The sequence below is a fragment of the Haliotis rubra genome, unplaced genomic scaffold (genome assembly GCF_003918875.1).
Source record: "Haliotis rubra isolate DU_JTF1 unplaced genomic scaffold, ASM391887v1 Scf506, whole genome shotgun sequence".
NCBI lineage: Eukaryota > Metazoa > Mollusca > Gastropoda > Lepetellida > Haliotidae > Haliotis > Haliotis rubra.
The window spans coordinates 489,016-561,104 of NW_025767198.1; the positions used below are offsets into that span (position 1 = coordinate 489,016).

The following is a 72,089-nucleotide window of genomic DNA, read 5'->3' on the forward strand; positions in this document are numbered from 1 at the left end:
TCTTTCTTCACACAGCCAGAAAATCCAGTAAACGAATTTCTACTTCGGATGAGTTTTACAAAAATCACCTCAACGAGAGGCAATAGCATCTAAAGTGGTTTATTTATGTTATATGTGTCTTGTTCAGAGCAGAAAATAATTTCTATTTGCTCGGATACATAATGTTGCTTCACCAGCTTTACTTCTCCTTTGCTATTTCATTACATTCAGAATTTATTCATGATGAACGAATTAATCATCGACAGCCAAAATTAGAATATAGATACCAAGGCATAGTTACAACAATCATGAAACAGTTTTTGACATGATAAAAAATATGTTGAGGTCAATAAAAATTGAAACACTGGTAAACTGGCTGAGTCAATCCTGGCTGCTAGAAATATGGAAAACTTGGTTGACCGAGGTCACACTAATTTTATTAATCGAACGCGCCTTAAGTTAACCCCGTTTAAACACTTTGCCGTGAGCCCGGTTTACCATAACGCAGTTGTGCGCATTAACCGTAAACCTTAAGAAAAGAATAAAATACGCTTGAACTATGGAGCATTTTACGGATATAAAACTGTTTTGATATTCAATGTAACCACAAAGATATCAAGTTATTGTTTCGTCAGATGGTTAAACTAGACTTTAACTTTGTAGACAGGAAGCAGCGGATTGGTCGTAGGCTGCGACTGGACAACACTAACTTTATATCATTCGCTGGTCATATAAATATATCTACAATGGTAAAATGGAAGTTACGCATGCGCACCTATAACCGGATCTGGAACATATTCTACCAGTGTTTTTACCTCCGCCTGTTGCATTTGGCTCCAAGCACAAAGCTTTCAACACACACAAAACAGAGGAACTACACTGAAAACGTTTACCAAAGAAATACGCTTGCTATAGACTACATGTTTCCAAAATTGAAAAGCACTGGCTTCACCCACCTTTATGAATTAAAAAATTGTAATGAATGGAAACTTGATGTCGTCACTATATGGCTGGAATAATGCCGATGTGACGTAAAGCCCAACTCAACTCAACTCAACTTTATGAATTAAGAATTCCTCTACAAGGAGTGTTGATGAGTGGTGGAAAATGACCCAATCACATAACATTTACAAACTGTTCGTAGCATTCGTAAAATCTGGCCATCCATTCTTCGAATGATTTATTTTACACAATACCCCTTCCATTCCCTCGTGATTCAAGTTTAATTGTTTGTATTGCTTCAGTTATATGTTCCGAAGAATTCCAAACTTCTATTCCGATGTCAATTAGCGTTTTCACTTCTCAAACAAACTTTATATAGGCCGCTATTTGTTTTCAGTCGATACCAGTGAATGATGTATCTTTAGTGTGGACGGGGTTATAAACAAACACAGTCGTGGAGTTTAGTTCCTAGTGGTGGAATGCCGACGCCAAACTGTGTGGTATGCTATGTGCGTGGACGGCATAGTTATAATATTATATACATATCAAAATGGGATCTCTTTCTTTCTTTGTGATGGTATGAACGGTTACGATGTACACTTAACTGTACAAAGTCGCTCCCACGCAACATCCCCATTCCCCTCCCCTCTCCTGTCTTCCCCTACCTCCTCTCCCCATGTGAAATTTGTGAAACGTGGATGTGGTGTAGCTCTCTCTATGTCAACCGGAGGCCTTGAATACCATGCATTTCTTAATCCCGAAAACTGATTTACACTTTTTTACAACAATTATAATGGCTGTTATGTATAAATATACATACAAAAAGCAACCTTAACACTTTTTCAAAATAAGCGTATATGCTGTCATTGCACGTAATGTTTCAGTTGATTGTCCACAACAGAAGGCTGTTCCGGGCACACTGGGCGTCACTGTGGTCTGCTTCGGTTCCCACACTTCGTCTCCAGGCTTGGTGGAAACTCAACCAATCATTTAGCGTCTTCAAAGAAATCCTCAATCAACCATTCACAATCTCATGGACGAACAGTTAGCTAAACGTGTATAATTCACGCTTTGCGAATGGTTTTTGAGACACATCTTCTCTACACTATCGTTTACAGAAAAACTGTTATCTTTCGATTTTAATCATTTAAGTCGCCTGACTAAGTCTTTGACTACAAGGAGACTGCTATTGTGGGGCCGGACCACCCTGGGGTAGTCGTGGGTAGAGGCGTGAGATGTATACACCCCGTGTCCCGGGGCTGCAGAACCTTCACATTGATCTCTCCGTGCGAGATGTACTACTCGTACAATACTAGTACCACGAGTCTTGCAATACATATTTTATTAAATTCTTGTCGCCGTGTATCTAAGCCCATATCGAACAGTACCCACACATGTACCTTAGCCCATACCGAACAGTACCCACACATGTACCTTAGCCCATACCGAACAGTACCCACACATGTACCTTAGCCCATACCGAACAGTACCCACACATGTACCTTAGCCCATATCGAACAGTACCCACACATGTACCTTAGCCCATACCGAACAGTACCCACACATGTACCTTAGCCCATATCGAACAGTACCCACACATGTACCTTAGCCCATACCGAACAGTACCGTCGTCTCCCGTTCCAATCAATGCCTTGGTGGGTGTCAGCCAAGGGAAGAGTGTCCACTTTTCAGTAGAGCATTGCCGAGTTTCTGTAGAGTTATGAAATACACAATGCCAGAGGGGTACATAAAGTCCGCAGTCTAGACTACCAGTTGTCCGACTTCCATTTTTGTGGAAGCCGCGGTGGATGAGCGGTCTAGGCGTCTGACTTTGTGTGCTGGCGATTAGGTGCCTGACTCTGAGGGTGTGGGTTCGAATCCCGGATGGGACTCAGCCCAACAAAACTACTAGAATTTGTACTTTACAAAGAAAGTGTAATCCCAAATATAACATGTGTTACTTTCTGTAGAGTTGGCGGACGGACAAGGTGTGTTGAGATGGCTTTCTTCAGGTTGTTCCACCTGTTCGATAGGGTTGCTCAGTAGCAATTGTAGTGTTTTCTGACATTGATGTGCAATGATTCTGTTAAGATACAAACCCAATTTTTCGTTCACCTTGTGCCTACAACTGCATATTTCTGTCCATACATGGAGTCCTGTAGGAGTTTCCCAAACAGGGAGGCTGTAATGTTGATTTGTTGAACTAGTCTTTGATATCATCTAAACTTGTTCCTTAGCAAACTTGTAGCACCAATACGATACATTTAAACAGTAACTCTGATATTCTGGGTAGTGCAATGGAGTGAATGCCATTTTTCCAGCAATATGACGGCGGAGGACACTAGTGATGGGCTTCAAACATTGTACCCCTATGACGAATCTAACCCTGTAACACCTGGGCTACCCCATCTCCCCAATGCTTATGGAAAGCGGAACAACCTATCTGCATAAATGGTGAAATATATGGATACATCTGATTAATTTTAGCAATGAGTGTTGCATACACATTTAACAGATTTTTCTTTCAGTTTTAACAATGCAAAGGTCACTTTATTAGTCTTTACTTCACACCATCCAACGTGAGGAGCAAACAGTCCTGACGCCGGTAACAGTTATGCTCCTCCAGACTGTCACCATGGCAAACTGTCGCGGCCAACAATAGACTCATGATGCACTGCTAGCGATTATGTCAAGGCAATAACAATTTTCATAGTACATGTGGACATCATTAGTTTGAAGCTATTCAAACATCTAACATGTTGTTGTTTCACAAAATATGCTGGATGGCTGTGTAACATTATATGTTGAGGACATTTCTGTGTGTAGGCAAGTCTTTACTGGACTTTATAGGCAATACGACATAGGTTGCACCATGTCGGTGAGAGGAAGACAGATATGGTAATGGTGGGTCACACATTTACTGTTTTCACATGTTTCACAAATATTCGAACAGTTAGTGTAAGGTAAATAGTTTGCTACATGACTTTCCCAAAAAGGTGGACATCATTCTGTGTCAGGGCAGCATCTGTGTTTGTTTCACGTAGCCAGCATGACGTGGGATCGGTCGAAGACAAAAACTGTCCTTAAACCGCAGTTACCTTATTCTGCTGTCTTTGGTGTTCAGGAAATAATAATAGTGTGTACAGAAAAATGCATTGAATGCATAGCACGGAGCGCTCTGCAAGCAAAAGCAGCAGAGAGCAACAAATAGACTGAATCATATGATACACACCTCATCCAGTAAAATATTTAGTTACTCTTTTATATATGGTACTATATTAATGAACGAAATGTAAAGAACTACTGCCTCCATAACAGCACATCCATTAATCCAAAAAGTTTCCATGATCGCCTCTCATCCCAGCTATCTTCTTTCATTTTTCATCTCCACATAACTCCCTTCGCCCAATACCTGCCGTCATTACAGCTCCTTCTATCCATCCACACACCACCTCACCCAAACACCTTCCTGTACTCTTCCTTCACCCAAAACCTCGCTTCAGCCAAACACTTCCTTTCTAACACCATCTCCCTCCAGTCAACACCTCCTACTACCCTAGCTCTACACCTAAAATCTAACCCCCCTTACATCCAACACTTTTTATATCCCCACACCACAACACCGCCATTCACCAAAGCCCACCCTGCACCCCAACACTTCCATACACCCCAATACCTCTGTTCCCCTCATAACACACCCTTGCCAACAGCCACCCATGGTCTCCCTTCACCTTAGCGTCTTCCTACAACCATGACCTCCCTTCACCTAAGCATCTTCTTTCAACCGATGACCTCACTTCACCTCAGCATATTTCTTCAACCCATAACCTCCCTTCACCTAAGGATATTTCCTCAACCCATCGCCTCCCTTCACCTTAGCATATTTCCTCAACCCATCGCCTACCTTCACCTTAGTATATTTCTTCAACCCATCGCCTCCCTTCACCTTAGCATATTTCTTCAACCCATAGCCTCCCTTCACCTTAGCATATTTCTTCAACCCATCGCCTCCCTTCACCTTAGCATATTTCTTCAACCTATCGCCTCCCTTCACCTTAGCATATTTCCTCAACCCATCGCCTACCTTCACCTTAGCATATTTCTCAACCCATCGCCTACCTTCACCTTAGCATATTTCTTCAACCCATCGCCTACCTTCACCTTGGCATATTTCTTCAACCCATCGCCTCCCTTCACCGTAGCATATTTCTTCAACCCATCGCCTCGCTTCACCTTAGCATATTTCTTTAACCCATCGCCTCCCTTCACCTTATGCCACCTTACGCCTCCCTTCATCTTACCCATCGCCTCAGCGTCTTCTTACAACCTATGACCTCCCTTCTCCTTAGAGTCTTTTTTAACCCACGACCTCCCTTCTCCTTAGAGTCTTGTTTAACCCATGACCTCCCTTCACCTTAGAGTTTTCTTTAACCCATGACCTCCCTTCACCTTAGAGTCTTCTTTAACCCATGACCTCCCTTCACCTTAGAGTTTTCTTTAACCCATGACCTCCCTTCACCTTAGAGTCTTCTTTAACCCATGACCTCCCTTCACCTTAGAGTCTTCTTACAACCCAAAAAGCGGCGTAAAACCAAACTCAGTCAGTCAGTCTTACAACCCATAACCTCCCTTCTCCTTAGAGTCTTCTTTAACCCATGACCTCCCTTCTCCTTAGAGTCTTCTTTAACCCATGACCTCCCTTCACCTTAGAGTGTTCTTTAACTCATGACTTCCCTTCACCTTAGCGTCTTCTTACAACCCATGACCCCACCCCCTTCACCTTAGAGTCTTCTTCAACCCATCGCCTCCCTTCACCCTAGCATCTTCCTCCAACAAATAGCCTCCTGCACACACAGCATTCCAATGGGTAAGTAAGTATTTCAGCCGGTCCAGCCATTACAGGAATATAGGGAGCCTCTCAAGGTAAACAAGGCGTTCCACCATCAGGCATTATGTAAATTGCCGTCTTTCATAAAATAGGCAAGGTCCCCCACTATTTTGTCAGAGAAGGTCGTAAAGTCCCGTTGTATCCCTGTCAGATAGATGTCGCTGTCAAGGAGGACAGCCCCCTATCTGTGTTGACGCGGTGTACGTGACATCAATAAGCCGCTGTTGTCACATGTATGTTCCCAGTGAAGACAGTTGTATCTCTTGTCGTCCCATGGTTCTCTCACTTGTGTGTTTAGTCTTTATCAGAGCAGACTTGCAGACAAAGGAAATAATTAGTTACTGCGATACTTCTTCAATAATGTGCATAAGAACAAAGAAATGTTTACCAACTATGAGTGTTTCATATTCCGTACATCTGTGCATAAGGATATAGATGATTTAGACGATGAATCGGTTTACTGAGAGGGTTTGTAATATGTAATTATTGTATGAAATGTTTCGACTAAACACCAGCGCAGATAATATTCCATGTCCCAGAACACAGAAGAAACTGTTTTTTTCTGTTCTTATCTTCGTATGTTTTTGCATGTTTCTATGCCAGCATAAGAAAATCCATGTAGCATCTCATCAACGTTCCATCTTGGATGTAGCAAAGTGTAAAACCAGCCGGACGATGAGTGAGAATCTGTGGCATGCCATTAGCACAGTGTCGGAATACCCCGCCGCTCTTGCATATCAATGCCATCTTATGTTCTACCATCGTCAGTGACACGGTATGTGCAGGATGTGTGGCGGTGCAGTAACTCCAGTCACCTTCGCTGGTTTCATAATAAGGATGCATCTATATTTCTTCAACACACAGAAATGTTGCTAACTTGTTATATGTTGAAGCCATGGCGTGCCGCTTTATGTCGTGTGACTGTGATGTATCACTGAGATATTCCGAGACATGCCTGACCCACTGGGCTGGTCATATGGTGGTCAGAGCTGCTGTCTTCAAAGGCCACAATGGGCTACTCCGCCTGTACAGTACACATCCATGTCGCGTCATATGGACGAGGTCATCACTCCTTCATCAGACCCTTTGTAAATGTCCACTTGAGTGAATTATAACTTTTTTGTTCATTTCTGACCTGCGTGTTGACCTGTAGAACTGGTACAAAATACAGGGCCAGTGACATATAGTCAGTCATGTGTCTTCTCAGACGATTCATGTGTTACGTTTGTCATTAACATGCTGATTGTGATCTTTTTTTGGCTTATTTTAATCTAAGGATGATATATAGTCTGTCATACAGACCCTGAAGCAAATATATACAAGAAATCCCACGCAAGTCTAGAAAATGTGGCAACTCAAGATTTCCACAGCTGAAAATGAAGAAAGTCTCAGGGCTTCTTTTCATTATATTTTATTTTTTTTCACTATGAGCTTTTTTTCTGTAAAATATGTTCATTTCAGAGACTAGATGTTAGTCTAGGTGATATAGTATACGGGGTGAGAGGAAACCTACATTTAACGGATTTTTTTTCTGACTAAATGAGAACTGTAAATCCAGTGTACAATTTTCACAGGAGGCATGTAGATCGGTGTATTTTGTCTTCACCACAAACACAACTTTTGTCAATCAACATTTCGTTTGACATTCTTGTGTTACACACTCAGGGAAATATGATCATGCGTATTTATAGAGTTGAAGAAGATATGGACTTTCATTACAACTGTCGTTAATAGGCATGCACCATAAAAGTTAATATTTACAATTAAATTCTTTCATCTGTTACTAAACGAGACACATTGACGTCTGGTCTGCGTAGGGCTCTTGACCAATTCCGTCGCCTTCAAATCAGGGAACTCTAATAAGGAACAGAATAGGGGCATGCGCACAAGGACGGGTAAAAAGTCAAGTTAGCGAAGGACATGCCGCTACTCTGTTGTACTTAGTGCTTCAGCTATTCCCAAAGTGCATCAAAGGAACAAAAATGAAACATGAAAGTATGTTTAAGTAGCTTGAAACTGGACACCTCCTTTGATGCCCAGTGGTCTGATCAACCCCTGTCCACTCTGTCAGATGCGCTGTCAGCCATGTATCGATCCCTGCGGCTTCAAAGACACTGACCACTCCTGACCAGTGTTCATTAGCAGTATTCAGCAGTTAGCAGCTTCACTGTCAAACTCGTGTCCGGGTACCTTGCCAGGTCGCTTGACAATTTTCTGTTGTTTCTCTTCCAGTACATGAATCACGTGTCACCAATCAATCCACTGTGTTTTACTGTAACTGCATTGGATGTCCTATTTAATTTCTAATCACCCGCTGTGTAGTATCTCAGTGTTGTAGTGCTACAAAGCCAGCATTAGTTCTGACTAGTACAAGCAGTCACACACACACAGACACACTCGTACACAGACACACACACTCACATACATATACTCAAAGACACACAGAGACACATTCACACACCGATACAGACACACACATATACACAAAGACACACAGAGACACATTCACACACAGATACAGACACACACGTATACACAAAGACATACAGAGACGCATATACTCAATAACATACATACCCACACAGAAACATAAGTACCGATACACGCACACACACACACACACACACACTCTCTCTCTCTCTCTCTCTCTCTCTCTCTTTCTCTCTCTCTCTTTCAACCCAATTTAAGTTAGTTTATTCATTTACCATGCTGCTCTACTGGTTTTAAGTGTGATTGCTCTCTTTGTTCATGCTTTATCATTGCTTTGTAGAAAATGATCAAACGGTGCATACGAGGAGAGATCCAAAGTATGTTCTGAAACGTTAAGCATACGTTACTTAAGTCAAATAAAAATCCCTTATTTGGAGGACCAGTTTTCAGAATTTCGCTCAGTGCAAAATGCAAAGTGAGTGAGTGAGTTAAATTTTACGCCGCACTCAGTAATATTCCAGCTATATGGCGGCGGTCTGTAAATAATCGTGTCTGGTACAGACAATCCAGTGATCAACAGCATGAGCATCGATCTGCGCAATTGGGAACCGATGACACGTGTCAACCAAGCCAGCGAGCCTGACCACCCGATCCCGTTAGTCGCCCCTTACGACAAGCATGGGTTACTGAAGATCAATATTCTCACCCGGACCTTCACGGGTGCAGTATGCAAAGAAGTACTGCAGAAAGTCTCTTGTCTTCCACGAGACACATCGAAATCCGGCAAGTTAATATAGATTTTACAGAATTAGCTTGATATCTATAATTTAAAATATACTTGCAAGTGAGAAAACGTTTCCCAGTGACTGAAATGTATTGATGTCTTGTCACACAGGCACAGAAAACAATTAAACTAATCACCTCTTATTGAATACAAACATTACCCATATTATGAGGTAGAATTAACGGTCAAAAGTATTTGATGATGTTATTTGGGCACCAAAAACTTTTTTTGTCACTTTTCTGTTTGATCTTGGTACAGCATTTCATACACGTTTAACATATCGGCATATTTGTTGTATTATATAGCAAGTCAACTTACAGTTATTATCTATGTAAATAGATTTTGGCAAGACGACCAAAATGAAACGAAAGTGTCGTATTTGTAGTGAGTGTAGGCATTAAGTTTATGTAATTGGTAATTGTAATTCAAGTTTGGTTTCAGACCAGCGAGAGAAGGTACAATGTTTGCTACTTTTCTAGAATATATGTATTTTTTAGTTAATATGAAAATGAAATTCAGTACATAATCTCTTCTCTCTTTGAATCCGAGAATAATGGGCGCCTGTTTCATTTTCAACCCATTCTAGCAGATCTTTCCACAGCTTTTTGACATATTTGCATTCATATAGTAGATGAATGATCGATCCTATTTCAACATCACAAAGTGGTGATTCTATTAGTTTGTATTTGTATAAATCTTTATTTGTTGTGAGGATAAGATGCTCGAAACGGTGTAAAATCATGTGTTTTCCTTAGATTAAGCGTGATATCTATGTTCAATTCTTTTCCCCACTTACTTTGGTAAAGCAGTTTTTGGTTTATAACTTCCTTGTGAAGAAGTCTTTGTAAAATATCCTACATCCTTTCTTAGCTTTAAATAGTATTTCCAAATAAGGAGGAATAAATGGTAAGTCTCTCTGAATATGAATTTTGAACGAACCCTGTTTTGAATATGTTTTCAATGAAGATAGTAATCCTGTATATTCAAGGAAATTTGTTTAACCCCATGCAGTTCTACGAATTTCTTTATAAGAAAGAAATGTATTGTCATTTTTTTAGGAAGTCATTCATAAATTTTACATTTAATTGTAGGTAGTTGTCATATACTACTATTTTTCTCCCTATTGTTATGTTATCATTTGCCCATATGCACTGTCTGCTGAGATGGTCATTTTCATATTTACTTTGTCCATGTAATTCTGACCAGGCTTCAAATACGTCCTTCCAGAATCGGCTGATGAGTTTGGGAATATAATGTGTCTTCAGATACAATGGTCCCATTTCTATGGGGTTTAGTTTGCTCACTGGTTGTGAAATCTATAAAAGATTATTTAATGTTGAGTCATGTATGAGTAATCTTCTGATCCACGATATTTTCTTGGACTTAATTGTTTCATGTATGGCTGGCACTTTTAGACCACTTTCTTGGTATGTTTTTATTATCAGACACATTTTTATTCTATCAGGTTTACCTTTCCAAATAAAGGCGAAACATTTCTTAAGCTTGTCAAAACCGTTTCGGGACAATGAATAGAAACATAGCAACATACCGTGTGTTACTGACACTTACTTAAAATCAAATTTATGACAGAAAGCATTAAGAAAGCATATGGAGATAATTTTTCACTAAAACGTTATTGTTATGAACAGGATGAGAGTTACTCGACAAATGGCATCCTGTAACAGCCCCGTGGTTACACACGATGTAATGACATGGAAACATCGTAAAAGTGTTGGTCACAAAGGAAGCTGGATATTGATGACACGCGTGTTATCAATCAAAGTAAAACGAACTTGAGATTAATTATTGCATTGAACTCGACTTGACCAGTGGTAAAACATGTCCCGACAGTCGCTGTCCAGCACGGCCAGATTGAGTCTAGGCCTGATCCCAGCTGTAGCAATGCCAATATTTCATCCGATTGTGACGTGACAAAAAGTTGTTACGCTAGCGATGTGTGATCCTGGCCATAGATGCCGGCGATTAGAGTCGAGGTCTATAATGCCAGCAATCGAGCTAGCGCCAATTATAATACGATCGATTATACATTCTAACAATCCATCAACTTGGGGAAAAGCCCCCGTCAGCGTTGTTTACCTATCTCGTTTTCACCTGTGCTTTTTCTAGGTGTTTGTATTTGTCCAGTCCCCAAAGGCCAGGATAGCAAGCTTATTGTGGCAAATTGTTATTCACTTGTCCTCCTCATTGCTAAAAGGAAAAGAATGTCAGTTTCCAGCTAGATTGACATACAAACGGACACCACAATGCTATGGGAATACAAACCGTCGTCCATTGCCAATTGGGGTGAAATTGATCCCCCGCTATTGTCTGCAGTGTTTACCTTCCGCCGGTGGGTTTTGCAAATGACTGCCTTTTATCATTGTGCAGGTTTTAAAAACCTGCTGTCGAGGACACTTGAACATTCAAACACAAACGTCATTTGTCCCTATTAGTTCAAAGGTTTACCCGGACTATTTGCTCTCGAATTTGGTGAAAAAGTCTTGGGAAATTTATCCCTGCTTTTAAGGTAGCTCTTACTTGAATGTGTGTAAGTAATTCCCGACCCGACCCGACCACTGTTCAAAGCTTTCGTGGAGGAGGGCTGTACACATATATGAACTATGATGTTATATACCTAAAGTGGGCGAAACAAGGTTAAACGAATGCTGAAATCGATAAAGCAAAGGGGGAAAGGCCTCAATGCAAATCAACATATTGATAAATAGTGGTGTACGGTTACAATTTTGACGCCGGGAACATGATTAGAAAAGGTTCCGAGAAGACAGAAGGGTGGTGAGTTCAGTCTGTGACATACTCACCCGAGACAGAATTGTGAAGGGTATTCTCTGACGATTGACATGCGGCTATCAAACACCTGGCAGAATGGGACCTACTTCATCACATTGCTACAATACCAAGTTGAGATAAAAACTAAGATTTGACATTTGAGTGTTAGCAGCACGATGGACACTTCATCTCGTAATGGCCAGTGTGCGGTGTTTACAAGGATTTGATAGCCTGTAATGTCTGTGAATGATGATGATCAAACACCCCCAGATGGATATGTTGACTAATTAACGGACCATTCATCAGCAAACACTGGTCGGGGTATTTACTTGATTAAGGCGAGGATTTTTTCGACTTTAATGGTCAGATGAGCTGAAATGCGTGTGACGGCTTAATATTGCCATATCATGGTAGCTGCCTTCAATTATGTATCCCAACATGTGGGCACATAGTACTTGATGTATAATCACTGGATATATGAACGAAGTGCGTGCTGTAGAGTGGAGGATTCTGATGTTGCCTGGAACTAGCTATAGTCTCTGAATGAAGTACTCACATCCAAGACTATCCAAGGACAACGGCATAAATAGCATGTTATGTTCACGACCAGAAGCAGTGTTGGCTATGATAACTAGAATCTTTGAAGGCAAAATGCCACGTTTGGAGTGGGAAACAGTTTAGGTTGTATGTTTTAATTAGTGTAGGCTGTAAGGTAGGAATCAGTGTTGGCTGTATGGTTTTAAGCAGTGTAGGCTGTATGGTGGGAAACAGGTTAGGTTGTATGTTTTTAATTAGTGAAGGCTATAAAGTGGCAATCAGTGTAGGCTATATGGGGGGAATCAGTGTGGGCTATATGGAGGGAATCAGTGTAGGCTATGAGGGGGAATCAGTGTAGGCTGTGCGTTTTTAATCAGTGTAGGCTGTATGTTGGGAATCATTGTAGGCGGGTAGGAATCAGTGTAGGCTGCTTGTGAGAATCAGTGTAGGCTGTATGTTTTAATCAGTGTAGGCTATATGGTGGGAATCAGAGTAGGCTGTATGGTGGAAATCAGTGTAGTGGGAATGAGTGTATGTATAGTGAGTGAAAGGCTGTATAGTGAGAATGTGTAGGCTGTATAGTGAGAATCAGTGTATCTGTATAGTGAGTGTAGGCTGTATAGTGAGTGAGAATCAGTGTATAGGCTAAATGGTGGGAATCAGTGTAGGCTGTATATGGTGGGAATCAGTGTAGGCTGTATGGTGAGAATCAGTGTAGACTGTATAGTGAGAATCAGTGTAGGCTGTATAGTGAGAATCAGTGTAGGCTGTATAGTGATGAGTCAGTGTAGGCTGTATAGTGAGAATCAGTGTAGGCTGTATAGTGAGAATCAGTGTAGGCTGTATAGTGAGAATCAGTGTAGACTGTATAGTGAGAATCAGTGTAGGTGGTATGATAGGATCAGTATAGGCTGTATAGTGAGAATGAGTGTAGGCTGTATAGTGAGAATCAGTGTAGGTGGTATGATGGGAATCAGTGTAGGCTGTATAGTGAGAACCAGTGTAGACTGTAAAGTGAGAATCAGTGTAGGTGATATGATGGGAATCAGTGTAGGCTGTATAGTGGGAATGAGTGTAGGCTGTATAGTGAGAATGAGTGTAGGCTGTATAGTGAGAATGAGTGTAGGCTGTATAGTGAGAATGAGTGTAGACTGTATAGTGAGAATCAGTGTAGGCTGTATAGTGACAATCAGTGTAGGTGGTATGATGGGAATCAGTATAGGCTGTATGGTGAGAATCAGTGTAGACTGTATAGTGAGAATCAGTGTAGACTGTATAGTGAGAATCAGTGTAGGCTGTATAGTGATAGTCAGTGTAGGCTGTATTGAGAATCAGTGTAGACTGTATAGTGAGAATCAGTGTAGGCTGTATAGTGAGAATCAGTGTAGACTGTATAGTGAGAATCAGTGTAGGTGGTATGATAGGATCAGTATAGGCTGTACAGTGAGAATGAGTGTAGGCTGTATAGTGAGAATCAGTGTAGGTGGTATGATGGGAATCAGTATATAGGGCTGTATAGTGAGAAGACCAGTGTATGAGCAATGAAAGGCAGTGTAGGAGATGGAATGATGAGGAATCAGTGAAGGCTGTATGGTGGAATGAGTGTAGGCTGTATAGTGAGAATGAGTGTAGGGCTGTATGGTGAGAATGAGTGTAGGCTGTATGGTGACAATTGGTGTAGGCTGTATGGTGAGAGAATCAGTGTAAGCTGTATAGTGACAATCAGTGTAGGTGGTATGATGTGGAATCAGTATAGGCTGTATAGTGAGAATCAGTGTAGACTGTATAGTGAGAATCAGTGTAGGCTGTATGAGTGAGGAGTCAGTATAGGCTGTATGGGTGAGAATCAGTGTAGGCTGTATAGTGAGAATGAGTGTAGACTGTATAGTGAGAATCAGTGTAGGCTGTATGGAGAATCAGTGTAGGCTGTATGGTGAGAATCAGTGTAGGCTGTATGTATAGTGAGAATCAGTGTAGGCTGTATAGTAAGGTGAGAATCAGTGTAGACTGTATGAGTGAGAATCAGTGTAGGAGGTATATGGTGAGAATCAGTGTAGACTGTATGAGAATCAGAAGGAATGAGGAGTATAGTGAGAATCAGTGTAGACTGTATGAGTGAGAATCAGTGTAGTAGGAACTGTATAGTGAGAATCAGTGTAGGCTGTATAGTGAGAATCAGTATAGACTGTATAGTGAGAATCAGTGTAGATAGTGAGAATGAGTGAGGGAATCAGTGTAGGTGTATGGTGAGAATCAGTGTAGGCTGTATAGTGAGAATCAGTGTAGACTGTATAGTGAGAATCAGTGTAGACTGTATAGTGAGAATCAGTGTAGGCTGTATAGTGAGAATCAGTGTAGACTGTATAGTGAGAATCAGTGTAGACTGTATAGTGAGAATCAGTGTAGGTGGTATAGTGAGAATCAGTGTAGGCTGTATAGTGAGAATCAGTGTAGACTGTATAGTGAGAATCAGTGTAGGCTGTATAGTGAGAATCAGTGTAGGCTGTATAGTGTAGTGTAGGCTGTATAGTGAGAATCAGTGTAGGCTGTATAGTGAGAATCAGTGTAGGCTGTATAGTGAGAATCAGTGTAGGCTGTATAGTGAGAATCAGTGTAGGAGAATGTATAGTGAGATGGGGAATCAGGTGTGGGCTGTATAGTGAGAATCAGTGTAGACTGTATAGTGAGAATCAGTGTAGGCTGTATAGTGGGAATCAGTATAGGCTGTATAGTGAGAATCAGTGTAGGTGTATGATGGGAATCAGTGTAGGCTGTATAGTGAGAATCAGTGTAGGTGAGTATAGTGTAGGTGGTATGAAATCAGTGTAGTGAGAATCTGTATAGTGAGAATCAGTGTAGGCTGTATAGTGAGAATCAGTGTAGGCTGTATATAGGCTGTAGTGAGAATCAGTGTAGACTGTATAGTGAGAATCAGTGTAGGCTGTATAGTGAGAATCAGTGTAGGTGGTATGGTATGATGGGAATCAGTATAGGCTGTATGGTGAGAATCAGTGTAGGCTGTATAGTGAGAATCAGTGTAGGTGGTATGATGTATAGGCTGTATGGTGAGAATCAGTGTAGACTGTATAGTGACAATCAGTGTAGACTGTATAGTGAGAATCAGCGTAGGCTGTATAGTGATAGTCAGTGTAGGCTGTATTGAGAATCAGTGTAGACTGTATAGTGAGAATCAGTGTAGGCTGTATAGTAAGAATGAGTGTAGACTGTATAGTAAGAATGAGTGTAGACTGTATAGTGAGAATCAGTGTAGGCTGTATAGTGATAGTCAGTGTAGGCTGTATTGAGAATCAGTGTAGACTGTATAGTGAGAATCAGCGTAGGCTGTATAATGATAGTCAGTGTAGGCTGTATTGAGAATCAGTGTAGACTGTATAGTGAGAATCAGTGTAGGCTGTATAGTGAGAATCAGTGTAGACTGTATAGTGAGAATCAGTGTAGACTGTATAGTGAGAATCAGTGTAGGCTGTATAGTGTTAGTCAGTGTAGGCTGTATTGAGAATCAGTGTAGACTGTATAGTGAGAATCAGTGTAGGCTGTATAGTAAGAATGAGTGTAGGCTGTATAGTGAGATTCAGTGTAGACTGTATAGTGAGAATCAGTGTAGACTGTATAGTGAGAATCAGTGTAGGCTGTATAGTGATAGTCAGTGTAGGCTGTATTGAGAATCAGTGTAGACTGTATAGTAAGAATGAGTGTAGACTGTATAGTGAGAATCAGTGTAGGTGGTATGATGGGAACAGTATAGGCTGTATAGTGAGAATGAGTGTAGGCTGTATAGTGAGAATCAATGTAGACTGTATAGTGAGAATCAGTGTAGGCTGTATAGTGATAATCAGTGTAGGCTGTATAGTGAGAATCAGTGTAGGTGATATGATGGGAATCAGTATAGGCTGTATAGTGAAAATGAGTGTAGGCTGTATAGTGAGAATCAATGTAGGCTGTACAGTGAAAATCAGTGTAGGTGGTATGATTGGAATCAGTATAGGCTGTATAGTGAGAATCAGTGTAGACTGTATAGTGAGAATCAGTGTAGGTGATATGGTGAGAATTAGTGTAGACTGTATAGTGAGAATGAGTGTAGGCTGTATAGTGAGAATGAGTGTAGGCTGTGTAGTGAGAATCAGTGTAGGTGATATGGTGAGAATCAGTATAGGCTGTATAGTAAGAATGAGTGTTGGCTGTATAGTGAGAATGAGTGTAGGCTGTATAGTGAGAATCAGTGTAGGTGGTATGATGGAAATCAGTATAGGCTGTATAGTGAGAATCAGTGTAGGTGATATGGTGAGAATCAGTATAGGCTGTATAGTAAGAATGAGTGTTGGCTGTATAGTGAGAATGAGTGTAGGCTGTATAGTGAGAATCAGTGTAGGTGGTATGATGGAAATCAGTATAGGCTGTATAGTGAGAATCAGTGTAGACTGTATAGTGAGAATCAGTGTAGGCTGTATAGTGAGAATCAGTGTAGACTGTATAGTGACAATCAGTGTAGGTGGTATGATGGGAATCAGTGTAGGCTGTATAGTGAGAATCAGTATAGGCTGTATAGTGAGAATCAGTGTAGACTGTATAGTGAGAATCAGTGTAGCTGTATAGTGAGAATCAGTGTAGGCTGTATAGAGTGAGAGTCAGTGTAGACTGTATGAGTGGGAATCATTATAGGCTGTATAGTAATAATCAGGCTGTATGAGAGCTGTATTGTGATAATGAGAATCAGTGTAGGCTGTATTAGTGAGGAATCAGTGTAGACTGTATTGTGAGAAATCAGTATAGGCTGTATAGTGAGAATCAGTGTAGACTGTATATGAGTGAGAATCAGTATAGGCTGTATGGTGAGAATCAGTGTAGACTGTATGAGTGAGAATCAGTGTAGACTGTATGAGTGAGAAATCAGTGTAGGCTGTATAGTGAGAATCAGTGTAGGCTGTAGTGAGAATCAGTGTAATCAGTGTATTGTGAGAATCAGTGTAGACTGTATAGTGAGAATCAGTGTAGACTGTATAGTGAGAATCAGTGTAGGTATAGGACAGGGGAATCAGTATAGGCTGTATAGTGAGAATCTGTAGACTGTATAGTGAGAATCAGAGGCTGTAAGAATCAGTGTGTAGTGAGAATCTGTATAGTGAGAATCAGTGTAGACTGTAATGAGAATCAGTGTAGACTGTATGAGTGAGAATCAGTGTAAGGTGATATGACGGAGAATCAGTATAGGCTGTATAGTGAGAATCAGTGTAGACTGTATAGTGAGAATCAGTGTAGGCTGTATGAGTGAGAATCAGTGTAGGCTGTATATGAGAATCAGTGTAGAGCTGTATTGTGAGAATCAGGTGTAGGCTGTATAGTGAGAATCGAGTGTGAACTGTATAGTGAGAATCAGTGTAGACTGTATAGTGAGGAATCAGTGTGGAGTGTATGACGAGAATCAGTATAGGCTGTATAGTGAGAATCAGTGTAGACTGTATAGTGAGAATCAGTGTAGACTGTATAGTGAGAATCAGTGTAGAAGGCTGTATAGTGAGAATCAGTGTAGGTGAGAATGAGTGTAGACTGTATGAGTGAGAATCAGTGTAGACTGTAGGTGAGAATGTGTAGGCTGTATAGTGAGAATCAGTGTAAGCTGTATAGTGAGAATCAGTGTGAACTGTATGAGTGAGAATCAGTGTAGACTGTATGGTGAGAATCAGTGTAGGCTGTATAGTGGTGAATCAGTGTAGACTGTATAGTGAGAATCAGTGTAGAATATATGTGAGAATCAGTGTAGGCTGTATGAGTGAGAATCAGTGTAGACTGTATGAGAATCAGTGGAGGCTGTATAGTGAGAATCAGTGTAGGCTGTATGACAGTGTATAGTGAGAATCAGTGTAGACTGTATAGTGAGAATCAGTGTAGGGCTGTATAGTGATGAGTCAGTGTAGGCTGTATTGAGAATCAGTGTAGACTGTATAGTAAGAATGAGTGTAGACTGTATAGTGAGAATCAGTGTAGGTGGTATGATGGGAACAGTATAGGCTGTATAGTGAGAATGAGTGTAGGCTGTATAGTGAGAATCAATGTAGACTGTATAGTGAGAATCAGTGTAGTCTGTATAGTGAGAATCAGTGTAGGCTGTATAGTGAGAATCAGTGTAGGTGTATGATGAGAATCAGTATAGGCTGTATAGTGAAAATGAGTGTAGGCTGTATAGTGAGAATCAGTGTGAAGGCTGTACAGTGAAAAGAATCAGTGTGGGTGGTATGATTGGAATCAGGTATAGGCTGTATAGTGAGAATCAGTGAGTATAAGTGAGAATCAGTGTATGGTGAGTGGTGAGTGTAGACTGTATAGTGAGAATCAGTGTAGGTGATATGGTGAGGGAATCAGTATGGGCTGTATAGTGAGAATGAGTGTTGGCTGTAGTGAGTGTAGGCTGTATAGTGAGAATCAGTGAATGATGGAGTGTAGGCTGTATGAGTGAGAATCAGTGTAGGTGATATGATGGGAATCAGTATAGGCTGTATGTAAGTAGAATGGTTGTTGGCTGTATAATTGTGAGAATGAGTGTAGGCTGTATGGTGAGAATCAATGAGTGGAAATCAGTATAGGCTGTATAGTGAGAATCAGTGTAGACTGTAGTGAGGCTGTATGAGTGAGAATCAGTGTAGACTGTATGAGTGAGAATCAGTGTAGGTGGTATGATGGGAGATCAGTATAGGCTGTATAGTGAGGAATCAGTATAGGCTGTATGGTGAGAATCAAGGTGTAGAGCTGTATGAGTGAGAATCAGTGTAGACTGTATAGTGAGAATCAGTGTAAGACTGTATAGTGTGAGAATCAGTGTAAGGCTGTATGGTGTGAGAATCAGTGTGGGCTGTATAGTGAGAATGTATGTGTAGGTGATATGTTGAGTCGAGTGTAGGCTGTATTGAGAAGTCAGTGTAGACTGTATGGTGAGAATCAGTGTAGGCTGTAGACTGTATGGTGAGATTCAGTGTAGACTAGCTGTATAGTGAGAATGAGTGTAGGCTGTATGAGTGAGAATCAGTGTAGGCTGTATATGGTGAGAATCAGTGTAGGTGGTATGATGGTGAAGAATGATGTGAATCAGTGTAGTCTGTATAGGTGATAATCAGTATAGGCTGTATAGTGGAATGAGTGTAGGTGTACAGTAAATCTGGTGATGGTAATCAGTGTAGTATAGAGAATCAGTGTAGAATCAGTGTAGGTGATGGTGATGGTGAGAATCAGTATAGGCTGTATAGTAAGAATGAGTGTTGGCTGTATAGTGAGAATGAGTGTAGGCTGTATAGTGAGAATCAGTGTAGGTGGTATGATGGAAATCAGTATAGGCTGTATAGTGAGAATCAGTGTAGACTGTATAGTGAGAATCAGTGTAGGCTGTATAGTGAGAATCAGTGTAGACTGTATAGTGACAATCAGTGTAGGTGGTATGATGGGAATCAGTGTAGGCTGTATAGTGAGAATCAGTATAGGCTGTATAGTGAGAATCAGTGTAGACTGTATAGTGAGAATCAGTGTAGCTGTATAGTGAGAATCAGTGTAGACTGTATAGTGAGAATCAGTGTAGACTGTATAGTGAGAATCATTATAGGCTGTATAGTAATAATCAGTGTAGGCTGTATTGAGAATCAGTGTTCACTGTATTGTGAGAATCGGGGTAGGCTGTATTGTGAGAATCAGTGTAGACTGTATAGTGAGAATCAGTGTAGACTGTATAGTGAGAATCAGTGTAGGCTGTATAGTGAGAATCAGTATAGGCTGTATGGTGAGAATCAGTGTAGACTGTATAGTGAGAATCAGTGTAGGCTGTATAGTGAGAATCAGTGTAGGCTGTATTGAGAATCAGTGTAGACTGTATTGTGAGAATCGGGGTAGGCTGTATAGTGAGAATCAGTGTAGACTGTATAGTGAGAATCAGTGTAGACTGTATAGTGAGAATCAGTGTAGGTGATATGACGGGAATCAGTATAGGCTGTATAGTGAGAATCAGTGTAGACTGTATAGTGAGAATCAGTGTAGGTGGTATGATGGGTATCAGTTTTGGCTATATGGTGGGAATCAGGTTGGTGGTTATATGACTGGAAGCAGTGTACAGTATGTGTGACTGGAATCAGAATGTGGATTCTATGACGACAATTAGTTTGTGGGTTATTTGGCTAGATTCAGTGTGTTTACTATATGGCTGGAATCAGTTTGTAGGTTATATGAAAGGACTCCCTGCGTGAGCGTAAGACTTTAAGCCGTACTGGGGTCGTTTTACACTGAGCCAGCGCGAAGTATATATGGCAGGTTGCAGAACTTAAAAGAAGTGTGGAGATAATGTGACTTGAATCAAGGAAGGACAGACATACAGACGTACACAGGGCATGCCTACCCATGTCCATGTTGGTAAAGGTCCCTCACGTTGTGCAGTTCTACCTGCTTGTCTGTACGAAGTTATTTGAGAACAACCAGTATCCTTTTAGAACATTAGAGAATGTGGGTATGCCCTTTATGGGTTGCGTGGGATATCAACAACACTGAGAGAACTGACAGTTAACGGTACATACAAAACTTTCAAAGACGTAATTGAACGTTATTCTCCAGATGGCGCTGTAATCCATGTTGACCCCCGACCTTGACCGGTGAGAACATACCACCCTTCACATTATCCATAATGGCAGGGTTTAACCCCCTGAACCACACAGCCACATTCTATGTGAGAATATTAATATTCTTTAGGCTGAAACCCTTTAGGGGCTGAGACCACAGTCGGACACATCGAGGAACAAAAAGATTTGTCAGATAATTCAATTTTGCACGTGTCAGACCTGTCTTATGAAGTGGGATTGTCCAACAGCAAATTAATTATTCCTTAAATGACCACGTCTTTCTCCCAGTTCACAGAGTGGTCAGTCGCTGGAAGCAGTGGTCAGACTGGGCATCGCATAGAGTGCATGGCACTGGGATATGAGGGAACGACTCCCTGAGGGGGACAGCATGCATATTAATCTTGCTATTTGGTTGGGGGGATTTCCCCCAAATCTCCACAAACTACGGGGTGTTTTATTGAAGATAAAGGATCATTCCCCAGATTAAGAAATGCTAAAGGCATCATGAAGCATTTGGATTGTTTGAAGATGCGCATAATTACCTCTATTCTCGTGTCTCAAGGACGGTTGATTTAATGTGCGTGTCGAAACCTTTAGTGTAATCCGGCTTCATAAATCGCAATGATATGTTGCTCTGAATGTTGAACGACTGTACTCTGTCGGTATTTGATAACTTCTAAATCTGGGTAATCCCTGTTGTAGAAATATTTTATGATTCGCCTCTGACTGAGCAGGCATGTGACCACATGATCCATCTGTCAAACAACGTAGAACAAGGTCGGCCATCTTTATACCTGCGGACTGCTGTCAACATTTGTAGCGATCCTATACTTGTTAGTTGTTAAGTATGTTGGTGGGGTGGAACGTCTTGTACTTTTGAAGGCACATCGTACATTTTAATCAAATACTCATTAAAACAGTTCCATAAAAATATGAGATTCTACAAACGTGCATAAGGTTTGATGAATTATTTCAAGGATGACTTTGAATGAATTTCTTGACAAGGCAAAATGTGTAATACTAGGTAAAGCATCCTGTCTAGGGAAACTGTCCATCATTTAAAGGTCACATGCAACCAAAATATCAAACATAATTAAAACACAATTATCACTTATTCGTGACATATAATATACATTGCTGGTTATGAAAAAACATATAAACAAAATTATAAGCGTACAATCGCAAATCAAAAGTGCAATATTGTGTACTTCGGTTTACTTCCCAAGAAACGAAGCAGCCGGGACACCGAACCCAGTCAGAGCGGGTGGGTGTGCACTCAAGTGTAACGGCTGGTTCATTTGCAGATGCCCTCACGGGTCATTGTGTGTGTATATATAGAGATGTTGGGTTTTGTAAATACATGCTCATTTTTTGTGTATAACATTTTGCAATCAACAGACATCATAACATGTCATGTGTTCAAGTATCACACCTGCCTGTCTGTGTAATTACATAATGTGAGAGAGACCGAACTCGGGCCATAAATCAATGCGTTTTGTTTATGGTGTACAGCCTCATTGGTGTTAAGTTCAAATTGCATGTGGTCAGTGATAGCAGCTGTGTATTGAATATTGTCATTAGCAGACAGGCAGGCAGACACACAGGTGTCAATAAAACAAGACATTGAGTTTAGTCTGTGACAACGACATATCTATATCACAGTTGGAAATTCTGTCAACGCTAAATAATGGCATTGCTTTTAAGTATCGAACTGAGAAAGTGACTCGGTAAGAAGAACGTGTGGTGAAATAGACAAATGAAATTATATAAACAGTTAATTTACTGTCATAACATATAAAAAGCTCGCGCCTGTGAGATATCAACAAAACATTAGAAAAATAGCTCACACCAAAGCCCTCACCGAGTATTCACCGGACAACCGCTTCCAAGCTGTGCGAACCTACTTCACTGCGCACGTGCTATAAGCGCAGCCGAGCTATTGAAACCCGTTTTCCCCAGAAAAGTCTGGGGAAAATTAGTGAAACGTTTGAACTCCGATTTCGCGCGGTTTTTTTCATCGCAGGTTTTTTCAACTTTATAAGTTGAATTTGCATTTTTGACGATTTGTTTCGGTAAGTCCATACCGAAAGGTATCAGAATCTGCAAAGTTGTGTTTTACGTTGCATGTGACCTTAATGAAATGAGGGATCCATGCTGATATAAATGAACCATTCTATTCATATTTGATGATCGCCATATGCTGGTAATAAGGTACAGGATAGCACTAATACTGTGAATTTATAGTCTCTGTTGGTATCATAATAATGAATTGTGCTTACTAAACTCTCAAACGATATAACAACCTTGTTCCCACGATATATAACGCCTAAATTAACGCGAGGACAAACAGTCCAGTGAACTGATGAAATATGGAGAGTGGGATTGACTTCCTACATCAAAGACCGATGTACAGTGATGTGCAAACAAATGGTTATTGGAGAACAGTGAGGAGTATGTATCAACATTGTCTGTTTACAAGTCATTTACTTCTACACATGTTTTGGTGAGTGCGGGCGGCGCCGATCAGGGCCATGCATTGAGACGGGTCTCGAGGCGGGCTGGGCTGGCTTATGGTAAGTTACGACAAGGCGTTGACCTAAGTCTACATCCTGCACCAATGATGAAAAAAGCGTAATGGACATTAGAATCATTTATCAACAGAGGCGGACAAAGGCATGGACAGCCGCACATCGACCCTGGGCCACAAAGGGAGTACGACCATATGAGATCACCAATATTGATGGTCTCACACCAATCTGAATTGCTAATTAGACTTCAGGTAACTGCCGTCTCTGCGGGCAGCATCCACGGGTACCTGTCTACATCTTCATTGGATTTATTTGATGCCTGCCGACAAGCCGTTGTCAAATACGATATTCAGGCATCAATAAGTTTATTGGTCGTAATGGTCAAGACAATGACCTTACCGATGACTGCAGGGCTTTCAAGTGCCCGGCCCTAAGTGATCTCCCTTTGACGGGATATTAAGTCGTTACTAGCAGCAGTTCCAGGCACACGTTTGTAAGGAAATGATTGTATTTTATGTTGCATATCTCGGGGTTGATCTGAGAATGGCCTGGGTGCATGTGTTCTTGCCAATGCTTGATTAATCAGCCAGACTGGGATAATCATCAGCTCTAAGCTCAGCCTTCACTCGTCCCGAAGATATGATCATGTTCTATGTGATATTCTGTAACTGACACCCAGTAATTTGTTGTTGGTGCGCGCGCGTGTGTGTGGTGATCAAAGATTTCCAGATGTATATCAATCTCTTCAGTACAATAAATGCATCCTTAATTTTAAACAGATCGTCCAGTTATGCGTCTTGTGGCGACGACACATGACGGCTCTTCATCATTCCAAATAATTTCTTCAAAATGTAAAGTCGCAAATATCACCCGTTGATACTCACTATCCGAATCGCACGTTGATATTCACTAAGCAAACTGAACCAACCTCATGGTGATGTATGAAACATTAAGACGGATGATAAATTGCTTTTGGATATGAATATTCACATGCCCGGGGGTCAAATGTTATGGACATAATTCATAGAATGTGACACTTATATTTCACACTGAATATACAAGTATTCTTCCCTATTGCTAGGCACCCGTCGTCCAGATAACGGGGAGTCAGTCCTGCTCAGTGAACCAAGCCTCTGTCGTCACCGCTTCAATTACTGTACATACAACTGTACATGAGTCTCGAGAATGTCCAAGTCACGGTAATAGCATGTGTGGTAGCACAGCAAACAACGTCCATTAACTCTTGATCCCTTTACACCCCTGTTGGTGTAGGTCGCCACCATGGAGCACCAGCATGTATGTTCATGCTTTGTTATCAAACACTCATTTTATCTGTAAAGAAAAACACCCAGTTACGACTAAAGGGTACCCCCTCACTCTGTGTCTGTGTGCGCGTCTATTCATATATATATATGCATTCAAACACAGATACTCACAGATACACGTACATACACACATACATACACATACATACATACATACATACATACATGCATGCATGCACGCACGCACGCACGCACGCACGCACGCACGCACGCACGCACGCACACACACACACACACACACATACATACATACATACATACATACATGCATGCATGCATGCATGCATACATAAGTACGTGCGTACGGTTGTATGCATGTATATCATTAGGTTTAAGCGTACTGTCATCACGGATGTGTATATAGAATGTGAGACACAATGGTTGGCTAACTCCTGTGTCTGGAGGATACAGATCCAACTCTCTGGAGGACCTGCCAGCTTCCGACCCTCCACCACGTTCACTGTCACCAAGACTTCCACGTTCTTAATTTCCTGATAGAATCTCATAACTTTCGATGCCCAACTCTTATTAGAAAAGAGAGTGATATCAATGCCTTTCCCCTAATCCCCCCATAAGTGGTTTTCCGCCGTTATTAAAATATTATGCTTACACAAAGCCAGCTAACTATGACTGCAGTGTGGACGGTATTGATCCCCTTCTGTCAGTGACAATCAGCGACCTACCGACTTGGCCCTGCCTCTCGCGGGTTGTCAGCCCAGACAAACGCCACTGATATCAACTTCCGATCAAGGGATAATTAGAACTGTATTATTCTGTTATTTTAGTCAGGGAGGAAATTTTTTTCATCCTACTGCATTCACTGGGATGTACGAGAGAGTAAGCTGGACGGTCCATCAGACATTAGTGCTGGCAAGCAGGTTAAGACATTCATCCGACTTGCAAATATTTTGGCAGCAAAAGCCTACTAAACGTATGTCAAATATCTAGACCTCTGAAATATTGTCAGTGATATTTTCAGACGTAGCGAAATCTTGAGGTAACAGAGGGATCATGCAAAGATAAGGTTGAGGTAAGGTAGAGATACAGTAGAGGACACGCAGAATAATACAGTCGTGAAGATGATGTAATGTAGACGTAATGTAAAGGTAAGGTAATACACAGTGTCGATGTGATGTAATAAAGAGGTAACGTGGGGGTAATCTGGAGGTAATGCAATGTTGAGGTAATCTAGATGTGATGTAGAAAAAATGTAATGTGGAGATGGTAATGAAGAGGTAATGAAGAGGCAATGTATGGGTCATGTAGAGGTAATGCAGAATCGATGTAATGTGGAGGTAATGTGGAGGTAATGTAGCAGTAATGTGCAGGTAATGTGGAGGTAATGCAAAAGTGATGTAGCGGTAATGTGAAGGTAATGTGGAGGTAATGCGGAAGTGATGTAATGTGGAGGTAATGTAGCGGTAATGTGAAGGTAATGTGGAGGTAATGCAGAAGTGATGTAATGTGGAGATAATGTAGCGGTAATGTGGAGGTAATGTGGAGGTTATGTGGAGGTAATGTAGCGGTAATGTGAAGGTAATGTGGAGGTAATGCGGAAGTGATGTAATGTGGAGGTAATGTAGCGGTAATGTGGAGGTAATGTGGAGATAATGTAGCGGTAATGTGAAGGTAATGTAGAGGTAATGTGAAGGTAATGTGGAGATAATGTAGCGGTTATGTCGAGGTAATGTAGCAGTAATGTTGAGGTAATGCGGAAGTGATGTAATGTTGAGGTAATGTAGGTAATGTAGCGGTAATGTGGAGGTAATGTAGCGGTAATGGGAAGGTAATGTGGAGATAATGTGGAGGTAATGCAGAAGTGATGTAATGTAGAGGTAATGTGGAGGTAATGTAGCAGTAATGTAGCAGTAATGTGGAGGTAATGTAGCGATAATGGTAGGGTAATGTGGAGGTAATGTAGCGGTAATGTGAAGGCAATGTGGAGGTAATGTGGAGATAATGTAGCGGTAATGTGAAGGTAATGTGGAGGTAATGTGGAGATAATGTGAAGGTATTGTGGAGGTAATGTAGCGGTAATGTGAAGGTAATGTGAAGGTAATGTGGAGGTAATGTGAAGGTATTGTGGAGGTAATGTAGCGGTAATGTGAAGATAATGTGAAGGTAATGTGAAGATAATGTGAAGGTATTGTGGAGGTAATGTAGCGGTAATGTGAAGGTAATGTGGAGGTAATGTGAAGGTAATGTGAAGGTAATGTGAAGGTAATGTAGCGGTAATGTGAAGGTAATGTTGGGGTAATGTAGCGGTAATGTGGAGGTAATGTGGCGGTAATATGAAGGTAATGTGGAGGTAATGCAGAAGTGATGTAATGTGGAGGTAATGTAGCAGTAATGTGAAGATAATGTGAAGGTAATGTGGAGATAATGTGAAGGTATTGTGGAGGTAATGTAGCGGTAATGTGAAGGTAATGTGAAGGTAATGTGGAGGTAATGTGAAGGTAATGTGAAGGTAATGTGAAGGTAATGTAGCGGTAATGTGAAGGTAATGTGGGGGTAATGTAGCGGTAATGTGGAGGTAATGTGGCGGTAATATGAAGGTAATGTGGAGGTAATGCAGAAGTGATGTAATGTGGAAGAAATGTAGCGGTAATGTGGAGGTAATGTAGAGGTAATGTGAAGGTAATGGGAAGGTACTGTGGAGGTAATGTGGAGGTAATGTGAAGGTAATGTGGAGGTAATGCAGAAGTGATGTAATGTGCAGATAATGTAGCGGTAATGTGCAGATAATGTAGCGGTAATGTGGAGGTAATGTTGCAGTAATGTGGAGGTAATGTAGCGGTAATGTGAAGGTAATGTAGCGGTAATGTGAAGGTAATGTGGAGGTAATGTGGAGGTAATGTAGCGGTAATGTGGAGGTAATGTAGCGGTAATGTGAAGGTAATGTGGAGGTTATGCAGAAGTGATGTAATGTAGAGGTAATGTAGCAGTAATGTGAAGATAATGTGAAGGTAATGTGGAGATAATGTGAAGGTATTGTGGAGGTAATGTAGCGGTAATGTGAAGGTAATGTGGAGGTAATGTGAAGGTAATGTGCAGATAATGTAGCGGTAATGTGGAGGTAATGTAGCAGTAATGTGGAGGTAATGTAGCGGTAATGTGAAGGTAATGTGGAGGTAATGTGAAGGTAATGTGGAGGTAATGCAGAAGTGATGTAATGTGGAGGTAATGTGGAGGTAATGCGGAAGTGATGTAATGTAGTGGTATTGTGGAGGTAATGTAGCGGTTATGTGAAGGTAATGTGGAGGTAATGCGGAAGTGATGTAATGTGGAGGTAATGTAGCAGTAATGTAGCGGTAATGTGGAGGTAATGTAGCGGTAATGGTAGGGTAATATGGAGGTAATGTGGACGTAATGCAGAAGTGATGTAATGTGGAGGTAATGTGGAAGTGATGTAATGTGGAGATAATGTAGCGGTAATGTGAAGGTAATGTGAAGGTAATCTGGAGGTAATGTGAAGGTAATGTGGAGGTAATGTGAAGGTAATGTGGAGGTAATGTAGCAGTAATGTGGAGGTAATGTAGCAGTAATGTGGAGGTAATGTAGCAATAATGTAGCAGTAATGTGGAGGTAATGTAGAGGTAATGTGAAGGTAATGTGGAGGTAATGTGAAGGTAATGTGGAGGTAATGCAGAAGTGATGTAATGTAGAGGTAATGTAGCGGTAATGTGGAGGTAATGTGAAGGTAATGTGGAGGTAATGTGGAGGTAATGTGAAGGTAATGTGGAGGTAATGCAAAAGTGATGTAATGTAGAGGTAATGTAGCAGTAATGTGGAGGTAATGTGGAGGTAATGTTGAGGTAATGTGGAGGTAATGTGAAAGTAATGTGGAGGTAATGCAGAAGTGATGTAATGTAGAGGTAATTTAGAGTGAGTGAATTTAGTTTTTACGGTCTGTAAGTAATCGAGTCTGGACCAGACAATCCAGTGATCAAGCATGAGCATCGCTCTACGCAATTGGGATACGATGACATGTGTCAACCAAGTCAGCTAACCTGACCACCCGATCCCGTTAGTCCCCTCTTGCGACAAGCATTGGCTACTAAAGATCAATTCTGACCCAGATCTTCACGGGTAGGTAATTTAAAGGTAATGCAGAAGGGTTGGGTAATTTAGAGGTAATGTTGAAGCTAGCAGTTGTACGTTCAGCATGCTATCTAACTCGCGTCGAGACAAACCTCGGCGCAGTTAATGTTAATCCCAGCAAACGAGTAAACACCCTAATGTCCTAGGTTGTTGTTAAGCTTAAACCTATACAGCAATCCGTAAATACAGAATATGTGACTTAGTCAATACACATGAGTGGTCGGTGACTCTCCAACAGTTGGTGTGCCACTATCAATAGTGATTCCAGTGCCTGCCCTGTTATTAGCGGGTTTAAGAAGAAAAATTGATCTCAAGGTGAATACTTTCTTTATGAAGTCGGTGAATATTTACAGACAGAGAAATGTTTTTATGAAGTCAAATATTGGACGTGGGTATCACCCAGGGCATTGTCTTAACTGAACAACTGGGATACTCAGCATCTCCGGTAGGCGGGGTAAGCTAAAACAATGTGAGTTTGGTGGTTTCTTTGTTCAGGGTATGTCGGAAATATGGACGGGTCGGAGGCAGATGTGCGATAGGGTGGTGGAAGTAAAAGTGAAGTAATGAAATGGTATTAAAGAGATAGATCGGAAAAAGGGAGAAGAACCTCGGCGAATGGTTCACAGAAAGGTAAACGTTAGCGGTCAAGGTTGGTCGGGTGTAACAGGTGAGGACAGGGTTGTAGAGGGAGACAGTGGGCTAAAGATTGGCAGTAATGCTTGGTCTAGTACCAGATGAGGACAAGGTTGTATGAGAAGGCGACAGAGAGATAAAGACAGGCGGTAATGCTTGGTCTAGTACCAGATGAGGACAAGGTTGTATGAGAAGGCGACAGAGAGATAAAGACAGGCGGTAATGCTTGGTCTAGTACCAGATGAGGACAAGGTTGCATGAGAAGGCGACAGAGAGATAAAGACAGGCGGTAATGCTTGGTCTAGTACCAGATTAGGACATGGTTGTATGAGAAGGCGACAGAGAGATAAAGACAGGCGGTATTGCTTGGTCTAGTACCAGATGAGGACAAGGTTGCATGAGAAGGCGACAGAGAGATAAAGACAGGCGGTAATGCTTGGTCTAGTACCAGATGAGGACAAGGTTGTATGAGAAGGCGACAGAGAGATGAAGACAGGCGGTAATGCTTGGTCTAGTGCCAGATGAGGACAAGGTTGTATGAGAAGGCGACAGAGAGATACAGACAGGCGGTAATGCTTGGTCTAGTACCAGATGAGGACAAGGCTGTATTAGGAGGCAGAGAGATAAAGACAGGCGGTAATGCTTGGTCTGGTGTTAGGTGAGGACAAGGTTACATGAGATGGTGAATGTGAGCAGTGATGCTTGGACTGCTCCAGACGAATGACAAGTTTAAAGTGATCCACCACACTCAGACGTCATGCCTCTGAAAAAAGTTAAACATTTATAGCCATCTCAGACACCGCATACCGTATCCGAGCCTGCCTACCCGTCCTTCTCCCTTCAGTAGCGAGCTCCAGGCAGGGTAATATCATGTACCATCTTTTAAGTTGTTAATGGTATGACGAGGCCAGGGATCAGGCCACCGACATCCGCTCTCGGCCAGTTGCTCTATCCACCACATAATGTAGACGGCCACTCACGTATATTGTTACTCTTCATTGCTACAATTTTCTGTCTGGCTGGTGATCAGTAGTTCCATTAGGTATACTCTTCAAATATATATGATCTTAGATTGTCCAAAACTGGAAACCTGCGTAAAACTATTCTTTCTATTTTGAATGGAATAATCATCTTACTTTCAAGCATTATTTTATGTCAGATGGTCAGATGGTGGAAACATTCTGTCTCTCTCTCTGACCATCACCCCGGTGAAAAAAGGACCATCAACTTCATTTCCATGACTAGGGTCACGCGTGTCACGCCTGTATCCGGTATCAATGCTTAACGGTGCCGTAATCTCTCAGCTTTGTGTGGCCAAATGAATTTCATGACTGGTACAAAGGCAACATGCCCCGATCTGGACCTTGTGCCATTCTTCTGCTGGTGATCTTGGACAAAGAAACCCAACTTTGTTTGAAAACAGGGAAATGTACTGAGGAAAGCTGTTCGTTGAGGAGGTGGCAAGGAGATTGTGCTGGCCCCAGTGTGCTGGCGAGTCACAGATGTAGGTTGCTTTGTGGGCGGACAATAGGGACATATTGTCTGCAGAGCTGAGCCCGTCTCTTACAATCAAGTGTCTAATAGGTTTTTCATGTAATCATATGCGATACTGGTATATTTCCATATATGTCTCTCGCCTCCTGAGGAGGGAGCATACTTATGTAACTTAATCTATATGTAATGGACATTTAATAAACAATTTTGATATTAACAAGTACATCTTTCATACCAAATGTCTTTCTCAGATATAATTAATTGCAACCCATGTAGACATATACCTACGTGTAGAGTTTGGGTACAAACCCTGAAAGTGTACAAACCCAGTATGACATATACCTACCAGTGTTTGCGGTAGGAAATAAAATCTTCGTGTTCCTTGAACGCATAGTACACGTGAAGGTCCGGGTTAGAATATTGATCATCAGTCATGCATGTCCTAAGAGGCGACTAACGGGATCGGGTGGTCAAGCTCGCTGGCTTGGTTGACACATGTCATCGGTTTCCAATTGCTCAGATCGATGCTCATGCTGTTGATCACTGGATTGTCTGGTCCAGACTCGATTATTTACACACCGCCGCCATATAGCTGGAATATTGCTGAATGCAGCGTAAAACTAAACTCCATCAATCACTTGAAGCATAGCCCAAGGAATCTTGCGTGTTGCGGTGTATGCCCGAGCAACGAAATGGCGAGCTTTTTAGCTTTTGAGGCACCGGAGGCATAGCTCTCCATAAAATGTAAATATTCCTTGCATTTCAGAGCATTTTGTCATCATTTGCAAATCAAATTAGCCGAGAGAAACTTTATTCAATTTCGTTGTTTCCTTGAGGAATATACGTTTTTCGGTTACCATTGTTCACATGTGCACAAGTCATTGTCATTATTTTGAAGAAGGATCAACTTCACTTTCACACATTCAACGAGTTTTACAGTTTCATAACGAATTTAGGATGGTGTGGCACACAACACGTGACTCGAAAATCTCCGAACCGCGAATAACATAAAGGGTACATTCGTGACATGTATAGTCATACATGGTTCCTAGTTTTGCTCGCCATCATAGGGCGAGGTCGCTATTTATAAACCTGGGGGATTGCAAGTTTCGGTAACATCGCAATGTCAAAACGGACGATGTAACATCATGAGAATTAAGGAAACATCATGAGAATTAAGGAAGTGATTTAGACATGTAACTACCCAGAACACAAAATGCTTTGCGTGCAGAACACGCAGGTAGAAATATTGTGTGTGAAATGTGTACAAACCCTGAATGACTTATACCTACGTGTAGCGTTGGTGTACAACCCTGAATGTGTACAACTCTGAATGTTTACAACCCTGAATGTGTACAACCCTGAAAGTGTACAACTCTGAATGTTTACAACCCTGAAAGTGTACAACTCTGAATGTGTACAATCCTGAATGTGTACAACCCTGAAAGTGTACAACCCTGAATGTGTACAAACCCTGAATGACATATACCTACGTGAAGCGTTGGTGTGCAACCCTGAAAGTGTACAAGTCTGAATGTTTACAACCCTGAAAGTGTACAACCCTGAAAGTGTACAACCCTGAATGTGTACAACCCTGAAAGTGTACAACTCTGAATGTTTACAACCCTGAAAGTGTACAACCCTGAATGTGTACAACCCTGAAAGTGTACAACTCTGAATGTGTACAACCCTGAAAGTGTACAACCCTGAATGTGTACAACCCTGAAAGTGTACAACTCTGAATGTTTACAACCCTGAAAGTGTACAACTCTGAATGTGTACAACCCTGAAAGTGTACAACCCTGAATGTGTACAACCCTGAATGTGTACAACCCTGAAAGTGTACAACCCTGAATGTGTACCCTGAATGTGTAAACCCTGAATGTGTACAACCCTGAAAGTGTACAACCCTGAATGTGTACCCTGAACAACCCTGAAAGTGTACAACCCTGAATGTGTACAACCCTGAATGTGTACAACCCTGAATGTGTACAACCCTGAAAGTGTACAACCCTGAATGTGTACAACCCTGAAAGTGTACAAACCCTGAATGTGTACAACCCTGAAAGTGTACAACCCTGAATGTGTACAACCCTGAAAGTGTACAACCCTGAAAGTGTACAACCCTGAAAGTGTACAACCCTGAATGTGTACAACCCTGAAAGTGTACAACCCTGAAAGTGTACAACCCTGAATGTGTACAGCCCTGAAAGTGTACAACCCTGAATGTGTACAACCCTGAAAGTGTACAACCCTGAATGTGTACAACCCTGAAAGTGTACAAACCCTGAATGACATATACACACGTATAGAGTTGGTGTACAGTGAGAAACAGGAAATAAGGGTATTACAGTCGCCACCTGCTCTCAAGACATGGTGTTCCGTATCTTGTCATCGGTCTCGGTCAAATATCTCCTCTTACTCTGTATCAATATCCCCGTGGTTTTCACACCTGATTAATACACATGACACTGGCCACCCAACATTGTCCTCCCCTGTATTAAAACCAAGCAATCTCTAAAATGCAGCACAAATGTTTCCCAGAGTTCACAACAGTGAACAGGATTAATAAAGCTAAAAATACAATCATATTCCTAACCTGCGTAACACAAGTCGCCATGTGTCACTCAAGAACAAACTGACCGAACGTGTTTACAGCCGATTTTACCTGTTGACGTTACCGGTTTGCCATGTTTTACCAAATAAACGTTCGTCAACATGTTCACGAAGAAAATCAACAAAGTCATCAAATTTGCTGGAGTCGATCAAAGACTCTAACACCGCTTAAAGCTTAAAAATCTCCTTTAAGTCCACATTTCCCCCTCCTCCGTCAACAACACTCCCGCTGGACTCGACCGCGACATGTACGGGCTGGGAGCCTAGGTTCGAATCTGCCGTGTGTGCTACCTTCCCAGAAGTGTTTACTTGTTCAATATGGCGCATGAGACTTAAATCGTTAGCAGCAGGTTTAGCACTTGACTGGTGTAAATTTAGCCCTTGTGACCATGACAGGAGAGACCACACAAGGTAGGCCAAGGTCCAGTTTGCTGGTCAAACTCATCTTCGACGTGTGGTGGGGCAAATTAGGTGCTGCGAGGGTACACAGATTTAGGACACCTATCCCTCCCTTCTGTCGGGACAGACTGATCAAATGTGTTTTGGCCCATGCTGTGTTTGTCCTGTTAGGGAATCATTACGTTTTTTTCTGCCAGCCAGTGTCAAACGGTTTGTTTGTGACCTTCATAACAGCGTCGTCCGCCAACTTGAAGGCATGGATGGCGGGGTGGGGGCTGGAGGAGGGTGGTATAGAACAGCAGGGGCTGGAGGGGGTGAGACAGGTACAGTATCATCCAGCCTATCTATCCTTATGTACATTGTTGTAATTCTGGGGTGACGTGGTGTCTGGTTAAGACAAAGTGTTACGCATAGCATTCGCTCTGTTAGCATTTAAATTTGGCCCTCACAAAAGCACTTACTTTACAGTGATGTCATCATCCTATATCTGACGTACAGACTGGACAGTGATGTGACCATCCTACACCTGACGTACACACTGGACAGTGATGTGACCATCATACACCTGACGTACAGAGTGTATAGTGATGTCACCATCCTATATCTGACGTACAGACTGTACAGAGATGTCACCATCTTACATCTGACGTACAGACTGTACAGTGATGTGACCATCCTACATCTGACCTCCAGAATGTACAGAGATGTGACCATCCTACATCTGACGTACAGACTGTACAGTGATGTGACCATCCTACATCTGACGTACAGACTGTACAGAGATGTGACCATCCTACATCTGACGTACAGACTGTACAGAGATGTGACCATCCTACATCTGACGTACAAACTGTACAGTGATGTGACCATCCTACATCTGACGTACAGACTGTACAGTGATGTGACCATCCTACATCTGACGTCCAGAATGTACAGAGATGTGACCATCCTACATCTGACGTACAGACTGTACAGTGATGTGACCATCCTACATCTGACGTACAGACTGCACAGTGAGATGTCACCATCCTACATCTGACGTACAGAATGTACAGAGATGTCACCATCCTACATCTGACGTACAGACTGTACAGTGATGTGACCATCCTACATCTGACGTACAGACTGTACAGAGATGTCACCATCTTACATCTGACGTACAGACTGTACAGTGATGAATGAATGAAGGAATGTTCTTTATTTCCACCAATGGTTTTCAGAGTTATACATCCAGTTATGTATATATTTTTAGAGCATAACACATATTTGTGAAAAAATAGAAAGTTCAATAATATTTGAAACATTCAACAGAACACAAGAAATGATAGCTCTTGGCAACAGATGATCACTGGGCAATATGTACAGAGCATTGCATGCTATTCTTATAAATACAGAATGCTGGCTAAGTTCCATGTACTGATGCGTTTTGCAATAATGCTCATGAACCTAGCCCAGCTATCAAGGGTCATGTCCTTCACAACCGGAGTAATGGAACCAAGGTATGTGAGGATTTTAACCTCGTCTTCAGCATCTTCGAGTCTCATATACGTGTCAAGAGACACGTTATCAAACAGATGCTCGCTCAGTACGTTCCTGTTTTCTACCAGCTTGTCACAGTAGAGGAGTTGATGTTTTACAATGTCCTCACTTTAAGTCTCGCATATAAGACACAGACCAAGTGTGACGGGCAGTATACCCAACTTTATCAGAGCATAGACAGGAGGGGTGGCCATGTTATACCACAAACACAGGTTCCAGAGACGATGAGGAGAGAGGCGTGTATGAATTGCACAAGACTGTACAGTGATGTCACCATCCTACATCTGACGTACAGACTGTACAGTGATGTCACCATCCTACATAGACGTACAGACTGTACAGTGATGTCACCATCCTACATCTGACGTACAGACTGTACAGTGATGTCACATCCTACATCTGACGTCAAGATATAACAGTGATGTCACCATCCTACATCTGACGTCACAGAATGTACAGTGATTACATACTGTAGAGCTATGTCACCATCCTACATCGACGTACAGACTGTACAGTGATGTCACCATCCTACATCTGACGTGTACCATACAGACTGTACAGTGATGTCACCATCCTACATCTGACGTCCATGTATATAACATGACGTCACATGTACAGAGATGTCACCATCCTACATCTGACGTACAGACTGTCACCATCCTACATCTGACGTATCTGTCACTACATGTCACACATCCTACATCTGACGTACAGATATATCCTAGTGGTGTCACATGTCACATCCTACATCTGACGTACAGACTGTACAGTGATGTCACCATCCTACATCTGACGTACATGTACTGTACCAGACGTATGTACAGAGATGTCACCATCCTACATCTGATGTACACATGTACAGATGTCTGACGTACGACTACGTCCAGATATAACATCCTACATCTGTGATGTCACCATCCTACATCTGACGTACACAGACTGTACAGTGATGTCACCATCCTACATCTGACGTACCATCCTACATACGATGTACAGATGTCACCATCCTACAGACGATGTCACCATCCTACATCGACGTACAGACTGTACAGTGATGTCACCATCCTACATCTGACGTACAGACTGTTGAGTGATGCCACCACGCTTCATCTGACGTTCCAAACCCACGACAATTCATTCAGTGAGTCATAATCGTAATATAAAACAAAAGGCGGGGAAATCGTTCATATCTCGACTCTAATACTTTAACCATTTTAATCTGCACCTTTACTACTGAGACAAATAAGCTGAGTCCTAACTCATATCGCCCCATCCTATTCTTTGTTGTTTTGGTAAGCTGTTCACAAGTATTCTAAATGTTAGACTAACGAAAATCGCTGAATCTGAAAATACCATAATACCCGCTCAAGCAGGTTTTCGGAAAGATTTTTCAACTATGGATAATATTTTCGCAATGTCATTATTACTCGGCGTTCTCAAAAATGAAATATACGAACAAGGTTATTAAACCAACGATACTTCTAAACAACAAGATCTCGCCTTTTTTCCAAGTAACTCTGGTGTAAGTGTTCGCTTTCTTCATAAATGATCTTGAATCCTACTTAGTAAACAGTGGGTGTCAGGGTATAAAACTACAGTACTTTTCAGATTTCTACGTAAGTCTTTGGCTTCAAATTCAACGCCGATGATACAGTCCCGTTCAGTGATGATCCTCATGATCTTCAAAAATCTCTCGATGCATTTTACTGTTACTGTAATGAATGGTAGTTATCTGTCAATTTATCCAAAACTATCCAAAACTAAGTTGTTGTTTTTAGTAGACTAAGTGGCCCTGCCAGGTCATCTAAATTGAAACCTTTCTATGGTGATGAACCTCTTGAGGTAGTAGACTCTTATTGTTACCTTAGTATTTCCCTTCATCGTAATAAAAGATTTATTCATGCTATTAAAGCACTTGTAAATGCGGGTACAAAGGCAATGTATTCTCTTCTGAAAAAATCACGTAACATAAACTTACCACTTGACTGTATTCTAACAGCTTTCGATGTAATGGCAGAACCAATTTTATTAAATGGATGTGAAGTTTAGGGGTTCGAAAACATCAAGTTAATTGAAAGAATACATATAAAATTTATGAAACTTGCTGCAGGTCTTCGAAAACCAACTCCAGATTATATGATATACGGAGAATTTGGTTGATACCCAATGTATGCAAAAGTCTTATATGCTTTTGACATAAAATGGTGACAAACACCCGCCAAGCCAAACTATCATATAATATCTATTCTATCATGTTGCAAGTTAGTTCTGAAATTAATGTATTTCCCTGGGTTGATTTTGTAAGAAAGACACTTAAAGACTGTGGTTTAACTGAAATATTTTATAACCCATTTCTCTGTATAACTAAGTTTCTCTCTTTAAGATCGAACAGATCCTCAAAGACCAATTTCTACAGAAATGTCACACCTCCATGATACTGAGCTCCAAATCCTCTGTTTATCGTATCTTAAAACCAATATAGAATTTGAGAGACATCTATTTCTGCCAACACATATCTGTTTCCCAATTTTAAGATTCTTATAGAAGTTCGCCGTTGGGCAAATGTTCCTAGAGAATATCGTCTTTGTAATTTATGTAACTCCCATGCAGTGGGAGATGAACTCCATTAGATATATCTGTTCAATTGCGAAGCTTTACTACTGTATAGACAAACATATTTCCCTTCTTACCTGAATTCAGTTACCTTATGGAACGTCGTCAAACTGTTCTCGTCTAAACAAACGCGTAATCTTAACAATCTTGCTATGTATATTAATGTAATATTTAAGTCCACAAAGATACATTAACTTTTGGTTGTTTTTCTTTGGCTTTTATCTGCATTCGTGACATGTTAATTTATATGAATATAGTACTTTGTTATTCTCATGTTCCACCGTTGGTGGTGTTTCGAGAAATAAATTGAATTGAATTGAACTGAATTGAATTGTGAAACGACGGCTTCAGGTATATGTTTATTTTACCTTGGAAATAACATTCCGGTATAGTATGTGAAGCATCGTTCTTTCCGTCGCGGTACAAGTCACCGCGTCCCAGCTGGATGTTAATAACACAACACCAGTCGGATGAAATTGACACTTGATTGATAGAGACTTCAATTCGGAACGGATTACTCCATGATGAAACAGACACATGCTAATTTCTGATCGTTGCGGTGAGTCGCAGAATGAGACACTTAGAGGCCACGTTCGATTGATCTACAGATACGAGCAATTAAACCGTAAAATGAAATAGACAACGATGCTAATTAATCCGCAGGGTGTCGTTTCATGGACGACTTACGCCGATATTCTGGAATTAAAATAATTGATGATTAGGAGCGTATCACCTTGGATACACAATGCATTCTCCTGGACTTGATAATACACCCCAAGGCTTAACCAGGGTGATTCGTTGATGTATTTGGTTCTTGTACCTTTCTCTGAATTCTTAAGATTATATTTCTGCATCATGAGAATAGCTTCCATATCATGTGTATAACAGTTTAAAACTAAGATAAATGAAGCATTCGACTGTCTTGTGAAGACAAACACACGGACACCCTCGTCCTGTTACACACAGTAAACCCTCCCATGACGTCACTCTATTACATAAAATATCACCATGTTTTCACGAATTACGACTTATTGTCTCTATGAATCTATTGTGGCGACCTTTGATAAAAGTTGAAACTGAAATTAACTATAAGATATTTTATAAATGCGTATATCCTTAGAGGATCAGGTATGTACAATGTTGTATTACTAGGTGTTGGGAATTAGTTAAAATCTCGAAAATAATTGGTTAGCGTCATTTATCAAATGTCCTGTTATGTTTGTTAATGCACAAAGATATACAGAACAAAACATGTAGTTCTGTGGTGTTTTTGCAAATTGCACAAAATGCCATTGCAATTTCACGCCTTTAAAGGATGACTAGTAATGTAGGAACATAAATTTCCTAGAGTTTTTAAGATAAATTCAATAATGACTTGGGACGAGCTTGTCGGGCTTATAAAATGCAAATTTGATGACACAGACAAACATTACTTTGTGAAAAATATTGTTAATGCAAACAAGTGTTCCAAAAGTGTTTGTGTTCGATTATGAGATGCCATGATCAATTGCTTGGTCGTTTAGTCACTGTGACCCATCTTCGATTATTTCAGTTATTCGGACCACCACTATGTATTACACATCGTAACTTTGAGTGTCCTCGGTAATGGCCCCTGATAAGTAACTCTACCCTTAGACATAGTAGGAGAAAATAAAAAATGCATAAATCCCTGGCGTGGTTCGTTCTTACATAAACTAGCCGTCATACATTGCAGAGGGTGACTGACTGAAACATGATCCACGGCGACCAGGTGTCGGTTTGACATTTGTCCCATTACTGGTTCGACTTGGTTACGACATCATCGTTATTGTCTGTGAGGAACGGTTGAGTCCAAGAACAAAACCGTTCCGTGTGATTAGGTTTAAAGTGCGTCATGTAGTGAAATGTTGAAGGAAATTCGCCATGTTCGTACAAATTGGACACGGAAGTTTGACACGCCGATCCCGAAGACGCTCATAGAAACTGACAGCATAGGTTTGACTGACATCCTAAACCACGTGACTTGGAATGCAGCCATGGGCTATACAACAAAGACAAAGGGTACTCCGATATTTGGATAATCAGTCAAGGTCCTCGTAACATTCCCAGTTGTAACATCAGAGGTATATGTGAAGGAGCTGTCACGGCATAAAACATACACCACCATCAGTCAGTGTCAGGCAGCTGAAGCGCCGGTATATTTCCATACAATTAAACAGTTAAAACAAACTTCAAAGACATACACATATGTCATGTGTATAGGTATCACACGTTATAACACCAGCTTCTGTACAGACAGTATGGCTAAACTTTTGTATCCACTCAGTTCAGACAGTACCACCCACCCCTGTATCCTCTCCTGTTTAGACTATACCACCCCAAACCTCTGGATCCACCCCTGTTCAGGTTGTACCACCCACCTCTGTATCCATTACTGTGTAGACTATACCATCCCAACCTTTAGATCCGCCCCTGTTCAGGTTGTACCACCCACCTCTGTATCCACTCTTGGTCGAACAGTACCACCCGACCCCTGGATCCGCTTTTGATAGTAACAAATAAACCCATTTAAATTGAAAAGGAGCCCCAGTGAGATGGTAAATTCAGAATCTGAGGGAATCTAGACTTACTTCATTTAGGGCTCCAGCATTGCAGAGAGGGATAGTCAGTAGGGGAAATAATGTGGTTCAGGGTCTGTGTGGCAGACTAAGATAGTGCCTCAACCAAGCTCTACCATATTGTCTGCAATACATCGGAAACTATCCACATTCCACGTTCACACAAACAAAGGTAAACAATTACATTACTATTCTTCCTGCAAACAGGTATTTATTCCAAAAACGGCTGGTCGAGTACTTGTGACATGGCTGCTTCCAATCAGGGTGTAATTTCGCATTTTTATTGCGATGGCTATTTTCAGCGTCATGACATTCGACTCCAGCGAAGCTGTGGGGACAAACAGGTTCAGGATATTTACCCCAGAAGAATAGAGATATTCTAGGGTCATGTGTAGTATTCGATATTTGTTTGCTATTGGAAACCATTAAAATCCTTAATTATGTGATCGAATCAAATCTAAAGCGTTTAGTAGGGTCGTTATGACCTATTTCCTCTGACTTTAGCCATGCGTGATAAATAGGAATGTTGTGTCATGTCATAGATATGGTCTGCTGTTGCTGGTCAGGTATCAACGGCTCATTTCACACTAAACCATGTGTTTATCTGCGTGGTGCAGGCTGTGTGGTTTACACAAGGGTTATGAAGGTAATTGTAGGTGATGATGTTAGTGGACGTACATCGCCTGACACCCTGGCTACCGATTCCTCAAGATAGCCAGCCAATACTGTTCCACCTTCAGCTACATCTGTTCAGATCCTGGTGGAGGGTGTAGCTGAGGGACGTCGCTGAGAAAGGATAAATACCTTGTAGCTTTCAACATCTATAAAATCTGACGAGGTTGTCCCATCATAATGAAATGGTTGACTTGAAGTATATGAAATGAAGAAACGTTATTTTTACAGTGTGACAGGCCCGCGAGGCTAGATGTGTTTCTTCTGTTTTCCGTCAGTTTTTCTTCCAATAATATAATCTTTAAGACAGACTATATATACTTGGCCCGACAGCACAGCGTCAATCACGGGGACAAAAAACAAGTGGATTTCCAGATTCTGTCTAAACAAGGACGAGAGAGGTAATCCCCGTCCTGTTCTGCCCCGGCCTGACGTGTACAGTCTTTATTATTCGCAGACACTGACCTGTGTTCAGACACCGTGACACACCTAGTGATTGCGAACAGGGTGTCAGTGTAAGGTCACACAAGCTGCTATTGTGTCATGCTATTTTCTTTAACAACAAGATAATGTTAGAGTTGATCCCCGACGTCAGAGAGGAAGGAAGTTGAGTCAGGTGGGTAATAATTCCGTATACCTTACCTCCAAGTATGATGCTTCCCGTTAGGTTTGAAAAGACGATAGGGTTGGGTTTCATTTGAACATAAAACCTTTTTCCGTTACTGGATTATGGTGTTAAGGTAAAGCGGGGAAGCCAGCCAGTGGAACAAAATCGGTCTCTGTCACGATCAGACCTTTAAGTACAGCTTTGTGGGGAATAAATGGGTGGTTTGTTTCGCACAACACGTTGCGTTTTCTATTGGAACGTAATTTACCGGTGTATAATTCCACATAAAGGTAGTTTGTTGTGCCTGTTGGCTCTGAGGATGGGCTACAGCTTGTTGGCCCAAAGACATAAGCATGCAGTGAACTCATTATCAGTAACTAGTGTAACGGTTCTGTTGAAGAAGCGACAAATCTTTCAGACATTGCCTGTGTGACAATTTTAATCCCCTCTCTACGGGGATGAAACCCCAGGGACAAATCCCGACCCCGAAGTTTCCCGATTTTAATGAGGTTGACGATGTGAAGGTTTGAAATAAGCTCTGTATCACAGAATGTCTCGACTTGATCTGCGCGTTCAAGTAGATGTCTCCGGGTCATGCCTGGATTAAAGCATCGTCTCTTTTTACGACCAGATTGTACGATTAATTTCTCTCGGCTTGTACAAGATTTACGTGTCGCTTGTTTGAAGATAAGGCATCAATTCATGCTACAAACAGATTGTGCCTCTGGCACAATACCGTCAGTCAAAAATGGTGAGCTTCTCGCGACAGTTTTCGCAAAACAACGTGACCTGCAGCAATGAAGAACATCTTCATGATGATCAAAGGGGATGTAGCACAGATAATTGTATTGTCATTTGAATAATTATGAATACGTACACTATTCATGTCGGAGAAGGTTAAAGTCAGAATTAACAGAGATAGTGTGATCAGAACATTTGTTAAATGAGTGGACTGTTATTTCGGTGAAAGTCGGTGCAATCAATCTTACCTCGGTAGCCATGTATAGGGATTAAATAGATTTATCCAGCAATAAATATATCGTAGATCTAAAGATGTGAGGAATTTATAGCTGGGTTTTAGTGCTTCTTTCAGGGTCGGCGGGTTAGTTCCCGTGCTCCACTTTCTGCTTATGGAATTGTTGAAGGTTGGCGATTATGACAGTGAAGGTATATAGATAAAAGGGGGCACAGCTTACAGGATTTATCCTGCACACCGTCAGCTTGACACCGTTTATATTGTTTATCCCACACACTGTCAGCTTGACACAGTTTATATTGTTTATCCTATACACCGTCAGCTTGACACCGTTTATGTTGTTTATCCTACACACCGTCAGCTTGCTTGACCTACACACCGTTTTATATTGTTTATCCTACACACACCGTTTATATTGTTTATCCTACACACCGTCAGCTTGACACCGTTTATATTGTTTATCCTACACACCGTCAGCTTGACACCGTTTATATTGTTTATCCTACACACCGTCAGCTTGACACCGTTTATGTTGTTTATCCTACACACCGTCAGCTTGACACAGTTTATATTGTTTATCCTACACACCGTAAGCTTGACACAGTTTATATTGTTTATCCTACACACCGTCAGCTTGACACAGTTTATATTGTTTATCCTACACACCGTCAGCTTGACACAGTTTATATTGTTTATCCTACCAAGTGTCAGGCTGACACAATTTATATCCTTATACAATCATGTTGACACAGTTTATACTATATACCCTTCATACAATCATGTTGACACAGTTTATAGTATATATCCTTCATACAATCATGTTGACACAGTTTATAGTATATATCCTTTATACTATCATTTTGACACAGTTTATAGTTTATATCCTTTATACACTACCATGTTGACACAGTTTATAGTATATATCCTTCATACAATCATGTTGACACAGTTTATAGTATATATCCTTCAAACAATCACAATTTATATGTCCTTTATACAATCATGTTTTTATAGTATATATCCTTCATACAATCATGTTGACACAGCTTATAAAGTTTATACTACATACTGTCAGCTTGACACAGTTTATAGTTTATATCCTTCATACTATCATGTTGACACAGCTTATAAAGTTTATATTACATACTGCCAGCTTGACACAGTTTATAGTATATATCTTTCATACTGTCATGTTGACACAGCTTATAAAGTATATATCCTTTATACAATCTACAATCATGTTGACACAGTTTATAGTATATATCCTTCATGCAATCATGTTGACACAGTTTATAGTATATATCCTTTATACAATCATGTTGACACAGCTTATAAAGTTTATACTACATACTGCCAGCTTGACTCAGTTTATAGTATATATCCTTCATACAATCATGTTGACACAGTTTATAGTATAAATCCTTCATGCAATCATGTTGACACAGTTTATAGTATATATCCTTTATACAATCATGTTGACACAGTTTATAGTATATATCCTTCATACAATCATGTTGACACAGTTTATAATATATATCCTTCATACAATCATGTGGCACAGTTCAAGAATATATCCTTCATACAATCATGTTGACACAGTTTATAGTATATACCCTTCATACAATCATGTTGACACAGTTTATAGTATATATCCTTCATACAATCATGTTGACACAGTTTATAGTATATATCCTTCATACAATCATGTTGACACAGCTTATAAAGTTTATACTACATACTGCCAGCTTGACACAGTTTATAGTTTATATCCTTCATACTATCATGTTGACACAGCTTATAAAGTTTATATTACATACTGCCAGCTTGACACAGTTTATAGTTTATATCCTTCATACTATCATGTTGACACAGCTTATAAAGTTTATATTACATACTGCCAGCTTGACACAGTTTATAGTTTATATCCTTCATACTATCATGTTGACACAGTTTATAAAGTTTATATTACATACTGCCAGCTTGACACAGTTTATAGTTTATATCCTTCATACTATCATGTTGACACAGTTTATAAAGTTTATACTACATACTGCCAGCTTGACACAGTTTATAGTTTATATCCTTCATACTATCATGTTGACACAGCTTATAAAGTTTATATTACATACTGCCAGCTTGACACAGTTTATAGTTTATATCCTTCATACTATCATGTTGACACAGCTTATAAAGTTTATATTACATACCGCCAGCTTGACACAGTTTATAGTTTATATCCTTTATACTATCATGTTGACACAGCTTATAAAGTTTATATTACATACTGCCAGCTTGACACAGTTTATAGTTTATATCCTTTATACTATCATGTTGACACAGCTTATAAAGTTTATATTACATACTGCCAGCTTGACACAGTTTATAGTTTATATCCTTCATACTATCATGTTGACACAGTTTATAAAGTTTATATTACATACTGCCAGCTTGACACAGTTTATAGTTTATATCCTTTATACTATCATGTTGACACAGCTTATAAAGTTTATATTACATACTGCCAGCTTGACACAGTTTATAGTTTATATCCTTTATACTATCATGTTGACACAACTTATAAAGTTTATATTACATACTGCCAGCTTGACACAGTTTATAGTTTATATCCTTCATACTATCATGCTGACACAGCTTATAAAGTTTATATTACATACTGCCAGCTTGACTCAGTTTATAGTATATATCCTTCATACAATCATGTTGACACAGTCTATGTTGACACAATTTATAGTATATATCCTTTATACAATCATGTTGACACAGTTTATAGTATATATCCTTCATACAATCATGTTGACACAGTTTATAGTATATATCCTATATACAATCATGTTGACACAGCTTATGAAGTTTATATAACATACTGCCAGCTTGATTCAGTTTATAGTATATATCCTTCATACAATCATGTTGACACAGTCAATAAAGACAATTCATTCAATCATGTTGACACAGTCTATAGTATAAATCCTTCATGCAATCATGTTGACACAGTTTATAGTATATATCCTTTATACAATCATGTTGACACAGTTTATAGTATATATCCTATATACAATCATGTTGACACAGTTTATAGTATATATCCTTCATACAATCATGTGGCACAGTTTATAGAATATATCCTTCATACAATCATGTTGACACAGTTTATAGTATATACCCTTCATACAATGATGTTGACACAGCTTATAAAGTTTATATTACATACTGCCAGCTTGACACAGTTTATAGTTTATATCCTTTATACAATCATGTAAATGTTGACAATGCTATATTCAATATGATTCACGAAAAATTTGGACAACTGGATAAGGAGTCATTTGAAAATGGTCTTTTGAATATATATGACAAGGAAGAGGAGAACTTAAATGACGTCCGTTACAGTATGTATGATGTTGCTAAGGAAAGGTGTAAAGACTTCCCACAAGGGAGTCTCTTGAAAAGAGTGCAGAGAATAGGATCGAGGAAGACGATGATGGAGAAGTATGCATCTGATGTGTACTATCTTTACCAATTCCTAACCGGGAGTATCTCGGCGAGTGCATTACAGAAAGAGGTACTAACAAAGGTTAAGACAAAGCACTCTACTACTGACAACATCTATCAAGAAATGATGAACGCAAAGGATAAAGATTCATTGTCTCTCATTTGTGCAAAAATGATAGAACTGCAGGATAGCATGTGCGAGCGCTCGAATGCTACTGATAAGAAGATAGATGAACTGCATGACAAATTCAACTCGGATATGTTGAAAATGATTCGTGTACTGGAGGAGAAGAATGAAGCATTGGCTACAGCATCACGTGACCTTGAAAGGATGCGTAGCATTGAAGCTAAACTCAGATGTGATATGCAGATTCTCGTTTCTCAACTGAGAGAGAGAGACGCTCAAATACGTCATCTCAGGGATGATGTGATAACGAACTTAGACTCCATCCAACGAAGAACAACTGGCATTGAGAGAATGATGACCTGTGGTAACAGACGTAAGTTGGAGTCGCAGGCGTTAGAGACTCTGTCATTGGAGTCTAAACAGGATGCTAAAGAAAAAGTAGAAACACAGATAAAAAGTATGGATGCTGATACAAACGGGGATGAAGTCATCATCACACACTGTGATACCAGTCTATCAGGAGAACGACAGACATCACTAGAACAACAGCACCACTCTGACGTCACGACAGAGAGCATTGAATCACCAGATGTTACATCATGCAATCAGCCTGACATCACTCAACCCAAGCCACCTGACAATGAAGACAAATGCGGCGAACACAAGAGTGAAGAAGCAAACGACTGTGACAAGAGGTCAGTTACATTTAACAATGAATGGTCGAGGGCTTTTCAAGGTGTTACACCCAGGTTTAAAACAAAGAGACTTGTCCTATCATTCGTGCGTGCTGACGAACCAGTTAATGTGATCCAAGACGCAATCTGCGACTACGCTAAGAAACGTGGAGTGCATGTGACCAGTGTGAGACTACTGAAACTCTGGGAGGGTCCGACTCCAACTTACACTTTAAGAGTGAACGTAGACAGCAGGAATGCCAAACTGATAACAGAAAATGAAAACTTCTGGCCAAAATATGTTAAATGTAGAGAATGGATACCCTACTCAAAGTCAGGACAAAGCAGAACATACTAGATATTCACCATGGCTGTACGTCTCATATACTACATCATCATGCTTTGCATTTCCACATGGAATATACGTGGTGCAATGTATAACAGTAATTACCTTGAAAACATTGCTGATACTTGTGACATTCTGGCTATAACAGAACATTGGTTAACGGATAACACTAAGTGTTACTTCGAACAAATGAAAGGCGATTACGATTGCGCTGTAACCATTAAGTCCTCACAAAATAGCACGAGGGGTGAAGGCGGTGTCGCAATACTTGTGAAGAAAACATTAAGTCACAACTTTTATGTACATGAGACTGTAAGCGACAGTCTGTGTGCTGCAACAATACAACGTGAACATTGCGTTGATATGTCTATTGTTTGTGCACATCTACCCTCTTCAAACCAGAGTTATGAAACGTATGAAGATAGTGTAAAATGCATGTTCGACACTGTGGATGAGCTCTCTTACACTGGTGTAACGCTATTGTGTGGAGATGTGAATACGGACATTTTCAACAAACCGAATTCACGACGTTCAGTGCTATTGAAAAGGTATCTATCAGATCGGAATATGATTCCAACATACCAGGATATGAACAATATACCATCAACATGGCGAAACAAATCTAACACACAGAGTTCAACTGTAGACTACATCTTCATTCCAGAATCGATACAGTCATCACTGCTAGAGACCGTCACCGATGACACTATTCCATATGATGTATCCGACCATGTGCCAGTGATGGTCACATTTATGAATGATTCATTTCTCACTGGAACACAATCATGGAAATGTAGTTCTCTCAAATGGAGTAAGGCCAACACGACAGATGTAAAGATGTACGAGTCTAAAGTGGCTATAGAGTTGGGTAGGATACTCCCCGATGCGACCTCTGTGACAGAGGATGTTATTGACAACTATCTGGATACCATCACAACATGTCTACACTCAGCAGCAGCTGCCTATATACCACGTGGTGTGTACAGACCATACCTTAAACCCTACTGGAAAGGATCAAACCTGGACTATTACCACTTCCAGATGAGACAAGCAAAGCGCCACTGGGTATCCCAGGGGAAACCAAGACAAGAATACAACCAATCTTACATAGACTATAAAGACTCAAAGAGAGAGTTCAGACAACAGATGAGAAAAGCGGAACGAAAATGGAAAAGAGAGAAATATGTTGAAATTAACACAGCTAGTGAAGTTGACATTGCCGAGTTTTACAGAACTGTTAAGAAACAGAGAAGGAAAGCTGCATCAAATGTACAGAGCAGCATTAAGTATAAAGATAAATGTGCCTCTACTCCCATTGAAGTATGCGACCTGTGGTCGGAGTATTACTGTGACCTACTTTCGCCATACGAAAGCAACAACTTCGATGCTGACCATTTTGAATCTATAAACAATGCAGTCGAAGAGATAGAACGTTCTGATGTCCCATCGTATGACCCAATATTGGAAAATGGTGTCTCTGTATCTGACATTCAAACTGTAGCGAAATCACTAAAGTTGAAGAAAGCGCCAGGACCAGACCTTATTACTAATGAACATATCCGATTTGCAGGTCCATGTCTGTACGATCATCTGGCTCGCCTGTTTAACCTCATAATTGAGATGTGTTACATACCCAAGTCAATGCGGATAGGAACTATTCTCCCGTTATATAAAGGTAACAACAGGGACAAGACTGACCCAGCAAGTTATAGGGGGATCACGTTAACCTCAGCCTTCAGTAAACTGTTTGAAAAGATATTGTTAGGCAAAGTTGAAAATCATGTACAAGTAACTAATCCTGAATTTCCAAACAAACTTCAGTGTGGATTTAGAAAAGAACACGGGGCAACCATAGCTGTTCACATACTGAAAGAGACAATAGCGTATTACATGGAGAGAGAATCAAATATTTATGTTGGATTCTTGGACAATGAAAAGGCATTCGACAGGATTTGGCATAATGGACTTCTATTCAAATTGTTTGATATAGGCGCTAACGGACGAGCGTGGCACTTGATTAGACACTCGTACAAAGAAGCGTCTGCATGTGTTCAGTACAACGGCATCACGAGTCGTACTTTCCCAATCAGACAAGGAGTGGGGCAAGGAAGAGTGTTGTCTGCATGGATGTTCCTCCTTTACATCAATGATCTGATCACACAACTCGACAACCTTAAACGGGGAGCGTTGATTGGACAACATCATATACCTTCAGTGGTGCTAGCAGACGACACGACCCTGATCAGTACAACTAATCATGGACTGCAGGCTTCACTCAACATTGTACATGATTACTCGTGCCTGTGGAGGTTGTGCTACAATCCAGCCAAGAGTTGCGTTCTTGTGTTCAAGGGCGGAGAGAAGGATATCAAGGAACCTTACTTTAAACTGAATAACATTCACGTGCCTGTAAAAAATAGTACAATTTACGCAGGATCTCTAGTTCATACCAAAAACCAAAGTGAGAGAACGAGTCGAGCTTGTTCTTCTGCTAGACGGATAATAGCATCTCTCAAAGACGTTGGTCTTAGAGCAGGAGGCTTGAACCCAGTAATCTGTGCTAAGATCTGGCAGCGTGTTATCTTAGCAAGTGCCCTGTATTCATGTGAACTGTGGGCTAACATCACAAGACCAGAAATAGAAGAATTCGAGAGGTTGCAGAGATACTTTGCACGAATCATTCAAGGATTCCATGTGCGGTCTCCAACTGCTGCTACCACACAGACTCTCGGACTCTGCAGTATGGAGGCCACGATTGACAAAAAGAAATTGAGCTACCTCGGCAGAATATGTCGCGCGAGCTCAACCCAAATGATCAAGCTACTGTTTTATTTCAGATGTGGACAGTTCTTGAGTGGTAACTTCAACAAAACTCTGTTATTCATGACTTGATTACTATATGTGCGAAGTATGAACTGTATCAATATCTGCTTCATTACATAGATATGGGATTCTTTCCATCAAAAATATGAGTGGAAAACTATATGTAATAAAGCAGTGTTTACCAGAGAGAAGTCAGTATGGAGAAAGCAGTTATCCATGCGGCCCGACTTACAACGGTTTACTGCTATACACACGGGCCTCTCGTCCCATAGACTGTGGAACATGTGCCTACTGTTTGACCTGTACAGCAGGCCTGTGTACGCCCTGGTAAAGCTTGGGATTACTACCGGTCAGTGCTGGACTCTGTCTTATATGCCTTGAGGAGACAGATGATATTGTGCAGCACCAGTTGTTGTGCTGCAGTGAACTGTTTAGCCAAAGAAATAACATGTATGAACGTTTGTTCGATATCTTGCCTCTAGAAATATACATCAATCTGGAGAGTAGCTCTGATAACACGAGAGTTATCACTCTACTTGGCGGCATCACCCCTATCGTGGATAACATGGACATCCACATGTGGGCCCAGTTCATCGACATTGTAGCCAGGAACATTAGTTCCTGGAACCTACAGAGCAGGATCTACCTATGATTTGTAATCCATTCAGTGACGCCCCAGAGTATTATATATACATATGTTTAACTTTCTTTCACATTTTAAAATGATTTGTACATAATCATGTATTTTGTATTCATGTCATAATTCATTGTACTCTCCGACATTATTGGAGGAAATAAAGACAATTCATTCAATCATGTTGACACAGTCTATAGTATAAATCCTTCATGCAATCATGTTGACACAGTTTATAGTATATATCCTTTATACAATCATGTTGACACAGTTTATAGTATATATCCTATATACAATCAGGTTGACACAGTTTGTAGTATATATCCTTCATACAATCATGTGGCACAGTTTATAGAATATATCCTTCATACAATCATGTTGACACAGTTTATAGTATATACCCTTCATACAATGATGTTGACACAACTTATAAAGTTTATATTACATACTGCCAGCTTGACACAGTTTATAGTTTATATCCTTTATACAATCATGCTGACAAAGCTTGTAAAGTTTATATTACATACTGACAGCTTGACACAGTTTATAGTTTATATCCTTCATACTATCATGCTGACACAGCTTATAAAGTTTATATTACATACTGCCAGCTTGACACAGTTTATAGTTCATATCCTTCATACTATCATGTTGACACAGTTTATAAAGTTTATATTACATACTGCCAGCTTGACACAGTTTATAGTTTATATGCTTCATACTATCATGTTGACACAGTTTATAAAGTTTATACTAAATACTGCCAGCTTGACACAGTTTATAGTTTATATCCTTTATACTATCATGTTGACACAGCTTATAAAGTTTATATTACATACTGCCAGCTTGACACAGTTTATAGTTTATATCCTTTATACTATCATGTTGACACAGCTTATAAAGTTTATATTACATACTGACAGCTTGAAACAGTTTATAGTTTATATGCTTCATACTATCATGTTGACACAGTTTATAAAGTTTATATTACATACTGCCAGCTTGACACAGTTTATAGTTTATATGCTTCATACTATCATGTTGACACAGCTTATAAAGTTTATATTACATATTGCCAGCTTGACACAGTTTATAGTTTATATCCTTTATACTATCATGTTGACACAGCTTATAAAGTTTATATTACATACTGCCAGCTTGACACAGTTTATAGTTTATATCCTTTATACTATCATGTTGACACAGCTTATAAAGTTTATATTACATACTGCCAGCTTGAAACAGTTTGTAGTTTATATCCTTTATACTATCATGTTGACACAGCTTATAAAGTTTATATTACATACTGCCAGCTTGACACTGTTTATAGTTTATATCCTTTATACTATCATGTTGACACAACTTATAAAGTTTATATTACATACTGCCAGCTTGACACAGTTTATAGTTTATATCCTTCATACTATCATGCTGACACAGCTTATAAAGTTTATATTACATACTGCCAGCTTGACTCAGTTTATAGTATATATCCTTCATACAATCATGTTGACACAGTCTATAGTATAAATCCTTCATGCAATCATGTTGACACAGTTTATAGTATATATCCTTTATACAATCATGTTGACACAGTTTATATTATATATCCTTCATACAATCATGTTGACACAGTTTATAGTATATATCCTATATACAATCATGTTGACACAGCTTATGAAGTTTATATAACATACTGCCAGCTTGATTCAGTTTATTGTATATATCCTTCATTCAATCATGTTGACACAGTCTATAGTATAAATCCTTCATGCAATCATGTTGACACAGTTTATAGTATATATCCTTTATACAATCATGTTGACACAGTTTATAGTATATATCCTATATACAATCATGTTGACACAGTTTATAGTATATATCCTTCATACAATCATGTGGCACAGTTTATAGAAAATATCCTTCATACAATCATGTTGACACAGTTTATAGTATATACCCTTCATACAATGATGTTGACACAGCTTATAAAGTTTATATTACATACTGCCAGCTTGACACAGTTTATAGTTTATATCCTTTATACAATCATGCTGACAAAGCTTGTAAAGTTTATATTACATACTGCCAGCTTGACACAGTTTATAGTTTATATCCTTCATACTATCATGCTGACACAGCTTATAAAGTTTATATTACATACTGCCAGCTTGACACAGTTTATAGTTTATATCCTTCATACTATCATGTTGACACAGTTTATAAAGTTTATATTACATACTGCCAGCTTGACACAGTTTATAGTTTATATCCTTCATACTATCATGTTGACACAGTTTATAAAGTTTATACTACATACTGCCAGCTTGACACAGTTTATAGTTTATATCCTTCATACTATCATGTTGACACAGCTTATAAAGTTTATATTACATACTGCCAGCTTGACACAGTTTATAGTTTATATCCTTCATACTATCATGTTGACACAGCTTATAAAGTTTATATTACATACTGCCAGCTTGACACTGTTTATAGTTTATATCCTTTATACTATCATGTTGACACAACTTATAAAGTTTATATTACATACTGCCAGCTTGACACAGTTTATAGTTTATATCCTTCATACTATCATGTTGACACAGTTTATAAAGTTTATATTACATACTGCCAGCTTGACACAGTTTATAGTTTATATCCTTCATACTATCATGTTGACACAGTTTATAAAGTTTATACTACATACTGCCAGCTTGACACAGTTTATAGTTTATATCCTTTATACTATCATGTTGACACAGCTTATAAAGTTTATATTACATACTGCCAGCTTGAAACAGTTTGTAGTTTATATCCTTTATACTATCCTGTTGACACAGTTTATTGGATATACTTCCAATTGTTAGGTACACCCAAATCTGTCCTTGACCATGGCCGTTATGGGGGCGACAGTATCACATATGAGAGGTAACTATTTTCTTTCATTTGCGGGAATTTTAAACAGACATTTTGCCACAGCGCCCAGGTCGTCACCTGAACATATCCAAACATGATACTGATCGACAAAGTCCCCCTGACATGTTTCCGACAGGGCATGTGCGGGGTGGTCTCGGGTGGAAAGCGTTGACCAACGCTACCCATCTTGGTGTAGAGCGTCAAGGAAGGCTGGGCAATGTCAATTTGCAAATTAATCAGCAGAATGTCATTACGGTGTAATGGTGGACATATATGAAATTGATCTATATGTCCGAAAGTATTGTACATCGTTATTACACATTGAGGTCGGTGGTTTAGCCTAGTGGTTAAAAGGTTCGCTCGTCACGCCGAAGACCCGGGTTCGACTCCCCACATGGGTACAATGTGTTAAGCCATTTCTGGTGTCCCCCGCCGTGATGTTGCTAAAAGCGGCGTGAATCTAAACTCACTCACTCACCCATTACACCGTCACTACCATTAACATCAGTTCCCTTATTTTGGAAGGTGATACACAATACAAATTTTGGGTGAGACAAATTTGAGATTCAGATATTTACGCTGTAGTATTTTAAGTCGTCAGTATCTCGACGGGAGGGGTGATATATCCTTGGTGCGATGTATTATAACAATGTTAACATATACCAAGCAACACAACAGGGTTGACATTAAGGCGTACTCTGCTTCTATATGGCAGTTCCCATGCTACATCTGTCAATAAACCAACCACGACGAGCGAGGCAAATATGTGCAACATGCCAATACCTTCAGCTCGCTTCTTAACTTTCTCCATCGATACAAACAAGCTTTCCCTCTATTCCTGCCACAGTCTCACTCTTTCACAGCATGTAAGCAGTTTTGTAGCCAGAGAAAAGAGTCAGAGGCACGACTATTTGTAGCAAGTAGCATTGATTGTGCAGTAACAATCGTGCCACAGCGACAGTGTGGCTTGTTAACTCTCATGAATATGAACTAACTAATCCTCGCTGCATTCAGGGTCACATTCAACATAAAAGGTAATTTATAGCTTGGCGAGATGTTATTGACGAGTTGAGACCCTTGTTATAATATATTCTCACCATTCCCGTGTAGCTAGACACGGTTTGGTCACAGGCAGTTTATAACATATACTTGATCAGACGTGAGTGTACTCTAATTTGAGGATACCAGACCGTAATCTGAGCGAGAGATTTAATTTGCCACTAACCAGCAGCTTTGGCGATGTCTTTTTACTGATGTTTAAATCGAGTTATGTACTAAAAGGTAATTCAGTCGCAATTTAAAGAATCGAAGTTTGTTATAATTCCTCTCACTAGAATTAGTTTTTATATTTTAATTATTACACTAAGCATCCGTTACCACACAGAACAAATGTACATAAACCAGTATGACTTCATTAATGATTGTTACAGATGGATACACTTCGTACGCCATGCAGGGAAGATAAGTACATGAAACTGTCCCCATTCCTGGGGCTGCACCCCCCTACCGGGCGGCATTATTCAACTACATCTGCAGTTGCCGAGTTAGCCTCAGACGGTTATACTGAGGACAGTCAGTCTACTTTATGTACAAATTGCAACGCCCAATCGCAATGAAACTTGGATAACACTCTATAACGTTATGGTGGTTTATAGGTTTATTGCAGCTTCATACGGAGACGTGTAATCTTTTTATGCGCTATCACTTGAGGGAGTTGATGATTGTTCACTCTTGGACTTGTTTATTGAAAACATGCTTTGTTAGGTTTTACGTACAGGAAGGTAATAAACTGTCGATAGATTAAACCTCCTCTGTTGTCCGTAGCAACGAGGGAACCCCGACAACGCTGGCCCCACAGCTGGGTACCCGACAGCGATTGGGCGATCACAGAGGGCAATGTGCCTTTACACAGCGAGTGTGAAACTAACAACTGTGATATTTATATGTAATGAGCACGGTAGGCTTACTGGCTGGGTCGATAGCTATTGATTAAAGCTTACAATAAGTGACTCTGAAGGAAGGGGAACCAGGGTGGTAGCGACCTAAGCTGGTCGCTTTCCATTGTCCAAGGTAGTTACGGAATATGTGTCGGCCAGTCGAATGAATTTTAATAAATACAAAAACAGGTATCCGTGTGAAATATGTTAATGTCAACACAGTCAGTTGACACATTTATGAGTAGATGGGCCCGGCGAGATAATTGAGTGACGACATTCAGTATGCTATTTATCGACGTGATATAGGCAATTATAGGTCTCATCACAGGTATATTTCATATAGAAGATCTATTTCAATAATTCCATAACATCCCCGATGGTTGATGAGCAACTTTATCTCATAACCTTTACTCGTGTTTCTATTTAATACACGCCGGGCCTGGCTGTTATCTTGATAATATATTTCACGTGAAGACTGACGCAAATATCTTTGTAATCGAAACTTTCATTAAAATGCCAAGACGATGGGACATTAAAGTGATAGCAAAATATTCATAGGTGACACCTGTTTATTAATAAGCAGAATTCTTTCGCGTATATGACAAAAATATTGTATTTCCCGAACGTTGTATCTGAACAGTTTATTATGCCCAGGTGAAATGTACGTTTTATCAAGCTACTAATTTCATGTATAGTATCTGTCAAGAGAAATCGATTACCCTAACACCCGTTCTACAGTGCATGGGGAACACGACAGCGAAGCTCGCGCATGGGACATATCAGTGTAGTGATAGCAACATCGGTATTGTAATAAATAATCTATTCAAGAGTAAACTGAGTCAGTCAAGGAAACAGTGATATGTCTTCACTTGGGATTATTATTTTACAAGGTCCTTTATTGAACAGCTCAGTAACAGTACAAGTTGCTTGAGGCCAGTGTGGCTGATGAAACCGAATATAACCACATAGGTCGGTTGTCCCTCTACTCTGCCCTGTAGAAACCAAACTGTGTCAACTTCAGCATTCTTAAAAATAATTCCCCGAAAGGCTATAGAATAGACCGGAGAAGCTGCGTCGCGGCTCTGAAAACTACGAGACGTTGACAACAGCTAATATGCTCAGTTAAAGATAAATGGCTCGTGTTTACAGAAATTGTCAGTTTCATACTAGAATATGTCAGTTCGTGTCACTAGCATGTCTATATCACGTAAACATGTATATTGATCATTTATGAGTTTCCTGGTCCTAATGTGTGTGCATGTGGCCATCTGCTGGTCGTGCTAGTACAATCAATGGATTAACGCGTGGAGCCGGTCCGTACATAGCGCCACAATCACCTCACCGGATATGAGAAGTAATATCAGATCATAATGTTTGCATAGCAATACTGTTGTTGAATACACGGGAAAAAATCATATATTTAGGATTTACTCAAGAGATTTTAATTGAAATTGAAACACAATTCAACCATACCAAATTAGTAAATAAATAATGGTACTTTCCTTTCCTGGTTTGATCGTAGTGTATAAAATGAAGCATGAATACTGCGTGGTTAATATAAACCGAATGTATGACTACATGCACGAACAATGTGTATCGTCGTCAGTAAGTTTTGCTTTTGTCAAACACATTTCGAATAGACATCCCTCCGGGACAGCCACAAGCTGATGGGCAGGTTTTATACGATGGGTTTCTTCTTAATGCGGAAACAATTCACTGCACAATATTCCAAGTTTGTGTTCGTAAATAATGGAAATTAAAACTCATATAAAAGGCCTCTTGTCCAAATAGCAGCTTCGCATTTTTTGCACCATGAACATAACATACATTTTTAATACAAGGTAGCGTCCACAAAAGGGTCCTAGTGTGGCTGTGAAACACGTCATTAATCAAGGCGTTGAATGATACAATTTCCATGCGAGAGAGTGTGTATGTTAGGTGGATGTACCAGTGTCTCGGACATGCCCGGTGCTGCTACATAATGAGTTGTTTGAGTGCAGGCATATCGGCATACCACCCGTAATCCACTCCTTTATACATTCTGACAGAATTATGAACTCCTTGTTCAAAGGGTTTCTCACTACATTCACTATTCATTGTGACTTCTTGTAACATACACACTTCATGGCAATCTTATTTCGTAGTGTCAATACAGTTTAATATTGTTCTCTTCAAAAGACGACGGCGGTCATTGCGTTTGTCTAAGCACCAGCGATGAAATATACAACCCAACTGAAAAGGCTACAATCGATCACAACGCCCCTGTAGTTACTTAAAGTCTAAACATTTTGAAGCATCTATTCAATTACATGGACCTCAGATTTTGTATATTTCGCATTACACTGTCACTGATATTTCAGGAAAGTCGGCCTCAGTACTGTGATTATATCGGGTGATTATATCGCCGGCGTGGTTTTCAAAGGCTGACATTTACTCGCTGTTAGACACGATGGGGGCGGCGGGTGTAACCATACACCTGGGTGTTACACTAGGTTGTTACCTCCACCATCCACACATGAGTTTCACCCTCCATTGAGTTTTCAAATTCATCAAAAATGACATGAGGATCACTTTTTGAAATAACCATCCGGCCTTATGACTCAGACCGAAGGGTTTGCGTCGGGCTACCATTCACTGGCCGCTTTGTGTACACGAGGGACACTGCCACGGTCCGCGACGCCAGGGCTCCCGAACAATCTAAGCACCGCTAACCACCTACCATCATCAGTGGTCCTGTCGAAGTTTTGTGATGTTATTAAAACGACCACTACCTAAACCGTTTCAAATTACAATAGCCAGGCTGAAAGGAGCTGCGTGGCGGAAGGGTATGCGATAATTATGATCACTTTGACAGTGCCGGACCGTGTAGAGTCGTCATATGGTGGAACTTTGGAATATCGACGAAGTAGGCTTCCACATGGCTGATAGAATACGTATTTTGTTTCTTTTCTTAGTTGTTGTTTTTTTCTTTTGAGGGGGGAGGGGGTCTGCAGATTCAGATTTATAACTCTATAATATGTGTGGGCTTGGGTGAGTGAAGACGACTGATTTTTTCCAACTTAAACGGTTACAGTTCTCATTCATATGTACGCACACGAAAACTTCCTTAACGATGCAGAAGGTTTAGAACGGCTGTTGAATTATCATTGAATTATATAAACTCTTACGGTCAAAATACCATTATCATACGTTGTCTTCTCAGATTATGTGAATTGCACTAAATAATGTCCAGTTGTGACAATGCAAGCATTGAGCTCCATCTTGGGCAAGATGCACGATGCTATAAGAATGGAACTTAATGTGTGACCTCCATGACACAAATGACGCACCGTGTCGTAACAACTGCTAGTGTGTAGCGTTAATGTGAAGTCAAACAGCCCACGAGGTCTCGGTCTGCGTAACTATACACATACACACGGCATAGGAGAGTTATGCAGTCATGTACTCGTAATGCTGACACACTTGAAATAGATGGGGCAATATTAGCTGTTGATGGCGCCCTTGACACCGCTGCACCTGAACGCCTGCCGGCAGAATACGGAGCCAGGGGTAGCTGATCACGATGAAATTATAACACTCTATGATAATATACTGACGAATCTTTGAATAAATGATGAGAAGTATGATTATTGATTACAAAATACGGAGCTGGGGTCACTAAATATACTCATGCCATTAATGGTTGTCACCCCCTTCAATTTTTTTAATTGGAGAGGGGGTGTGGGGTGGGGGTGTGAGGTGTGTGTGGGTTGGGGTGGGAAGGGGGGTGCCATTATTTGGCATGAGTATACCTGAAGGACGTGTGGCTGGAAAGGTGATAGGAAGCGCACATCACTTTTCGGGGACAACAGAGAGCTTGACATTCAGCGACTCTCTCGTTCTTTCTCTGTACATATGTCTACTAGGTTGTCATCTTTGACTGTCACATCTGTGGCATCCTTATCGTCTCTCTCGGTGTAGAATTCAGTCTTGCAAGCCTTGCTTAATGTTCCTCAGTTCTACCTATGTACCTGCTGGGCAAAACCCGGTATCCAATACAGTTCATACATGCGAGTAAATCGTGATGTACAACACACACTATCATCTGTCTTTACTTGACACAACCATGGCTCAACCAGATTATTTTCGATTTACAAAATTCAGTTTTGTTGTAGAAAGGAGATACCCATGTGGCATTTTTGCCAATATATGGACTATGGAATAGAGCGTGACGTTAGTACGGTAGTATAATCACATAGTTTTGTTTACATCGAAACTATGCTTTTCGTATTGAGGTCATGCAAAATTACGAATTATGTTGTCAAAATGGACATGATGAATATCTGTCATGCTTAAATATGTTCCCGGTGACAGTGACAAGTTCATGTAAACACGGATATATTCAGCACAGGTTTATGATGAAGTACACCATATGTCTTTGTTATGAACAAACTCAGAGGCGTTGGTCGTAGAGATGCTGTCCCGTTAAGCGAAGGGGGTGCTCTGTATTCAGTCACGTATTACGTTTTCTTCACTGACCGATTTGTTGACCGCCCTTTCTATTGCATTATTAGATACCTCGTGTGTCTTGCTTTTGAGAAATGTATGGATTTTCAATTTTCTCGATAAAGCCATCAACATCAAACACACCTTGAACTAAAACGAACTAGAAGCCGAGTTTGTTCACACTCTCGTGCCTAATACTAACCCTATATGCACTAGTCCACGCGTATATTGTCCAAAACACGTTCATATTTGGCTAATCGAACAATGTGACGTATCATATTTGGTGATTTGGACATACGCGGTCAGCTGAAATTACACTCACACAGACCACTGGTCTAACATTTGTTTCCTGGCTGAAATCGAATTATGGTTTTGTTTAATTGCAAATTTCCCACGTGTTGTCGATCAATTAGAGTGGAGGTTTATCGGCGCGAGCGTGTTTACTAAATGTCACATGAACTAATGTCAAATTTGATATAGCAACACAACACAAGGGCCAACACTGGGAGATTCACTTACCAGCACACTCACTGGTTTAGAGCATGTACGTATACATAATAATTAATATTTTCTATCATCGGCACAGCACTCTGTAATGAAACATATACCGTACCATGAAAGTTGGAGTTACCCGGGTGATATGTAGGACCAACAGACAGAACACGTCCCCGTTGCCTAGGTGATCTTTTTTCGTCCTCCAGCCTACCTGACAATCTGCAGTATTGCGTCACAGAAAACTCACTTTTTACGTCGTACCCTGTCAAGGTAGGGGAAAACTACTGATTCAGCACTTAGGAACGTTGTACTAATTGTTGCCCCACAACAAAATCAGCGTTAAATACAAGCACTGGGGGCACCATTACCAATTACATCACTTGTATTTGTTTAAGGGTATTGCTCTAATCACAAACACCTACACCAATCAGTGGTAAGTGTGTAGGGGTGCATGTAGGAGATTCCAGAACGCTGTCCTGGTGCTTAACGTATGTATCTCATGTCAACTCACAGTGTATACCATTTGATGTCAATGTGTCTAGATGTATCGTATACACATACATTTCTAGTAGCGCCTGTAATGAGAGCCAAGGTTAAGATTGGGATACTTTCTCTATTAGATGTGATAAATGCTCTGTCCTTGAGGATGAACAACACCATTTCATGTGTTGCACTAAACATTCAGATGCAAGAAAGTCCTTATTTAACTCCCTTTCCTCTAAAATTAATAACTTTCTCAGACGTACTACCACTGAAAAATTTAACCTCCTTTTTAGAAATAATGATCCAAATACTATAGAAATTATTTCCTACCACATGTACAACTTTAAACTAATATAGAAGATCTGATTATGCTAGGCCATTATTATTATTATACACATTTGTATTATTATATGTTTTGTTGCTCATCATATATATGTGATTCATTGTATATCTTGTTTATGTAGTTTATAGAATATTGTCACTGTTTCTGTATGGAACGTTTGCACAATAAATATTTGATTTGATTGATTTGATGATTTAGATTTTAGGGTAAAAATTATTCTTGGAATCCATTTAAAAGTTCTTGAAGGCATTTAGAAGTTGAACGAGCATAAATACATAACACGTTTTAAGGAAAACAACTTCTTTTTATTCTTAGTACGACATATCAGAATTAGCTCTGAGACGTCGTTATCCATAAAAAGTGTCATGCATTCAGGCAAACAATTTGGTGCTGGTTAAAATCATACTCTCTAAGTGAGGTTCGGTCAAGTTTCTACAATTCACGCGGAAAAAAGAATGTGCTTAAAAAACTTGATGTTTTTTACGCCGTATTACTTCCAACGAATTATAACTCTAATCACCGGCAAATATGTGGGATCAATGCTTTGTTAATACTTCATAAAGACCGCATCCGCCCCGCGTAACACCCAGCACACAGATTGTAACCCTAACCCGAGAGCTGGGCCCGCCCCCATCAAACCCTTTCTTCCCACCCCAAAGACTGGTCCTCGCCCTGTCCTGTTTACTCGTGTTCATTTCCACACAGACGCTCCGATACAAGAAATTTTCCGCCTCAGCAGCCATTTAATGAAAGAAATGAACTAGCTAGAATATAATTATCGCGAGCCCTTGGGGACTCTCTCTCTGAGGCGGGAGCGTATGAAAGCACTCCCCTCGACGACGGAGAAGTTTGCCGCAAGGTGGCGCTCTAACCAATGCTCGGCTTTACGTGACAGGAGATAGCCTTCCCCGTGTCATTGATGTTATAGCGACGCATGTGAGAGAAGCGGTTCTCTGCGAGTGATAGACGCGTGTGTACAGTACAGTTTTATCAGACCGCTTTTGGATTGTGATAGTGAAACGATATACCTGTGGACCGTGCTAAGTTGGTTTACCTTACAGGTGAATCTTGGCGTTATCATTTACAATTACCGTGCTCCGATATCAACGCTGTATAGTGATTCCTGGCAAGTGTAATCTGCCTATCTCGGTGTCAACATCATATTGCTATAATCAGGTGAGTTGACATTTTTGCATATAATTGTTTCTTGTTGTTTATGTTCATTGTTCAAAGCAAAGAAGCAGTGGTAATGTGAACAGTAAATATAATTATCCAATCTGTGACATCCTTTACACAAAATACGAGTGGTAATACATACATAACAGGACATTGAGTGCACATACTGTTTCTCTCAACTCGTTGGACATGTGTTATGATACCTAATTTACTGATGATAAAATAAAAATGACATCTGTAAATTTCAAAGAAACAAATATAAAAGTGTCAATGCAAGACAACAGAACGTGCCCTGACATTGTGTGTATTGACTTGAGTAAGTTGCTTATAAAAAAACACAGTCAATTTTGGAACTTTTGTAACTAATTTGGTATGTGTTTGAAAGAAATGGATACTGAACGGTAGATATCCATGCTTCATGTTTAAGTAAGTTAACTTTATGCGAGTAACTGACAGGTCAATATCGTCAGTTCCCAACATACAGAGATGTGTGACGTTGCCGTTTCAGAAAACAACAGAGTACAGAATGTATAAAACATTTTATAACAAGAAAACGCAAAGTCCAGTATATCTTGTAGCATGCAATACAATACAATACAAGATTGTGTGTGCATGAGACGTAATACGGTACTTCCAACAACCTCATGCTGGGTATCATTACTGATTAATCAACCCAGAGCAGATTATGACACGAATACTGGTGACAACAGTTGTCTGCATTTCTTCCATAGTTTGACCTTTGTTGACAACTTGTCTTATTTCCCCCGACCATCGACTGTAGGTTTGTATAATTCTAACATATATTTGGTTCACATAATATTTTTAATTACACTAAATAATATCCGAACGGAGTATATCTAGACTTAGTCCAACTAACTTGATACATATATATCAAGTTCAGATTTAATCAGTCATTCATTGCTCATCGGGGACTGAATATCCAGTTTTTTTAGAAATGCGAAGTGTTAAAGTGACCCCCAGTTCCTACACAAATGCTGGCCCCAAGCAATATCTGACAGACACTTGTAGTTGGAGAGCACTCAAGTTGGTGGGGTATTTTCCTGCTATAGTTACTCCCTGGTGCCCAACTAATAGTTGATAGTTCCACAAATCGGAATATTTAGATCACTGTTTAGGGGAATACCTACTATTTCGAGGCCCATTGTCGTGTTGGACTCAAGAGGTCTCCGTGATTATTTCCGACAAAATATTGTTCTCTTCCACATGTTGATGACAATGCTCATTGTCAGTACGTGGGGTGGAGGAGATCAACTAGTTCCTGCTGCATTTCATTAGAAAGATTGTTAATATACACAGGTATATCTGCACATACCTGTCTGAAACAGCAAGCTTGGTATGAAGCCCGATACGGGTCTGTCCCTTCTATAGAAATAATATTTAACAGCAAAATGTATCCATTTGATTAATTCACCATGAAAGCAAGTCACAGATGGGTTATTTAAGAGACTGGGGCATTTCAGCATGAAATATTGCGTGAGCTTTGAACTGAATCTAACAACCAAGGCAACAAACACAAATTTACATCTCCTTACTATACAAACAGTTTTTATGAAGATGATGAACTGAGAGCGGGGATGGGCGAATGTCTGCTTTAACTGGTTTCTGTCTGGCTCGGGGATGAAACTGAGACACGAGAGGGTGGTGCACACATAGAGCAGAAGGGTTGGGGAGGGTCGTGTTTTGATCCTCTTCCAGGTACATGTCTCACTGGTTTCTACGAGTAGTCACACTGTTATGGACGTAGTCCGTGATGTCGTATCACAGGTAGATGTCTCACTGGTTTCTACGAGTAGTCACACTGTTATGGACGTAGTCCGTGATGTCGTATCACAGGTAGATGTCTCACTGGTTTCTACGAGTAGTCACACTGTTATGGACGTAGTCCGTGATGTCGTATCACAGGTAGATGTCTCACCGGTTTCTACGAGTAGTCACACTGTTATGGACGTAGTCCGTGATGTCGTATCACATCCTGCATTCTGAGCAGGATTAGATGCTACATGTACAGGAGTACGAGAAAAACATTATTGCTTATACAGTCGAGCACCGTTGTGTCGAACTCTGATAACTCGATATCTCGGTTGTCTCGATATAACATCTCAGTCCCGGCAAAATCCTTCATAATTTATCATTATTCAAGCTTTTTTAACTCGACACGGATGTCTCGATATTTAGGATATCTCGATATAATTTCATGGCCCCAACAAGCAAAATTACCCTTTCAACTCGATATTTGCGAAAAGACTGAGGTTTCATGTTGTTATGTAAATTATTGGACAGTACATAAGGCTATGTTTGCTCTTCTGCAAGAACTCTTGCTTGACAACGTCGCATTATTAAAAGTGATTTACACATATTGCAAATATGTGTAAATCGCTATAATGAATGAAACAGTGTGGAAACTGCCATAGATAAGAGTGGTTACGAGAAGTGTTCATCCCAAAGACGTGTTACAAACAGGTCGTGTCACAGTGGCTGACATCCTCGAATTCCTGTTGTAAATAACGTACACTGGGTGTATTGATGCCACATGCATCTCACGGGGGGTACACGGTTGACCGTAACTGCGAACCTCCGAACAAAGGTGTGTTTCAGCTACAGTGACATGTGGGTCTGCGATTGGAGTTACATCAGATTATCCTGCTTGTTGTGATTGACATATTCAGAATGTAGATTTCGCTGTATCACCAGCCATCGGCATACTAATGAGAGCGTGCTCTGTCTGTTGAAATATAACATTCTGTAATCGAGTTTAAATTATTCATATCACATAGAAAGCAAATATGTTGAATACTGATCACAGTAACTGAATGGGTAATGTGTGCGGCGACAGCAACAGTCATATCAGATGTACCACGACTTGATATCTGGAGTACCGTGGACATTAACTGCAGTAGTACCACGCCTTCATCATAATAGTAAGTTTCCAGTAACTTTCTGCTCTGGTTGGATCATTGTCGTTATGGAAGTGTTGATGCGCGATTAACAATGAAACGGGTTGATAGAATGTTGTGCTGAAATAACTCCAGTATAGGTCTCATTGATGTTTATGGATCCAGCTGTCATAACCTCTCCCGTATTCCACGTGCAACTGGAAATATATATTGATCAGTAATGTTTCAACTGCCCGGCGACTTCCCCCATGAGTGTGTAACATTCACCTTTCGCAAAGACATATTTCATCGGGAGCCTTTTCATAAATGCATTGTCTGCACAATAGGGGATACGAAGACGCAGTCTGTGTCATAGACAATACCTGCAATCCACAATTGTGTGGTGTGGGCAGTGAGTGAAGGTCGGTAGTGGTACACGGTACAGATGGTACACATGTGCACGGCTGGTGGCACGTATCGCGGGCACAAATAATAGACTGACCTGTATGGTAATGAGGACAAGGTATATTGGCAATATTTAGGGAAGTCATCAATCACGCTGGTCAAGGCTTGATGATGTGTATATCGCGAGTGATCGACGTGCAACTGACACCAGGTGGAGGCGGTAACCTGATGACACACCAGTGACAGGCACCCGGCAACAGTGAAATACCAACCTGTAACTCGACACTCATCCATGTCAATCACACAATATTTATTGTACGTTTCTATGTATGAGACTGTGCTCCTGATTTGTTTCAAGCATCTAGTATGCATGGGATACGTGATCACGAGGGCCTGCTACTGAGAAGCTCACTTCAGGTCGGGAATTGTCACCTTTATTAATGCCATCCATATAGTCCTGGCGATCCTCCACGGTCCTAGGTGCCAATAACGTTGATATTAGCGAGTAGTTGTTTAATTAAATAGCTTGACAAATATCCTAGATGGATGATTGTAATTATCTAACGTTTGGCGGACATGGGTTATCATAAACGTGTCTCCGCGCTGCCAGGAAAATGAAAACTAGAAATCAACAAAATCGTAGAAATTCGAAACCCAATCCACTTGGTTGTCTGGCCGAGCGCGCATCTTGAACTGTTTTGTTTTAGAAGTGAAGGTGTCGAGCCACATGGCCAACGTTGTTTCAAGCCATGTGCCCCGTAATTGATGTACCGTGCCGTATATGAAGGTACAAGCGCACTCACTAGTCATAATAACTCTATAACTTTCTGGGCTTGAGATTTGTGGGGACTTCAAAATAACCAAGAGGGAACCAAAAACTGTGTCCGTAGTGTAGTTTATATCCTGCCTATCGTCAAAAGCGTCCCATAAAGGGAACCGATATCAGCTATGTCAAATATAGTCCCTGCTACGCGCGCCGTGTGATTGAAAAGCTGGTACTATAAATATTGAGTTAGACCGTCTTTTGTGAGAAGAGAGGGTTTTCAATTGAACTAGTTTGTTGACTGAAGCTTAATGTTTTATATTGGCAGGTAAAGCGGACAAATTATTTCATCTGATATAAAAAGAGTTCCCCCTACTCTAAAGAATTTGCTGAGTGTCGCTTTCATCCTATGAGGGCCTTGGGTCTTGCCAAACACGATCATTGTCGAGTTGTGTGTGAAGCTAGACGTTATTTCGGACAACAGTGGGCAGTTGTCTTATTGAACATTCGATGTTTCCGATGTTATGTGAAACACATGGTTCAGTCTTCATCAAGCTTGGTCTTGTTTAGTACAATCAGTGTGTTTAATACAATACCACATGATACTGGTGAGTCTCGGACAACGAAACTGGACGTGTATTTATATGTAATTGAAGATGATGTTCCTTTGTGTAGCAATACACCTCAGAAATATTATATCAAAGTCCATACATAATTATGCCTTCCTAATTAATCCATTATTTGTCTTTATAGTTCAGCGTAGCCCTTGTCATTGTCCTCAACATTATGCTTAAACTAAGAAAAGTTATTGTGACGCCTCTTCTTAGTCCCATGGTCTTCTTTCACCTCTTAGGCGACCTCTTAGGCGAAAGAACTAATTAGTTTTTAATGTATATAAATATTATAACCTTCAGCTAGCAGTTCATATGCTAGCAAGTTTTACTGTATTATTATTTACACGACTGCACTTGTTTCAGTGTAGCCTAAGTCATGTGACGCACAAATGAACTAGTTTCCTATCTACCCAACACTACCAACCACATGTGTGTGCAGCAGGTCCCTGTTGTTTAGCCGACTTTCCCAGGAAAAGATAACCGACTCATTCCCACACTCTTGTCAAGGCTTACTTCTTCCAACAAACAACGTTTTTGTTCTTTTACAATAATGTTTATTCATCCCATTATCATAAATCCCTCCCCCTCCCCGAGATGCCGGCGTTCGCTGGGGCTTACCTCACCTGGCAGGTTGCTAGGTGATGGACGTGATGCTGGAACAATGCCTGATTACTCAGGTGAGACGAGAGGTTGCTTTGATTGCAAATCACGCTGGCGCATAGGTGGGAAATAGGGGTGTGAATAATATGTAATGGGTAGATATAACAATTATCACGGTCTTTTTGAACTTGTGACCTCTGGTCAAAGAACAAGCAAAAACAATGGGTATGTGCAAAACAATAATAGTTTAGCAGGCAGCATCTGCTGTTGTTGTTTAGAAGCGGGTTGCTTCAAAGAAATGTGATGTGATAGACGGTAGTACTGGAGGTAATGTACCAATGCAGCTGTGAAGGCGTGTAACACATTAGCGTCTTTTGAGTGAAAGTTTTGTACTGTGATGGTTTTATTCCGATTAAGGACGGCACGTTAGAGAGGGAGAGACCACACCGCCGTGGAACTGCAGGGCCTCTTGTTTTAGATGAGATGTTAGGGGTTCGTGTTTTACTACAGCAGGAATACCTATATCACTTAACTAGCAACATGTGCGCGAGGTATGTTTGTCAATTATATACAGGAGTGCGTACAAAACCCAAACTGGCGTTTGAGTGAAAATTAATTTCACAAAAGAATCTCTATCATTTATCAGCGCCTGTGTTTTCCATTCAAGCCGTCTCGCATAAATATCTACAGTTGGACTGCTTTAGAAAAGCCGAGGAGTAACAGGCGTCCGTTATTCCTGCACAGCCATCTTTCGGGGACGTACTAGTGTGTCTCACAGTCCCTGAACCACATAATTTCCCCTACTGCCAAGCCCTCTCTGCAGTGCTAAAGCCCTAAATAAAACAAGTCTAGATTTCCTCAGGTTCAGGCTGGTCTCCTTAGGGCTCCTTTTCAATATAAATGGGCTTGTTTGTTACTATGAAAATTATATATATTCAGAGACTAAGCCTTAGTCTAGGGACGTACATGTAGCTTGCTTTGTCGCTGCCTCCTGTGGCCAAACCCAGTTCACTGTCATTCCACCGGTCTCCGAATGCCATGGCAAATTACAAGGGAGGGAGTTATTTCTTTCTGTGACGCTATGTCATCTTCAAGCATGCTGTCAATGTATATGATCGGAACCTGCTGCTAAAACTTATGTAACTTTATACTTCTACAACTCTCAGCTCCACAGGGGCCCGACATAATCTCTTCTACAGAGACATAACTGTTCGCTGCCATCACACAACATTAAGGATAATGATAAAAAAGAATGAAATGTTTCGAATGTTTTACTACCCGCTTAGCCGAGGAATCCAATTATGCTACAATCTGAGACAATTAGGGAGTATACACCTCGACATGGGTTCCCATCACACGCATGTTCCACTCTAAACATGGAGCAGCAGGCCCAACATGAGACATACTACCACTAATTACCTGTAACTATCAACATACAAGAACAAACTACCTCAAAGCTAACTACAACGGAGGCTAACATATCATATGAGTTCTATCATGGGCATTTTAGAAGTTGAGGTGATGAGGAATAATGATAACTTTATGGATTTACAACTTGTTTATTCAGTATTCGACATAGATGCTGACGTCGTTGTCACTTGTCGCCATTCACAGAATAAACAAGTTGTATATATCCATAAAGTTATCATTCTTCATATAATATGAAGCATAGGCGGATCCAGAGGGGTGTGTGTGTGCAGGGGTGCGACCCCCCACCCCCCTTGTCCTGAAAGTTAATACATGACCCGTGAAAATGAAGTGTGCACTCCCTCTTTTCTCAAGAGTTTGCACCCCCCACCCCCATCCCCCACTTTCTCAAAAAGATGTATCCGCCCTTGTGAAGTAAAGTTTTGAATATTGACTTAAATACACAATCAAGTGTTACCTTTGGTTACAATATGGGCAGATTCTGGGTGCTGGGGAAAACAGCGTGTGTTGATCAAGGCGTGCACCTTTCCGACCCAGGGCAATTCTTGACGCCAGTTAATCTCGACAACAGAAATTATTTCCTACATCCTGATCTCGAGTACGGTAATATCTCGTCAGTGTCGCCGGCTCGACTTACCATGTAATAGTTTGCAATGGGGCAGTTTTCGACTCGGGAGAACTGTTGGAGCGGTCAAGCAGAAAGGATACGACATCATATCAAGCAGAGTACAGTAATAGTCAAGAGATATGCGAAAACTTCATTGTATGGGCTGAGGAATAATTGGATAGCAGAGCAGGGCGAAGGACTGACGAACGTGGTGGTGCAGAGGAACGTATTGGAAAAAGGAGAAGACTGCTGGGCTGGGTGAAAGGGTAGAGGGTACAACATTTTACAACTGTTACAATTATTTGTTGTGTGTACCATAAGTTTAAAAACAATTATTTCCCAAGATATAAAGTAGTTGATTGACAATTTGAGTTCATTAAGTTCGTAAAAGATTCCTGTGATGGATTTACAGTATAGTTACATTTAATATATCTTTTCCGTAAATCAGTAAATGCTGAACATACCAATAAAAGGTGGAATTCATGTTCAATATAATCTAGCTAATCCATAACATTAGTAAAGAATCTACATTCAATATCAATACCAGTTCTACGTCCTACTTCTACCATTAAAATATGATCACCACATCTAAACTCTTCAGCATAATTCTTTCTAAAAGGTAATAGTGATGTGCCATATTACCTACACACAACACCCCGACTATTATTTCATAGTTAAGTCAACAATGATAGGTTAAATGTAATCAGCAGTGCTTTATGTACATGATAGGGGAAAGGAATGTTGGAGGTATGGCTGTATGGTATTTATGAGTTGTTCTGTATATCAATAAAGTATGTGTATGCTGACTGGAGACTATCGGGTTTCATTTCAGTTAACAACCGTTGTTAATTACACATGATCGCAATGTTCATTTGTCACAAGAAATCGATAACATGTCGAGATTGTAAGAATTAATATTTAAAACAAACGGAATAATTAAAAAAAAATTCACAATGCACATTCTGAACTTTAGATAAAGGGCTTGTGATGAGGACAATGGATTCCAATAACGAGATAGCCATTTTTATAGGAAATACAAACGCGCATATGTTATGTACATCTTATTGTACACATTCACCGTTATTAGTCCATTAAGTCCCAACACTGTATTAATGATATGGAAAATAATCGCTCACAAGCAGATAATATCCATTTACTTGAATTCTTCTAACGTTAAATACAGACAATTTTCTGAACCGATAAACGATTCAACTGAATATTCCCAGTGTGTATCACAGATGACTTCAGTGGAAGATCCAACACTTTCACTTGTTGAGACATTGTGCATGAATATTGTATTGGTTCCCTTGTGTCAGTAGCAATATGTCTGCCACAGCATGATGGGTAAACCACTGTGTATCGTTTTAGGGATCATGACATACAAGTTTACCAATTTGAGAATGAGGTCTTCTTGATGACTTGTCTTCTAACACAAATTACGCCTCATTAAACATGGTTATTACATTGGAGAAACAAATTAGTTGTCTTTGTGGCATTTGAAGATGTAACAAAGCAAAACGTGACAAGAAAGTTCGTGTAGAAGTTGATCGTCGATTATATCTTGTCACAAGTAACATGTAGCAACACATATATGGCATGTCAGGCCAGTAGTATACGATAACTCTAGTGAGGTGTAGCTGACACAATCAATATGTGCTATCTTTAAACAAGTGACAGGGCGGTGTCTCGCCGACTCACTGGGGTGAAGCGGTCGGGACCGTCTCTATTGTAGAACTGGCCTCCGTGGCAGGTTCACATCAAGCCATGCACGCA

The 72,089-nt window shown here is 40.3% G+C and overlaps 1 protein-coding gene across 1 annotated transcript; it reads right to left on the reverse strand.

The window, feature by feature from the left end:
• Positions 1 to 21,242: 21,242 nt before the first annotated feature.
• On the reverse strand, positions 21,243 to 26,701 carry LOC124292045 (the record flags this gene model as incomplete). Its single annotated transcript, XM_046729118.1, is given in 4 exon segments — positions 21,243 to 21,327; positions 26,133 to 26,149; positions 26,152 to 26,254; positions 26,622 to 26,701. Coding segments are annotated over 4 exon segments (285 nt in total), but the record flags the coding sequence as incomplete, so codon positions are not given.
• Between the last annotated feature and the right edge of the window lie 45,388 nt (positions 26,702 to 72,089).